This window comes from Papio anubis, chromosome 10, assembly GCF_008728515.1.
Source record: "Papio anubis isolate 15944 chromosome 10, Panubis1.0, whole genome shotgun sequence".
Classification (NCBI taxonomy): Eukaryota; Metazoa; Chordata; class Mammalia; order Primates; family Cercopithecidae; genus Papio; species Papio anubis.
The window spans coordinates 111392756-111464844 of NC_044985.1; the positions used below are offsets into that span (position 1 = coordinate 111392756).

Consider the following 72089-nt stretch of genomic DNA (forward strand, 5'->3'; position numbering starts at 1 on the left):
TGTATTAATCAGGGTTCTGAGAAACAGAACCAGTAGGAAACATGAATAGATAAATGAGATTTATTATGGGAATTGGCTCATGTGATTATGGATGCCAAGAAGTCCCATGATCTGCTCTCTGCCAGGAAATCCAGTGGTGCAATTCAGTCCGAGTCAGAGGGGCTGAGAACACCGCAGCCAATGGTGTAGTTCCCAATCAGAGTCCGATTGAGACTTGAGAACCAGGGCGCTGATGTCTGAGAGCAGGGGATGGATGTTCTAGCTTAAGAGGAGGGAGAGAGAATTCCCCTCACTCTATCTTTTTGTTCTATTTGGGCCCTTAATGGACTGGATGATACCTGTCTTAGTCCATTTTTTGTTGCTATAATGGAATACCTGAGAGTGGGTAATTTATAAAGAACAGAAATTTATTCTCTTACAGCTCTGGAGGCTGGGAAATCCAAGATTAAAGCACTGGCATCTGGTGAGGCCTTTCTGCATCTTCACATGGTGGAAGGCAAAAGGGCAAGAGAGAGATAAACTATGTGTCCTCACTTGGCAGAAGAGCAGAAGAGGCTGAACTCACTCTCACAGGCCCTTGTCTTTTTTTTTTTTTTTTTGAGACGGAGTCTGGCTCTGTCACCCAGGCTGGAGTGCAATGTCAGCGCACTGCAACCTCCACCTCCCAGGTTCAAGCGATTCTCCTGACTCAGCTTCCTGAGTAGCTGAGATTGCAGACGTCCACCACCATGCCTGGCTAATTTTTGTACTTTTAGTAGAGATGGGATTTCATCATGTTGGCGAGGCTGATCTTGAACTTCTGTCCTAAAGTGATCCACCCACCTCGGCCTCCCAAAGTGTTAGGATTACGGTCTTGAGCCACCACACATGGCCTCACAGGCCCTTTTTATAGTGGTATCAATTCCTTCATGAGGGCAGAGTCCTCACGATCTGAACACCTCCCATTAAGCCCCACCTTCCAACACTGTTGCATTGGGATTGTTTCCAACACCTGACTTTCGGGGAACACATTCAGACCATAGCAATGCCCACCCGTGTTGGTGAAGGTGATCTTCTTTCCTCAGTACACAGCATTAGTCAAAAGCTAATCTCTTCTAGAAACACCCTCCCAGACATATCCAGAGACCAGCTATCAGGACATTCCTTAACCCAGTCAAGTGGACACCCAAAATTTGCCATCATTCAGGGGAACCATAGTTCCTCCAACTCTGGGTCCTGCGGGGACCTGAGAAGACTCTTGGGTTCTCCTTGTCTTGTGCTCTTTGGCATGGCCTGGGGTGACTGATAAGAGCACTGTATTCTGAGAACAGACACACAGGGCTAGAACCTGTAGATTTCATTGATGACCTACACTATTCTGTTTTTCATTTTCATTTTTCCTTTGACAGGAAAGAGTAGTCTGCATAGGGATGGCCAACTGGAACTAATCATTTCGAGTAAGCATTCCATGGGGGACTGGTCCAGGATCAACCAGGCACCAGGGGACTACCAGAAACATGCCTTCAGCATTATCCTCCTTCCTTAACAGGCTGATGATAACAGAAGCCTCATTGAGTTTGGCAAGTGATTTGGCAATGTTCTGCTCAGGATGTGCTTTTATCATCTGCACAACACGAAGGATGCCCTGTCATAGCCCGTGATAATGCAGGATCCCCTCTCCTCTGAGTCAGAGAGTCCTGACTAATGGTACAGGGTTAGCAAATAGCCGAGGAGCTCTGCCTAGGGAGGACAAAATAACATAACCTGAGACCACTCTTTCCTTTTCTGTATTCAAAGCGCTCTCCTCCATCTAAAGGGATGTTTTGCAAATTAATAAATAGTTACAAATAATGTAGGAATGAAAGATCTTTGTCCTGGGCTGATACAATGGAGAAATGTACAATAGCTAGGGAAATTGTAATCCCACTGTGACTTTTACAATTACCAAAAAAAGAAAAGGGAGTTGTTAGATGTTTACTGTTCTATAGTATAGATGGCTTTAAAAAAACAAGTGAAACCTAAATTTAGCAAGTTTTTGAAGTCAGAAGGACCCATTAAGGAAGTGCACAAAAGGCCATGTGACATTCTGCTTTGGAGATTTGCATAAACAACACGGAAGTAGCACTGAGTCTTAGGTCAACATTCTTCCCCAGAGTTAGTATATAAGCTCCACCCCCAGCAGAAGGAGGCATCAGACCTCCTCACCTCTCCTGAGTCCTCTCTGCTCACTTCTCCTGAGTCCTCTCTACTGACACCATGGGTTGCTGTGGTTGTGGAAGTTGTGGTGGCTGTGGTGGCTGCAGTGGTGGCTGTGGTGGTGGCTGCGGTGGTGGCTGCTGGTGGAGTGGTGGCTGCGGTGGTGGTGGCTGGTGGAGTGGTGGCTGCGGTGGTGGCTGTGGTGGTTGTGGTGGTGGCTGTGGCAGCTGCACCACCTGCAGGTGCTACCGGGTGGGCTGCTGCTCCAGCTGCTGCCCCTGCTGCCGCGGCTGCTGTGGGGGCTGCTGTAGCACGCCCGTGATCTGCTGCTGCCGCCGCACCTGCAGCTCGTGTGGCTGCGGCTGTGGGAAAGGCTGTTGCCAGCAGAAGGGCTGTTGCCAGCAGAAGTGCTGCTGCCAGAAGCAATGCTGCTGCTAGGTGGGCTGGCCTGGCCTCTGTCCTGTGGCAGGATATGCTGGGGACTTTCCTTCACCCCTTTCACCTGCCTTACCTGTCCTCTGGGTATCCTAGCACTTATGCTCTTGGACTGTGACTTTGCTCCCGAATTCTGGGTTCCTGTATTTTCTGCTTTGGGTGTTCCCAGTCTTCCTACATGAAAAGTTTCCTCTCTAATATCAAGCAGCCAAAACAAAGATGTGAGGACAACACCTCTTCAGGAAGAGTCCACATCACTGAGCTCAACGAGGATTATGATTCCCAACAGACTTTTTGATGTATATGATCATTTCATTTCCATGTGCGTGCTTTTCTCTGCTTCTTTTCTCTCTTGTATTCCTATTTGTCAATAGCTACTTTCTGAATCTCCTAATAAAATAAAAACATATCACTAAAAGTTTATCTTTGCCTTTATTTTGGTTTGAATATATCTCACATTCTAGAAAATCTTGATCTCTCTTAGAAAGCCTTTCATGGATGGGCAGTGATAGTGGAGCAAGTCAAAGACCCTGAGAGTAGCTTCCTGCTTCTGTTGTTTGTGCCCTCCAGTTACCAAACAGAATACTTGAATGTCCAGCATTTCTCCACAGTTTGTACTCAATTTTGAGATGGGAGGTTCCTTTAAAAAGAGATAAGCTGGGCTGGCCTCGGTGGCTCACATCGGTAATCCCAGCACTTTGGGAGGTCGAGGCGGGCAGATCACCTGAGGTTGGGAGTTCGAGACCAGCCTGGCCAACACGGTGCAACCCCATCTCTACTAAAAATACAAAAAAATTATCCAGGCACGGTGATGCACATCTGTAATCCCAGCTACTCAGGAGGCTGAGGCAGGAGAATCACTTGAACTCGGGAGACAGAGGTTGCAGTGAGCCAAGATCGTGCTACTGTACTCCAGCCTGGGTGACAGAGTGAGACTGTCTCAAAAAAAAGACAAGCTTCCTGGATGCATTCAAAATCCTGTTTTATTCACAAAGAACTAATTCGAACAAATTTTCAGAAACACACCTCTTTGCAAAATGCAGGTGACTACATTTGCTTTAGATTTCCATCTCCTGGGGCCATTTACTCCTTGCCTGGAGGGCAGAGTTCCATCCTTTCTTAGAAGCCTAATTTTTACCACCCCCCACCACACCATAAATTCAGCCAACAGTGCACATTTAGAACTGTGGTATTATTGAGTTAGCTTTCACATTTCCCTAACCACAAAATTAATGCCATCAGGTTTTACTGACTATGTAGGCATTGATGAACATTGGATTTGGGCTTTATCTTAGCCCTCCTGGCTTTCTTGTATCCACCTTGGGCCCCACTTCTTATTTTCAAGTCAGTTGCTATTTGCTTTTCTGTCTAAATTAATTTAACCGTGATTGGAGTATTGTTAAGGCTTATGGTTTCTTTCTAATTCATTTCAGATATTACTTAATAACTTAAACTGTGATTTATGTTTTCGTTCATTTCTTGTTTTTTTTTTTTTTTTTAATTCATAAACCTAAGGGGACTTGAGATTAGAATAATCTAATCTGTGTCCTTTTGCCGGACAAGTGAATCCATTTCTGATAGAAAAACCATTTTTGTGTGTATAGAATCTATGGTGTTTTTTATACCCAGAGAGAAAAGTAGATAATAATTAGATAATCCTCAATAATCATCATTCACTTGGAAGGTATAAATTGAAAGGCAAATGACGTTTTATGACTCAGACCATGAGTAGTCTATAAAAGCATTAACAATTTTTAGAAGAGACTTCTTTCTGTTGACCAACACTCATCAAGAGACTCCTAGATGTAGGCCAGGCCTGCTGGCTCATACCTGTGATCCCAGCACTTTGGGAGGCTGAGGCGGGTAGATCACTTGAGGTCAAGAGTTTGAAACCAGCCTGGCCAACATGGTGAAACCTCATCTCTACTAAAAATACAAAAATTAGCCAGGCGCGGTGGCACATGCCTTTAATCCCAGCTACTTGGGAGGCCGAGGCACAAGAATCGCTTGAACCCAGGAGGTGGAGGTTGCAGTGAGCTGAGATCGTGCCATTGCATTCCAGCCTGGGCAATGGAGCGAGACTCTGTCTCAAAAAAATAAAATAAAATAAAGAAACTCCTAGATATAAAGGCAGGTTTAAGGGGGTGAGACCAGTCCAGAGATGGAGCAAGTCCTGCCGTGGACTGTCTTTGGGATGGGATGCATTGTGCACAAAGAATGATCATCCCAGGCAAAGTGTGGTATTTGCCATGGTATCCCTATCAGAGGTGGGAAGCTAGCTTCCCTGAAACCATCTAGAATGACTTCAGAGCACTGAATCTTGTGGCTTCTTATTCTCTGTGGACTTTGCATTACATGCTCCCTCCCTCACACTTGGTCTGTTTAGGACGGTGCCAGAGAGAGTTTCAGGCTGAAGCTTGTGCAGTTGCATGGCAGAGGCCGTGGCCCGCAGGGCGAAGGTCAGCACGCATGTCTGTATGGTAAGTTTCCTCATCCCTGGGTCCCAAGGCTCTAGTTTCTCAGATGGACTTAATACTAAAAAAGGAAAAAAAAAAGATGGTCAGAATTTAAAGAAGATATTTCTGTAGTTCAATTGTTCCCAACAAACTGTTTTCATTTTTCAGTCTACTAGTATTGTCACTTGGTTCACAAATCCCTATAAGCCCTGCCTATAAATTCCCCCACAGTAAGGGATAGTTGACTACATTTGTGTTAATTATTCAGGCAACCTAAACCAAGACTCAAATTCACACCTGGATTACAGGGAGGTGCCTCCAGCTACTCCACTGCTGAGGTGAGATGCAGCCGGGTGTCCCCGGTGCACTGCATGGTGAGTTTTGCCCGTCTCTCCCAGGTGGGCCCCAGCTTGGCATGTTTAGCCCCTGCCACAGGTTCCCCTCCCTGTCCTCCCCTGACTGAGCCCCAGGAACATTCAGATGCACTGATGGGCACCCCTGCACCTCTTGCTCGTATATTCCACCCTGACACCCGTAAGCGAGCCCGTGGGTCCTCTCTCCCTGTCTGCCTGGCTGAGACCACTCCCCCGGTGCCGCCTCCTAAGGGACCCCCTCTTGGCACGCGGTGACTCCATCTCCTTAGGACCTGTGATTGAAATACACTGTTTTCCTGAACCTCTCCTTTGTCTCTTCTTTTTATTTATTTATTTATTTTTTAAATTTTTGAGATGGAGTCTCGCTCTGTTGCCCAGGCTGGAGTGCAGTGGCACGATCTCGGCTCACTGCAAGCTCTGCCTCATGGGTTCAAGTGATTCTCCTATCCCAGCTTCCCCGGTAGTTGGGACTACAGGCACATGCCACCACGCCCAGCTAATTTTTGTGTATTTTTTTTTTAGTTGAGTTGGGGTTTCACCATATTGGTCAGGCTGGTCTTAAACTTCTGACCTCAGGTGATCCGCCTGCCTCGGCCTCACAAAGTGCTATAATTACAGGCATGAGCTACCGTGCCCAGCCTCCTTTGCCTCTTCTTGTGGCCGTGCCTGCTGGACCATCTGACTATCTCATAATATATGTGTATATATATCTCTCTATATATACACACACGCACAACACAAACCTTACACCAGGCCACCTGGGCTCTTTTTTCAGGAATCTATGTCAACATGAGTAGTGACACCCAGCAAATCCTGGCAGACAGCCACTGTTTATGCTGACTGGAAACAAATTCACATTTTCAACGAGTGGGACAGGAGGAGCAAGTGCCTAAGAAGTGTTGGGTCTTGGTGTCTGGAAAAGCCACATGTCCCAGAATCCTGCCCGTTGGGTTGATCCACATTACTGTGTGGGAAAAGCGACTTGAGGGGTCCTCCCTCATGAGAAAAAGTGGATGCCCCTTGCCTTAGCGTAAGATGGATGAACTGATGCTTCTCTCCTGACCGCACTCTTCCAGCTGAGAACCATCACAAGGGAGGGGGCAGTTCTACGGGTGAAGACTGGGAAGGAAGAATGAGTGAGAGGGTGGGACCCCAGAGGTAAATCCTAAAGGCTGAGAGTAACTAAGGGGCTTTGGGTAGCCTGAGGGTCCTAGAGGCACAGGGCTCTTGGAGCTGGAAAGGGAATAGAGCCAGAGCCGGATGAGTGCCCAAAACCACGTTGTCAATTTAGACATCGAGAGGCTCATCTCACACCCGCCTCCGAATCCACTCTTCTGAATTTCAGGGTGGAAGGAAAACTGTCTTTCTGTGACAGCATCTTCCTCTCTTTGGAAATCTTATTTGACATGATTGTCTGACCCATGTTCCCTGTGTTTATAACATTCATGTGGTCAGTTCAACGTGTTTAAGCTTCTATCCAGAGCCAAGCTCTGCTTAGAGTAACAAGGTAACACCCTAGGTGGCCCTGGTGGGGTTGCAGCAAGAACCAGCTTCTCTTGGAGACACACCCAAGGAGCTTGACTTCCCTCGGCCCCCGCCCCACTGCTCACCCAAGCTGGGATTCCCCACTCTCTACCTCGTTTCCTTCTCACTTTGCTGCTAAACCAGCCACAATAAATCAAGAATCTGGAGTCTGCAAAGAAAAGAATCAGGGAATCTCCATGAAAAATTAGCAGAAGGGGTGTTCGGGGACATTTTTTATTACGCATGAAGACACTCTCAGTAGGGCGTATGATTATTTTGATTCTAATGCTGATATTCTCACATTACAATGAAAGCTAATTTTGTAGTTTGAAGTGGTTGATACCACGGACTTCCATGATACCTGACATGGCTAAGAGCCAAATTTCATCTTTGCCCAAAGGTGACCAGGCTCCTGAATGATCATATGACCATTTGCAGTCTGAATAGGTATTTATGACTCCAGACTTCTCTTTCTAAGACTCTATCAAGAGAGAGATTTGGGGAAAGTTTTGGTTTATGATAATGAAGTGTCAGGCTGAGGATGTGCCCCCAAGTCCCTTCCTTCTTTACAAACCCACAATGGATTAATCATCCATGAATCTGTGTCTTTGTAAAGAATTCATCTAGTTTTTTATTCTTTGATTTATCTTTTGGGATAAAACTCATTTTTCCCCATGGACAGACAGTTTAGAGACTGGAAAGAACAAAAGAGATAGCTCTTTGAGAATGATTTAGTATAATTTATTAAGATAAGTGTTGCTTTGTGCATACAAATATACCCAGGCAGCGGTAAAAACAGCATGGAAATGAAGGCAACCTTAGAGGCATTTCAAGAAGGTCTAACTATTTTGACTCCATTTCGTTGAGGTCGTGACTTGAATTGTAATCAACACAGGAGGCTGCATGGTTATTATTTTTGTTGGTGATGATTAAATGCAGGCAGAATCACAAACAAACTGTAGGAATGTAAAATACTCACAGGCAGGTGACAGGTTCAGGTCATGCTTGTGTCCTGTTAGTCAGTGGCAGACAGAAGGGGAAAGCTTACCTACAGCAGTTACCTGCAGCAGCTGCCAGAGGCAGGTGCCTCGCCTAGCAGCAGCATTGCTTCTGGCAGCAGCACTTCTGCTGGCAACAGCCCTTCTGCTGGCAACAGCCCTTCCCACAGCCGCAGCCACACGAGCTGCAGGTGCGGCGGCAGCAGCAGATCACGGGCGTGCTACAGCAGCCCCCACAGCAGCCGCGGCAGCAGGGGCAGCAGCTGGAGCAGCAGCCCACCCGATAGCACCTGTAGGTGGTGCAGCTGCCACAGCCACCACCACAACCACCACAGCCACCACCGCAGCCACCACAGCCACCACCGCAGCCACCACAGCCACCACCACAGCCACCACAGCCACCAGCCACACACCACACAGCCACCACAGCCACCACAACTTCCACAACCACAGCAACCCATGGTGTCAGCAGAGAGGACTCAGGAGAAGTGAGGAGGGAGGACTCAGGAGAGGTGAGGAGGTCTGATGCCTCCTTCTGCTCAGGGGAGGCCCTTATGTACCAACTCTGGAGACAGGAGAGGGAAGACACATGACCACTTCCTTGTTGTCATTTGACTTGATGTACATGGAGAAATCTCTCCATCTCATATTGATTTTCCTTTCAGACATCTTTGTCTTCACTACATTTTCGGTTTTGTTTATTTTTTTCGTAAAACTGTATTCCAGTATAAGTTAAAAAGGCCTAAAAGTTCTAGGGAAGCATTCTGAGAGCTGAGGTGTGGTGAGGCGTCCTTAGCCATGATGGCCTTCTCCTTCTTCCTAAGATGCCCTGGGATTATGTGGCAAGTGCATAGGTCCATGAGTTGTTACAGGGCTTACAAACCCCACAAAGCACCAGGCAGCCCCTGGACCAAACAATCCGAGAGCTTCTCAGCGACAGGTGCAGTGATATTGAAGGCACAGTCCCTGACTTCAAAGGGCTTGCAATAGTAAGTAACCCCGCTAGCTGGGAGGTGTAAATGGCAGCAGATTCAAAGGTCACTGCCAAAGTCAGATGCCATCGTCTCATTTATTGGCCAGTGAAGGCACCGATGCTGCTCCTTCCCTCCTCATTTGAAGCACATCATTGTGATTTGTCTTCTGCACACGAGGTCTTAATGCTTATTTCAAAGGCAGAAATCAATCCTTTTAGGAGTCTGCATTTTGGTGATGTAATTCTTGGTCTGGTTCACTGTAACCTCTGCCTCCCAGGTTCAAGCGATTCTCCTGCCTCAGCCTCCTGAGTAGCTGGGATTACAGGCATGTGCCACGATACTTGGCTGATTTTTGTATTTTTAGTAGAGACAGAGTTTCATCATGTTGGCCAGGCTGGTCTCGAACTCCTGAGTTCAAGCAATCCTCCTGTCTCGGCCTCCCAAAGTGTTGGGGTTACAGACGTGAGCCACTGTGCCCCACCAGGAATTCATTTTTGTCCTTGATTCGGTGATGTCAATTGATGGCTAACAGAAACAAGTCTGTGCTAAACAGCCTGGCCTGGGCTCCCTAGAGAATAAGCTCTTGGGCTATTTAGAGAGCACAGAGTGGGAACATCGAGGGACGCATGGTCCAGAGGTCAGAGAAGCTTGCTGAGCTGAATGAAGGCCCAGCATGGGAAGGAAAGGAGTTTATGGCTCCAAGGAGAAGCCTGTGTCTGTGGACACGGTTTGTGGATCACAAACTTCATGAGAGTTTGTGACCAACAAAAAGTCTGTAAAAAAGGCAAGAAAAATACGAGTGCAAGCAGGGTCTTCTCCATGCGTGCTGAGGTAGAGGCTTCCGGCAATCAGTCAGTGCTCAGCAGCCAGCAGCCAGCATCTCTGCTGCAGACGAGATCATCCTCCAATTCATTTTGTAACAGGCTCGCTGCCCAAAGCCTGTTTTCCCGACTTGGTAAAATTGTTCTTCAGAAATTTGAGCGAGAGAAAGTGCTGCCACGTCCCTATGGCTGATTAGAGTTGTTTATTAATGACTGCAAGCTGTCCCTGTGGTATTTGGAGTAAACAGAGCATTTTCAACTTGTCAGGGAGTTGCTTGAACTGGGATCGCGGGGACAGTGGAACTACGGATACTTGAATAGGTTTGAAGTTATTAATGAGGCAGAAGCAACAGAATTTGGTGAAAGACTAGAAATGGAACTAAGAGAAAAGAAAGATTCAAATATAATTTTTAACATGGATTCGTACCTTGATGGATATGGAGCAGTGCAGGAAAAACACAGTTTTTTTTTCTGGTGGATAGTTGGTGATCAGGCAGGGAGAATTATGACTTGAGTCTGGAGTATGTGACACTGGAGATGTCTCTGAAACCCCAAAGGGAGAAGATGGAATGGAGAGTGGCTATTGATGGATTTTGTAGTCTGCAGGAGAGTCTGAGCTGGAGGCTTTCCGTGGAGAAACTAACCAGGGAATACACATGTGGAAATCTACACGGTGGGTGTGAATGTGAACACTCTGGGAGGGAGGACAGAGCCAGAAGAGAAGGGAGTGTTGCTTCAAGCCTTATCATAGACAATAGTGAGGAAAACAAAAAAGAAAAAAGTCATTTACTACAAAGATCCCTTCAGAAATATAGCTGGGAAGTGAGCACTTTTGCAAAAACGACATGTTTTATTTGGATGCTCTTATTTACTCTTTTGCATCTCGGGAGTTTCCAAGAAACCAGGGTGATTTCCTGGAGAGAAGCCATTGCAGAGAGATGGAAAAGCAGCTGGCAGCAACCTTGGGTTCCGGCTTAACCCGAAGTCTCAAGGATTCAACTGGTTTCTGAGAAAATGAAGATCCTCTCCTACATGTTAGCATCTCTTGGCTTGCTTTTAATCTGGTTTTAACAGAGATAAGTGAAAATGAGCAAACGTTTTGGGTCAAATATAGCCCATAAGGATGTAAACAAGGAATAATCCTAGATAACCTTATCATGGAAACTGCAGCAGCAACAAGGAAGTGACCACTGGTCATGTGTCCCGGGTCACTCCCTCTTCCTTTTCCTGAGATGGTACATAAGGGCCTCCCCCGAGCAGAAGGAGGCATCAGACCTCCTCACCTCTCCTGAGTCCTCCATCCTCACTTCTCCTGAGTCCTCTCTACTGACACCATGGGTTGCTGTGGTTGTGGAAGTTGTGGTGGCTGCGGTGGTGGCTGCGGTGGTGGCTGTGGTGGCTGCGGTGGTGGCTGCGGTGGCTGCGGTGGTGGCTGCAGTGGTGGCTGTGGTGGTGGCTGTGGCAGCTGCACCACCTGCAGGTGCTACCGGGTGGGCTGCTGCTCCAGCTGCTGCCCCTGCTGCCGCGGCTGCTGTGGGGGCTGCTGTAGCACGCCCGTGATCTGCTGCTGCCGCCGCACCTGCAGCTCATATGGCTGCGGCTGTGGGAAGGGCTGTTGCCAGCAGAAGTGCTGCTGCCAGAAGCAATGCTGCTGCTAGGCAGGGCACGTGCCTCTGGGCAGGGGCTGCAGGTATCTGTCCTGTAGGTAAGGCTCCCATCCTTCCCATCCTGTCTGGTCTCTCCGTCCTCTATGGTCTTGAACTCTGTTGCTGTGTTTGTTTGGTGTTTCATGTCTTTCCATCTGAAAAGCTACCAAACTCATAGGAACTATCTCATGGAAAAATAGGAGAGCGGTGCAGCACCTGTGTAACTGTCCAAGTAACTGACCTCAGGAAAATGAAATCACAACTCCTCGTGTTTGGTCTGACGGACATACTCACGCCTATGCAGCTCCGTCTCAGTTCCACTCTTCCCATCGGCATGCGATGCTTCTTTGTTTTTTGCTTTTGTGTTCTTAGTTATCATGTAACCTTGTCCAAATTTCCTAATAAAATAAACTAAGTGCCCATAAAAAGTTCTCTTTTTTGCCTTTCTTCCATTTAATCACACTGAATTCTGGTTTGTCTGTTCAGAAACTGGAGAGATATTTTATCTTTTTTATCTTTGAACAAAGCCTTTGAAACACTTGTACCCTGGCTCATGCCTGTAATCCCATCACTTTGGGAGGCCAAGGCAGGAGAGTCCAGGAGTTCAAGACCAACTTGGGCAACATAGTGAAACCCCCGCCTCTACAAAAAATACAAAAATTAGCCAGGTGTGGTGGTGCGTGCCTGTAGTCTCAGCTACTCGGGAGGCTGGGGCAGGAAGATCACTTGAACCTAGGAGGTTGAGGCTGCAGTGAGCCAAGATCACGCCACTGCACTCCAGTCTGGGTGACCCAGCAAGACCCTGACACACACACACACACACACACAAAAAATAATAACCAAAAAAAAAAAAAGAAAAGAAAAAATGAGAAACACTTGCTATGGCAGCAATGCAGCAAAGGATCATGTAAGAAGCTGCGGCCAGGCCTCTGGGGACCAGCCCTGCTCAGAGACACATCACGTTGCCCTGAAATGTGTCTTCCTCCTTAGAGATCCGGGGTCCCTGTTTTTGTTTGAGATAGAGTCTCACTCTGTTCCTCAGGCTGGAGTGCAGTGGCACTGTCTCGGCTCACTGCAACCTCTGCCTCCTGGGTTAAGTGATTCTCCTGCCTCAGCCTCCCAAGTAGCTGGGATTACAGGCATGAGCCACCATACCCAGCTGATTTTTGTATTTTTAGTAGAGACAGGGTTTTGCCACGTTGGCCAGGCTGGTCTCAAACTACTGACCTCAAGTGATCCACCCGCCTCAGCCTCCCAAAGTGCTGGGATTATAGGCGTGAGCCAAAGGAGCCTACCTGGGGCCTCTGTTTTATTGATGTAAGATGACACAGTCCTTCAGCAACAGACCCACATACCAAACTCAGGCGTTCCAATCAAGAACAAATATGGAATTTAATGGTGGGGTAAGCTCAGCTGGGTTTTGATGGATTTCTTTCATTCATATATTTCATATTCTTCTTTCTTCTTCCTCCCTTTCTCCTGTGTGTGAGGCTTTCTTCTTTTCCTTTTTTTCCATACACTGCAACATTTCGTGGAAGACATTTGAAACATTTTATTTATTGATTTATTTTTGAGACAGAGTCTTGCTCTGTCACTCAGGTTGGAGTGTAATGGCGCGATCTCGGTTCACTGCAAACTCTACCTCCCAGGGTCAAGCGATTCTTTTGCCTCAGCCTCCTGAGTAGCTGGGATTACAGGCACCTGCCCCCATACCTGGCTAATATTTATTGAAACATTTTAGAACCAAATACATTCAACTGTGAAAAAACTCTCCCAGTGACACTGTCTTCTCTACTGTCCTTAGTAAAATTAAGAAATGAAATCAGGGCCTAATAAAAGAAAACCCATGGGAAGGGGATTTTCAAGCTTCTTTGAAGGAGGAAGTATTTTCTTCAACTACTTTAATTTAATGAAGAGCATGTTGCTCTTTCCCTTCCCTTCTTTTTTTCTTGTTGATTATTTTCTCCAGCTTCCACACTTTTTCTGACTGCTGAGATTCTACAGTTTTGTTTGCTGTAGACTTTAGGCTGAGGAGATTTGGGATCAAGATGGTTTCATGTTTTCACACACTGATGCAGCCTCTCTGTTCAAAACAGGAAAAAGAAAGCTTGTTTTTGTGTTATATACACAGGATAGATATGTGTATATAACATATAAAAATAACAACATAGCTGAACTCAAAAACAAGACATCTATCTCTGGGGACCACAGACTGAAAATGTAAAATGCGGGGCTGAAGCTGTGGGCTTGCTGGGTTCTGGGTCACAGACATGACGTGCGTAGGATACAAGAGAGGCCAGATACCCCATGAGAGTGGGGATCAGAGCCAGTCTTGCTTTTGAAGATACGTGTCAGAGTGGGGCCCCCTTCATCTTGGAATAAACCTGCTGTCCTTTGCTGCCCGGGGCTGTGGCTTCTGAACTGCTAACCCCTTATACCAGGTGTCCCCAAACACCAGACCACAGACCAGGACTCACAGCAGGAGGTGAGCGGTGGCAAGCGTGCAAAACTTCATTTGTATTTACAGCCGCAGCCGCTCCCCATCGCTCACATTACCACCCAAGCTCCGCCTCCTGTCAGATCAGCAGCCACAGCATTAGCTTCTCATAGGAGCACAAACCCTACTGTGAACTCCACATGTGAGGGATCTAGGTTGTACATACTTTATGAGAATCTAATGCTTGTTGATCTGTCACTGTCTCTCATCCCCCTCAGATGGGACCATCTATTTGCAGGAAAACAAGCTCAGGGCTCCCACTAATTCTACAATTATGAGTTGTACAATTATTTCATGATATATTACAGTGTAATAATAATAGAAATAAAATGTATTGTAAGTGTAATGTGCTTGAATCATCCTGAAACCATCTCCCCACTTCCCATGGAAAAATTGTCTTCCACAAAACCAGTCCCTGATGCCAAAAAGTTGAGGACCACTGCCTTAGAGAGACTGGAGGATACAGACAGTCTTTTTTATTTTTTATTTTTTGGGACAGAGTCTCGCTCGGTCACCCAGGCTGGAGTGCAGTGGTGGGATCTCAGCTCACTGTATCCTCTGCTTCCCGGGTTCAAGTGATTCTCCTGTCTCAGTCTCCTGAGTAGCTGGGGTAAAATTATAGGTTCCTGCCACCACACCTGGCTAACTTTTTTTTTTTTTTTCCGTATTTTTAGTAGAGTTGGGGTTTCACCATGTTGGACAGGCTGGTCTCGAACTCCTGATCTCTGGTCATCCGCCTGCCTTGGCCTCCCAAAGTGCTGGAATTACAAACATGAGCCAACATGCCCAGCCCAGACACAGTCTTTAGACTACAGATTGACCTAAATCCTCTGCAGGCTTGAGAATAACCTATTATTATCCCCATTAGCACTATGGGATGGGGCCTGGGGATGGGACAGGAAAAGACAACTGCAAAACTGCTAGACAGGTAGAGGCAGGTGGTGCTGGATCGGGGTGTATGTGTGATTGGGATGAGGAGAGAAAGTGACAGCAGTGGAAACAAAAACACCTTGCACTGAAAATTATGACACTGACGGACTTCATCGGCCCCGCATGGCTTCCTGAGCCTGGCTTCTTGATCATGATGAATCTCAGGCTTCTGATGCCCCTCGCTGCCTACCTGTAAGTAATCAACCTGCTTCATGTCATTCGTTGTGTGTGTGGGTGTGAGCCTCCCTGGACTCAGACAAATTGGTAATCAGTGCGCAGTGAATCTGCTCCCCAAAACTGACACAGCAGGCAGGGTCCAGTCTGACAGAATCATGGCTTATTGGTGAAGCAAGGGGCAAAACCTCCCAGTACCTGGTTGAAGGTGGAGACGTCAGCCTGGGGACACAAGAGCTGGACAGTACTGCTGGACATCTTATGGGTCAGGAGGGGTTATATGTGGGACTCCTGGATGTGAGTGAGCTGGCCATGGACTAAGGCTGCCAGAAAGGAATGTGGAAACGAGATCGTGGCGCACGGCCCCCTGACTGTTGGGCACTTATGCGATCATTCATTCCTGGGGCTGGAGAGCTCAGGAACAGAATGCTCAGATGGACCCTGAAGCACCTGAGAAGGATGAGGAAAGAGGTACTCAGGTCCTGAGGCATCTGAGCAGGAACCAACTATGCAATGCAGGCTGCCACAGAAGGGGAGACTTTCTAGCTAAAGGACAGGTATGGAAATGGTTCAGAGATGCCTTATGTGGCCTGGTTGATGTGTTTGTTTGATAAAAAGACATTGCAGACCCAATGTCTCGGGCCGAACGGTGTGGTTGGAATGAGGCCAACGTCTCTGGGTCTCCACTGGAGGTCAGTGGCACTATACTCCTGTCCATACAGAAAGGGAAAGAAGGGGAATTCAGACATTTCTGGGGTTCTTGGCTACTGGAATCCATATGGCAATATTTCCAGGTCCCCTTAGGGGAAAAATTAACCTGGTGACGTTGGGAGGTTTGAGGACACACATGGTGACCTGTGGTGCTTATCTGTTTCCAGGTGGCGCCCTCGGGCCATTTTGGGTGCTGGAGACCACGGTTCCTACCACTTAGTGTATTATAAGCACTAACGTAGGCTGCTTGTGGCACAGACCATCACTGTGACCTGAGGGGGTACGGCCTCCTACAGCTAAGAATCTGAGCTGTAATAGTGGAACATATCCACTGCTGCTGGCTACCTAAGCTCCCAAACCTGATGGGTTATTCAACAAAAGCAGTACTACAAACTAAGAGAAAAAAAGTATATTACTTGTTTAAATCTGCATCAGTCAGGGTTCAACCTGAGAGACAGAACAAATAGGAGATATACATTAAGAAATTAATTTTAAAAAGTTGGCTTCCATGGTGTTGGAGGCTGATAAGGCAGTCCAAAATCCACAGGACAGGCCATCAGAAGGGGTGGGCTAGGACTCACAGGCATAGGCTGAAGCTCCTGAACACAGACTGACTCTCCCTCTCCAGAGGAACCTCAGCACTGCTGGTAAGGCCTTTCCCCTGATTGAATCGGGTCTACCCGGATTATTGAATCAGTTCCTCTAGGATTGTATTTTTTTTTTTTTTTTTGAGATGGGATCTTGCTCTGTTGCCCAGGCTGGAGTGCAGTGGCACAATCTTGGCTCACTGCAAGCTCCGCTTCCCGGGTTCATGCCATTCTCCTGCCTCAGCCTCCTGAGTAGCTGGGACTACAGGCGCCCGCCACCACGTCCAGCTAATTTTTTTTTGTATTTTTAGTAGAGACGGGGTTTCACCGTGTTAGCCAGGATGGTCTCCATCTCCTGACCTCGTGATCTACCCACCTTGGCCTCCCAAAGTGCTGGGATTACAGGCATGAGCCACCGTGCCCGGCCAGGATTGTATTGAAAATCAACTGATTACGGACTTCAATCACATCTGTAAAACGCTTCACAGCAACGCCGAGGTTCGTGCCCTTACATGGTCCCACTCTTTCGGTTTCCCTGTTGTTCTGGGGGTGGCCTTGAATGTGTTGAAACAGCATTTTGGGTTTCAGTTGCTCACTGAGGCCATGTAGATGGTTTGTTTCAATCTGTTCAATTAAATAATTTGATGGTACCCAGTTCACTGGCCAATGGATGTGGTCTTGAAGGGGCTCATGATGGTCCAGTCTTTCAAGGCACCCAGTTTCATCAATTATCAACTCATGGCCAATCTTGTTTCATCCATGCCCCAACCATTTACCCTTCCTCCCATGGGTTAATTTGAATCCTGTATCATATAATTTAATAATATTTTTTAATTTAATGTTTAATATTTAATAAATATTTCAGTTTGTATTTTTAGAAATAAGGATCCAGAATGTAGAAATAAAGATTCAGAAAGAGTGTATTACAAGGTGGGAAGAGATGTAAATTTAAATACGATCATCATGGCAGGCCTCATTGAAAATGAGACATTTGAACAAAGACTTAAAGGAAGTGAGTCGCAGAGCAAGCCATGTGGATATCTGGGGGAAAGAGTATTCCAGGGAAAGGAAGCTAAAGTCCAAAGATGGTTTCTGAAATATTTAAAGACGCTCAAGGAGCCCAGGGTAGCTGAACTGAGTGAGAGGAAGAAGAGTAGAAAATGAGACCAGATAGGTAAAGGGGAGGGCAGGAAGACCAGGTAGGGTTTGCAGATTACCCTCAGGCCTGTGGTTTTTTACTGTGTATGAACTGGAAAGCCATTGGAGAGTTCAGAGCAGAAAAGTGACATGATCTCCTGTATATTGTATAAAGAGAGCTCTGACTGCTATTCTGGGCTAGGTTGAGGAGGGCAAAGGATTAAAGCAGAGATGAGTTAGAAGGTCTTGCAATAAACCACATGGATGAGATAGTGACAACTCAGACCAGAGCAGTAGCCATGGAGATGGTGAGAAGTAACTATCTCCTAGATTTAGTTTGAAAATAAAGAAAAGAATATTTTCTGACACGTTACATTTGAGATGAGAGAGACTAGGAGGAGTCAAAAATGACTTCAAGGTTTTGGGCCTAAGCAACTTGAAAGATGGGGAAAAATGGCAGATAGCACCGTTTTGAGCAAGATGAGGATTCCACCTGGAGCAGGCTGAATTGCAGATGTCCACTAGACATCCCAGTGGAAATGCTGAGTAGTAGGCAGCTGAATACAGCAGTCTGAAGATCAGGGGGAAAAGTCAAGGTCTGAGCTATCATTTTTGGCGTCATCAGTATACAAATACAGAGATTGCTTGAAACCATCAAAGACTGTATAGAGAAAAGAGTTTCTAAGCACTTAACCTTAGGAGCTCTAGGGTTAACACCTCTGAAAAAAGAGGAGACGCCAGCAAAGGAGACAGAAAGGAGCACCCAGTGAAGAAAGAGTAAAATTAAGAATGTATGGTGTCCTGGAAGTGAGTATGGAACTGCTTCAAGGGGCAGAGAGTGACAATGGTGACAACGTTACCAACGGGTGAAGCGAGATGCGTGAAGTGAGGTGAGCACTGGCGAATGACTGCTGGATCGATACCGGTGATCTGGACAGGAATGGTTTTGGCGAAGTATTGAAGACAAAATATGGATATGAATGGGTTTAAAGAAAAAGTATGAGGAGAGGAATTAGAAAGACAGGAAATAGACAACACTTCCATAAATTTTTGCCTTAAAGGGAAGCAAAGAGATGACTTAATCTCACAAACATAATGTTAAGCAAAACATCTATGTAAGAATGCCCAACTATATTCATATAAAATATTTTTATATATGTATATGTGTATAAACACAGATATACATATATTTTAGAAATAGGGTCTTGCTCTGTTGCCCAGGCTGCATGAACCCTATAGCGAACTGTGCGTGTGATGGATCTAGGTTGCACACTCCTTATGACAACCATAGCTCATTGCAGCCTTGAACTCCTAGGCTCAAGTGAGCCTCCTGTCTCAGCCTCCCAACTAGCTAGGACTATAGTGGTGGTGATGAAGTGGTCTTCCCTAGGTACAGGCAGTAAGGAGGAGAATTACCTGTAGAGAATTTAAAAGCAATAGTAAAACTGATGAAGGGCCTGTCTGCATTTTATTGTTGCCATGTACCAGCAATTCTAAATAATGATGGTGATAAAGTATGCTCCCCACCAGGTGGGCTGCTACTCCTCCCGGCTTGGCATGCCACCCTGGCAGTGTCTAACTAATCACCTTTACCTTTTCCAGAACAGTACAAAAATCTTTGGTTTTGAACATTCTTCTAATCTCTAATTTATTACTGTCCAGAATGTTAGTCTTATGTTTTTGAAAACTCTTCAAGATATAAAAAGTTAACTACTGTTTGCCATGGCCAGTGTTGAGATTTACTCACGTGTTTTCTGTTTCACACTCCCTCTTGCATCATATGCCTTCTTTTGGGGTAATTTTCCTTCTTCCTCGAGTGCATCCTTTAGCAGCTGCTTTTGGAAGAGTCTGTTACAGTCTTACTGAGTGAGTGTGTCTCACTCACTCCATTTCTGTGTGTCTGAAAATGTCTTTATTTTACTCTCATTTTTTGAAACGTTTTCCTCTTTGTGTACAACCCTAAGCTGGCAATTATTTTCTCCAGCACTTTGAAGGCATTATTCCACTACCTTTCTGGCTTCCATTGTGTGCCATTGAGAAGTCATTTGTCAATCTAATTATCATTTTTCTGTAGGCGATGCTCTTTTTATTCTTCTGACTGTTTATAAGATTTCTTTTTCTTTGGTATTCTGTAGTTTCACTACGGTGTGTTTAGATTTGAATTTCTTTTCATTTACTCCTTTGGAGAGCTGTTAGGCTTCCTCAATCTAATTCATGCCTTTCATCTCGTCTGCAAAATTCTCCATGGATATTTCTTTGTCTGTCTGTCATTTCTATCTTATTATCTCCCCAAGGAACTTCAAATAGACCTTTGTGGAACTTTCTCACGCTAATCTCCATATGTTTTAATAATTTTTTCACTTTCATCTCTGTGCTGTATTCTAAATGAGCTCTTCCAGTTTAATATTTTCTTCTTTATTGCTCTTAACTTCTCCACAGCTCTTGTTTATTAAGCTTCTATTCTTGACTACAGTCATGCATCCTTAATAACAGGGATATTTCTTGAGAAATGCACTGCCAGGTGATTGTGTCATTGTGCAAACATCATATGGTAGACTTATACAAACCTAGATGGCATAGCCTGCTACATACTTAGGCTAAATGGCATAGCCTATTGTTCCTAGGCTATAAACTTGTACAGCCTGTTACTGTACTGAATGCTGTAGACAATTGTAACACAATGGTAAGCATTTGTGTATCTAAACGTATTTACACATAGAAAAGATACAGTAAAAATACATATAAGGGATAAAACATGGTACACCCGTACAGGGCACTTACGTGAACGGAGCTCCAGGGCTGGAAGTTGCTCTTTTAGGATCTTGCTCTGTCACCCAGGCTGGAGTGCAGTGGCACAGTCTCGGTTCACTGCAACCTCCACCTCCCGGGTTCAGGCGATTCTCCTGCCTCAGTCTCTGAGTAGCTGGGATTACAGGCACCTGCCACCACGACTGGCTAGTTTTGTATTTTTAGTAGTGACGGGGTTTCACCATGTTGGCCACACTGGTCTCGAACTCCTGAACTCGGGTGATCTGCCCTGCCCACCTCGGCCTCCCAAAGTGTTGGGATTTTACAGGCGTGAACCACCGTGCCTGGCCACTTATTATAATTATCAAGTGTTATATGCTGTACGTAATTGCACGTGCTAGACTTTTATAAGACTTGCAGTGCAGTAGTTTGGTTTACATTGGCATCACCACAAACACATGAGTAATGCTTTGCTATACTACATCATGATGGCTACGATGTCACTAGGTGATAGGAATTTTTTTTTTTTTTTTGAGACGGAGTCTCGCTGTGTCACCCAGGCTGGAGTGCAGCGGCCGGATCTCAGCTCACTGCAAGCTCCGCCTCCCGGGTTCACGCCATTCTCCTGCCTCAGCCTCCCATGTAGCTGGGACCACAGGCACCTGCCACCACCCCCGGATAATTTTTTTTTTTGTATTTTTAGTAGAGACGGGGTTTCACCGTGTTAGCCAGGATGGTCTCGATCTCCTGAGCTCGTGATCCACCCGTCTCGGCCTCCCAAAGTGGTGGGATTACAGGCGTGAGCCACCGCGCCCGGCCAGTGATAGGAATTTTTCAGTTCCACTACGATCTTATGGGACCACTGTCATATACGTCAGGGGTTCTCAACCTCCAGTCCAAGGGCCTGTACCAGGGTCCATGGCCTGTTAGGAACCAGGCCGCCAGCAGGAGGTGAGTGGCGGGTGAGCAAGAGGAGCTTCATCAGGCCGGGCGCGGTGGCTCAAGCCTGTAATCCCAGCACTTTGGGAGGCCGAGACGGGCGGATCATGAGGTCAGGAGATTGAGACCATCCTGGCTAACACGGTGAAACCCCGTCTCTACTAAAAAATACAGAAAACTAGCCGGGCGAGGTGGCGGGCGCCTGTAGTCCCAGCTACTCGGGAGGCTCAGGCAGGAGAATGGCGTGAACCCGGGAGGCGGAGCTTGCAGTGAGCTGAGATCCGGCCACTGCGCTCCAGCCTGGGAGACAGAGCCAGACTCCATCTCAAAAAAAAAAAAAAAAAAAGAAGCTTCATCGGTATTTACAGCCACTCCCCACTCCTCGCATTGCTGCTTGAGCTCTGCTTCCTGTCAGATCAGCAGCGGCATGAAATTCTCATGGGAACGTGAACCCTATTGTGAACTTTGCATGTGAGGGATCTAGGTTGTGCACTCCTTATGAGAATCTAATGCCTTATGATCTGTCACTGGCTCCCAGGAAAACAAACTCAGGGCTCCCACCGATTCTACATTATGGTGAGTTGTAAAATTACTTCATTATATATTACAATGCAATAATAATAGAAATAAAATGTACAAAAATATAATGCATTTGAAATCCTGAAACCATTCCCCCACCTTGGTTTGTAGAAAAATTGTTTTCAACGAAACCAGTCCCTGGTGTCAAAAAGGGTGGGGACTGCTGATATACACGGTCCATCATTAACCAAAACATACTTATGCTTCCCATGACTGTAGTTCTATTTTTCCCCAAATTCCTGATTATTTTGTTCTATTCTTAGGATGTTCTATTTATGTATCTTGTTCTATTCTTATGATGTTATTTTCCTCCATGTGTAAACACACTGAACATTTTATATTCGAATACTGATTATTCTTCTATGTCAAATCGTTGTTAGTCTGATTTCGCTATCTATTACTTCAGTTGGCTTGTTCCTGAAACTTTATATCCTTGTATGATTCTGAATTTTTAAAATTCATAATCTCATATTTGATGGAATTTTATTTGTGGCAATATTTTGATTCCTGTACTGAGGTACATTCTTTCAGAAATCATTTGCCTTTGTTACATATAGGTGCCTGGAGACATTGCCAATCAGGACCACTTTAAACTAAATTTTCAGCTTAAAAGAGAAAAGTGTAGCCTGTAGGAGCAGGACTCCAGAATTATGTGAGTGCTGGTTTATAAAGACAAATGCTGAGGGCATATTCTCCAGACTCCACCCAGATTAGTCTTCTTCCTGAGGGATTTCCCCCTGTCATTTTGTATTTTGTTCTGATTCATCATTCACTGAGGATGTGGCCCTTTGGGGTTGCCACTAGAACCAAAACTTTAGGTTCTAGGGGAACCAGCAGATGCCTTGAGCACACAGCAGAGTCAATGCTTCCTTAGCTATCTGGCCTCCTGTTCTTGCTTTGGCATCTGAGGATTTTTCTTAGTTTCTTACCAGTTCAGCCATTTATTTTTTTTTTAAATTAAATGTATATCCATTAAATCCAAGGGTTTTGTGGTGTAAAGATTTTTCTGATATCCAGTCTGTTGTTGCCGAATGCAAGTAAGCCTTTCTTACTTTAATATTTTTTTAAAAGTCTGTTGCCTTTAATAAATAAGCTTTTCTTAATAAAAAAATTTAAAAACATTGACTGAAATTTGTTTAAACTTCAAACAACCCTAAAGTCCCCCTCTTAGTCCATTTTCTGTTGACTGAGAATACCTGAGACTAAAACATTTGTTAAAAAATGACGCTTATTTAGCTCACAGTTCTGGAAGCTGGGAGGTCCAAGATCAGGGGGCAGCATCTGGCTGGCTTTTGGCGAGGGCCTTGCTTTGTGCCGTGTCATAACACAGCGCATAAGTCCATTAAGGAAGGAGAAGGAGAAGCGCATGTGCAGAGACCAAACATGGGAGGCAGCCTTGCTTATAACAACTCACTTGAGTGGTGACTAATCCATTCCCAAGCGAGCAAGAGCTTCCTTTCAGGAGAAAGGCATTGATCCCTCTTGAATGACCCAGTCACCTCTTAAAGACACCACTTCTCAACACTGCCACATTAGAGACCAAGCCTCAGCATGAGATTTGGTGTCATATTTCAGCCATGGCACCCCTTTCTCCTTTAAGTTCAACCCCTCAATCCCATTCCCCCTAAGGTAATTGCATGGAGACCATCTCCATTAGGATAGAAAAGTAAGAAAACAAGGCAACGTCTAAATGATCAGGACCCAAACTCACTGAAAATCCATTTAAGGAGTTTATTTTGTTTGATAATGATTATGTGGGCCAGGTACGGTGGCTCAGGCCTGTAATCGCAGCACTTTGGGAGGCTGAGGTGGGGGTAGATCACCTGAGATCAGGAGTTCGAGACCAGCCTGGCCAACATGGCGAAACCCCGTCTCTACTAAAAATACAAAAATTAGCTGGGTGTGGTTGCGTGTGCCTGCAATCCCAGCTACTTGGGAGGCTGAGGTGAGAGTGAGTCGAGATTGCACTCCAGCATAGGCGACAAAGCAAGACTGTTTCAAAAAAGAAAAGAAAAGAAAGAAAATCTGGCCTTTGACTTCAGCTGTCCTTTGAGTTAAGACACCAAAAAATAGTTTATGAAATAGTGGAACCTAAGGCTGATGGACCACACACATCCTGCATTTGAGTCTATGAATATGAAGTGAGAACACTCATCTGGGCTATCTGGACTGTCAAATACCACTTATTCCACACACTGAAAAATGTCCATTTTGATATATGTGAGCCTATTCCAAATCCAGACGAATCCCCATTTCATGCACTTAAAATAATGTCATCACTGTATTTGACTTTTTGGGAGGTAATCTTTCTACGCAGAGTGTCCCTCTCCTTACTAATCCCTTTGGGGTTGCAACTAAAAATGCGTTTTCATGATTCTAACTCTTATTTAATTAAAGGTAGATTAAAGTACCAGTTATGCTAGCTGGTTAATCTAATGGAGGGTGCAATCAGAGGCCATCAGCTGGTCCCAGAGTGGCTGAGTGCAACGGCTGCTGGTTGTGAGCACTGGGCAGGGTCTCTGTGTATTTCCCAGTGAGGAAAATGAAGGCAGAGCAGCACAACAGCTGTGGTTTCTGTGATATCAAGGGGGCACTTGGGGCCACTGGCCTTTCCCTTTTCTTTTTGTGTACACTCCCCAAACTTGGTGATAAGAGTTGCTTTTCATGTCTTAAGCCTCAAGACCATCCAGGGAGGAGAAGGGTGAAGGCAAAGAAATTAGTGAATGACGGAGGCGTCTTACTTTCAACTCCCTTGATCAAGAAGAAATGGCGCTTACTCATTCTGTTTCTCATTCCAAAAGTTATCTCTGCAAACTGGGGGATGAAAGTGGGGAAGTGGGGGCTGATAAGAGGGATGAAGAGGTCTGGTAACAGGTAACCAAGAGGTGGGTGTTCTGGTGTAAAACTTGTGGGTTGTTATTACTTCGTTTACCTAATTAAAGGCTTATTTTAAAAAATTAACCTTATTCGAGATGTTGTATGGTTATTTACCCATCCCCTCCAAATCCCTTTTATATTCAAACTTGTGAATTTCATCTGTTTTTGGAAATAAGATTCTGCCAGAAAATCATTTTATATCATTAGTCAACCACAGTATATTCTTATGCCCTCTGTAAAGATGATTATATCTACCACTCTCTCCATAACCGGCTTGGTGATTATTACTAAATTACTCTTCAGCTTTTTCTAGTTGAGATAAAAATGCTTCTTTTAGCTTTTCTCATGGGCCTCTTCCCCTAGTCTTTCAGTCATCTTCAAAGATGTGTCTTAAAACCTCTTTTTAAGATCTTCATAAATCCATTAAGATCTTTTAAAATCCATAAATAGTTCATGTTGTGATAGCAGTTTGAGAGATGCTGGGAAAATGAAGGAATCGCTTCTGGAAGTCTTGCTGCATCCTACTCTTTGCTGAATCTCTGTGTCAGAGAAAAATGCTGATTCAGTTTACACTTTCTACCTTTTATATCCCAATTTTTAAAAATGGCATTTGGCATCCTATTAGTGGAATATCATGAGTGCAGATAGAGCCAATGATAAATGGACAATTTGGGAGTTACTAATCAATGCACTTCCATATTACTGGCTCTTAAAAACTTAGTGAAAGCATATTTAATTAGATTCCTACCAAAAATCAATTTTTAAGAAGCACAGTTTTCAAGACCAGCCATTCGTAATAACATCTTTTCTTCTTTGTATATAGGAATAGGGTTTGTCTTCTGTTATGCCTTTGAGCTGTATGTTTTTGCTCATCCTGCTCTGTACCTGGGTACACTGGTCTCTTCTTTAGCAACCGAGCTTAAAAATAGCTTTCCATGGAAGAACCGAACTGAAAGTTGTTCCAGCATTGAGGATGTCAGCAGAGACTAGCAGAGGAGATATGGTGGCAATACAAATATTTTAAAGGAGTGACTTAAATATATTCCTCTTGGCCAAGAAGATAAAAGAATTCGGAAATATTGAAGTATCAGGGGATACAAAACGTAAAACTTGAATTTCTCTGCCAAATTTTAGACTTGTTTTCAGGTTTTAATGCTTGTGTGGCCCCCTGCCTTTTGAAGAAAGAGCAAAAGGTATTGATTTGCCAACAAAGAAGACACTTAAATTTTAAATTAGGATACACAAAATAGTGGCAGAAAAGAGAATGGAAGGATTGATGGGTCATTTTATTTCTAGTCATATTTTAACTAATTCAGTTATAGGAATTCATTCATTTCAACTTAGGATATAATGCATTTGTCAAAAAGTAAAGGAAATATCTGGAGCTGATTAACGTAAAAGTCCTTCGAAAAGGTAAGTGCCTCCTAACCATGTTGATTAATGTAAATAGATGTTATTTTTTCAATTAGGAAAAGAGAGAGACATGTTTGTATATTGACAACACTAAAGGCCAGGAATAGTGTGGTTTAGAGGCCAGCACTTAACCTGTGTAAGAACTCAGACAGTAAGTCTTATATTCATTTATGTTCTTATAGTCATTTTATTCATAAGAAAATGGAAATATTAAGAAAAGTTTACATCTTTAGGGTTTAGTTTAAAATAATCTAGAAGCAGGGATGAGAAATTTCATGGGGAGTGGGGTACAGATGAAACAAGATTGGCCATAAATTGATACTTGTTAAAGTTGAGTAAGGAGAAAATGAGGTTTCATTATACTATTTTTTCAAAATGTTGTATGTATTTGAAGTTTTCCAAAATGAAAAGTTTTTAACACATCACTATAAACATCAAGATTCAAAACCAGATTTTGCTGATTTCAAGCTTGTTCTCTTGCTAACATATGATACAGAGAATAATTTCTGAAAAACTGAAGAGCAATTTGCCAACCAGATAGTAAATAAGGAATTTAAATTTTATTTTAGAAAGTAATGCTTGCACATTGAATAGCCTCAAACAAGCATATTGTATTGAACAAGTGTGTAGTACTGAATCTATATGAATCTTAGTGCTAACATTTCTTAAATGGAAGCAATCTTTTCCTCTGTTGAACAAGTGTGACTACAAAATAGATTTTTAAAAAAATGTCCTGGCATTACTTCATTTAATTTTGTATTCTGAAATGATTTCTTTTTGCCTTTTTGCTTTTAAAGAAGATAGCTTCTAAATATTTTGTAGGAATTCTTATCTATTTATAGATAGGTAAGAATGACGATTTTTCCCATGAGACAGAGTAGATTTACAGAATTTGTGCACTAAGCTCTAATAAGATTGAACTTTAGCTAGGGCAAGGAAAAACCTTTAGCAGTAGCTAATGAGAACCACTTCCACTGGAATGACCTCATGGCTTTAATTTTACACAGGTCTTTCATTCCTTCACCTGTTTAGTGAAAAGGTCACCTGTTTAATGAAAATGTTTCTGAAGAAATAGAACCTTAACTACACCGTATTTCCATTTCTCAATACAAAATTATTCTGTTGAAGACATCGTGCTAAAGGAAAGAAACCAGAAGCAAAGGCTATGTAAAAAATAATTCCATTGCTTTGGCATTCTATAATGACAAACTATATGGATAGAAAACCAATGACAAACTATATGGGTAGAAAACCAATCAGTGGTTGCCAGGGACGAGGAGTGGGGACAGGGGATTGGTGGCAGAGAAACATAAGGCCACTGTTTGGGCTGATGGAATTCTGCTTTATCTTCATTGTGGTGGTGGTCACACAGCTGTACATTTGCCCAAATTCATGGAACTGTACATAAAAAGTGTGAAGTTACTGCACATATATTATTTATCAACAAATCTGATTTTTAAAAGGATAAAGATAAATAGATATAGATATATAGTTTTGAAAATATGCCTCTTTGTCCATGACAGCACAGTGGCCATGAACTTACGTGAATGTCAAAGGGAAGCCCCAGTCCTTGGTTGTCAACCACAGTCATAGTCATGATGGGTTGAATCATCAAGGCAATGAAGGGTTTAATTCCAAATGCCAGGGCATAGTCTTCCATGCTCAGATTAACTCCAATCTGAAATCTGTCATTGTACAAATGGAAAGAGTTTTAAAAGGATGCACACATGCGCATTCAAATACAAAACAGCAAATGGTGTTCTTCGCAAGGCTTTGCTCTGCTGAGGAAGCCCAGGTTTCTATTGACAGTTTCTTTCTAAAAGCTCTTTTAGCAGAGAGAGCCTGAAGAAATAGACAAATGGGATGGTGCAATGTATTTTAACGTTCCGTGGGATGGGATATAGTATGCTAAGAGTTTAAAACTAGTTAACCAATTCTAAAATTAAACCAAATTTTCAAAATACTCTGCAACTAGAAAACATTGAACGTTATTTGAGATAAATACGGCTTAGCAAGTCACTTTTAAAATTAGACGTATCAGGCCGGGCACAGTGGCTCGTGCCTTTAATCCTAGCACTTTGTGAGGCCGAGGCAGGCGGATCACTTGAAGTCAGGAGTTTGAAACCAGCCTGGCCAACATGGTGAAACCTGTCTCTACCAAAAAACACAAAAATTGGCTGGGTGTGGTGGCGCATGCCTGTAGTCCCAGCTACTCAGGAGGCTAAGGCGGAGAATCCCTTGAACCCGGGAGGCGGAGGTTGCAGTGAGCCGAGATCATGCCACTGCACTCCAGGCTGGGAGACAGAGGAAGACTCTGTTAAAAAAAACCCAAAAACTAAGTTTATCAATATGTGAAAACAGGTCAGCATGATGAATTTTTTACTTTTTTAAAGATTTAATCACTGGATTATTGATTGTCTGAGTTAGCAATTTCAGAGTCTAATTAGTCAATATTTTTCTGCAAAATCCACAAATTATTTCCTTTCATAGTTTATTCAATCTGGTAATTAATTCATTTTAAATAATTGTACTGGGATGTTAAATTTAGTCCGTCAAGATTGACATACATAGTTAAAGTTCTTCCATGCAATTTAGCTAAAACATTTGTAATGTGAATCTATTTACAAAATGAACCAAATGAAAAATGTGAACTATTTTTGTGTCCCTTCCAAAATTCTTTACATAAAAAAACAAATAGAAGCATTTTAAAACTGTGTGATTTAATGAAAAGGCATTATTTCCCTGCAAGATACTACTAACTAAACATAGCAAACCCCATAAATGACCCTAGGTCCCACACAGTGAACATGACAGGTGGTCCAAATGGGACTTGTAACTTCAGGTCTTTCTTGTTCAGCTAACAATTTTTCCCTTGAACAAATGTGGAACTGCATTGACGCTTTTAAAACTTAGATGAAATCAAATGGCAGATTTCCTCCTTTTAGTATGCAAATTATTTCATGTTGGAATCTTGATTTAATCTGTTCAGATGCCTAAGCAGCTTGACAGTGATTTATTTGGTTTTGGATAAGACCTCTACATGTGATGGATTAGAAAAAAACACAGTTCTGATGGTGGGCTCAGAGTGGCTTTGAATCCTAAGATTTTTAGTGCAAACCCCCAAATTATTTTCAAGATACCTGAAATTACATGTAATCATACTATCTAAAATCTTATCTTGAACCTCCGGCTGGGTTATTTCATGGTGGCCTCCACTTGGTTGCTGTGGAGACATTGAGCTACCATGCAGAGAACACTGCCTAGGACTAGCAAGTTCTTAGAAAATAATTGTTGTATTTATGTTCTTCCATTGCGTATTTGGCACTAAGTACAGGTGAGTCTCTGGAGTATTGTCTGTAATTTAAAAAATGGAACTACCTTGAAGCTGTATTCAATCATTTATGTATTGTATATTACGGAAGTATGAGATTAGCATTTCCCAATTTACTCTATAACTTAAAGGAAAGTAATAGGAACATATGCTAAAGCATAAAAAAATTAGGTTGTGCCTGTATAACAATGAAATGGTTAAATTAAAAAAATTTCAGACTGGGTTCTGTGGCTAATACCTATAATCCCAGCACTTTGGGAGGCCGAGGCGGGCAGATTACGAGGTCAAGGGATCAAGATCATTCTGGCCAACATGGTGAAACCCCGTCTCTACTAAAAATACAAAAATTAGCTGGGTGTGGTGGCACATGCCTATAGTCCCACCTACTAGGGAGGCTGAGGCAGGAGAATGGCTTGAACCCGGGAGGCGGAGGTTGCAGCGAGCCGAGATCATGCCACTGCACTCCAACCTTGTAACAGAGAGAGACTCCACCACACACACACACACAAAATTTCAATAGCTCAAAGTTTTATTTTCATATTGTATGTATGTATTTTTTTTTGGAGGAAATACTAACCGAGTGCCTACATAAAGCGAGAACTAGAGGAAACAGCAGAGGCATAACAGGGAACAAGCTAGACAATGAGGACACCCACGGAGCTTGCACCCCATCAGGGAATAAATTAGTACCAGATAACTGCTTTGATTAATTTTTAATTAAATTGATCAGTTTTTATGTCATGAAAAAAATGCAAAGTAAGTGTCTTTTTATATAATAATCACAAATTAGGCCAGGCGCAGTGGCTCACGCCTATAATCCCAGCAGTTAAGAAGGCAGAGGCGGGCGGCTCACTTGAGGTCAGGCGTTTGAGACCAGCCTGACCAACATGGCGAAAGCAACATGGCGAAACCCCATCTCTACTAAAAATACAAAATTAGCCAGGCATGGTGGCGCATGCCTGTAATCCCACCTATTCAGGAGGCTGAGGCACAAGAATCACTTGAACCCGGGAGGTGGAGGTTGCAGTGAGCTGAAATCACACCACTGCACTCCAGCCTGGACGATGGAACCAGACTCCAAAATAAATAAATAAATAAATAAAAATCAAGAAATCACAAATTATTTTATGTAAACTTCTATCACACAATGATTGAAATCATGCATGGTCAACAGTCTTAGACTTTTCTTCTAAACCTGAATACTAACCCTTTGCATGAGATAAATTTATTCTACACTTGCTAAATTTGTAAGTTGCCTAGAAGTTGGAGCAGTAATTAGATGTAAATGAACTTACAGAGATTGAATTCACATATGTAGAAAATGATATTTTGTCAGTATGTTGAGTTAGATATGTAAATGATCATTTTATTTAGTGCCAAAGTTCACACATCTATTTGGTCAAGTTCCTTTTGTTCCTCTACTGAGTATGTCTCCAGACACTAAAATACTAGGTTTATTCAATCCTTGCCCAGTAATTACTTTTAAAAATGTATCCCAAATTAATTATGTCTGAAATGATTTTTCTCTTCACTAAACTTACTGACCATCTGAGTGAACTGACAAATTAGATAAAAGATGGCTGTGCAGGCCTTTGGTAGAAAACTCTGAACATTTTCTCTGGGAGAACCCTAACAGTTAGATAACGAGTCTCATTTTACGGCCTCTTAGAATCTCAGAATTCTCACTATTCATGTGGCTTAAACTTTCATGCCCATAACAAAACATTCTGAGCATTTCTTAATTCATCAAAGGATTTTGTTTTTTCTAAATATCTCACATCCTGACAGTTAATTATTAATATTTTTCTAATTTCCCTATTTGTTTCCTCAGTAGAATGATGTTAAGTTGCATCCATCAGTAGAATGAGGTTAACATGCAGTAGAAATGCAATATGGCTGTGAACCAATATGTTCTGAAATACTCAAGACTAATATACATTTATCTTTTCACAACGTGGAAGTTATAGTCAGGAATAGTAAAAGTGACTGAAAAATCATTATTATTATTTTTACTAACTTTCAGGTTCTCCTTCCTAAGTATAGCCATTGACCATGAAACGAAACTGATTTAGGTTTGGCTAGAATTATTTTTTCCTAATCAAGAGATTGCTAAGAGAAAACAAAATATTTAGCATGAATACTAGGGGAAGATAGAGATTTACTTCCTGTTACAGTAAGAAAATAGCAAGGTAAGCTAAAAATCATATTTTTCCATAAAGAAAAAATAGGCATAAACTGGTGAAAATCAAATAAAAACAGAAAATCTAAAAGCAATTGCAGGCTGGGTACAGTGGCTCACACCTGTAATCCCAACACTTGGGGAGACCGTGTGGTGTCTCGCACCTGTAGTCCCAGCTACTCAGGAGGCTGAGGCAGGAGAATCGCTTGAATCTGAGAGGCAGAGGTTGCAGTGAGCCAAGATTGTGCCACTGCACTCCAGTCTGGGAGACAGAGTGAGACTGGGTCTCAAAAAAATAAATAAATAGGCTGGGAGTGGTGGCTCACTCCTGTAATCCCAGCACTTTGGGAGGCCAAGATGGGCGAATCACGAGGTGAGGAGCTCGAGACCAGCCTGGCCAACATGGTGAAACCCCGTCTCTACTAAAAATACAAAAAATTAGCTGGGCATAGTGGCAGGTGCCTGTAATCCCACTTAACATGGGAGGCTGAGGCAGGAGAATTGCTTGAACCCGGGAGGTGGAGGTTGCAGTGAGCTGAGATCGTGCCCCTGCACTCCAGCTCCAGCGACAGAGTGAGACTCTGTCTCAAAATAAAAATAAAAATAAAAATAGCAAAAATTAAAATTTAAAGCAATTGCAGCAAAAACAAAAATTGACAAATGGGACCTAATTAAACTAAAGAGCATCTGTACAGCAAAAGAAACTATCAACGGAGTAAACAGGCAACCTACAAAATGGGAGAAAATATTTGCAAACTATGCATCCAACAAAAATCTAATATCCAGAATCTATAAGGAACTTACACAAATTCATGAGCCAAAATCCAAGAACCCGATTAAAAAGTGGGCAAAAGAGGCGAGGCATGGTGGCTCACACCTGTAATTCCAGCACTTTGGTAGGCTCAGGCAGGCAGCTTGCTTGAGCTCAGGAGTTCGAGACCTGCCTGGGCAACATGATGAAACCCTGTCTCTACAAAATAAAAAAGATCAGCTGGGTGTAGTGGCACGCACCTGTGGTCCCAGCTATTTGGGAGGCTGAGGGGAGAGAATCACTTGACCTCTGGGGGCAGAAGTTGCAGTGAACTGAGAAAGATACGTAATCATCTCCCCTTTTTCATTTCTGATATTGATAACTTGTATTTTTTCCATTCTATGCATGAGCACTCTCTCTCACATTTATTAGACTTTTCAAATGACTAATTTGGCTTTGGTAATTTTTCCTATTGTACTATTTTCTATTCCATTGATGTTATTTTTTGTTATCTCTAACATTTTCTTCTTTTCTTGAGTTTCATTTGCTGTTCTCTTCTAGCTTCTGAAGATGAATGTTTAAGTAACTTAATTTTTGTCCTTTCTCTTTTTAAAAAATAAATGCATTGGAGACTGTATGTTTCTCTCCCTGCCCTGCTTAACTGCATCCTATAAGTTGTGATTTTTCATATTTTCATTGTCATTCAGTTCAAATTATTTTCTAACTCCAAGTATAATTTTTTGACCCTGTTCTTTCTTTAATTATAAAACATTTGGGTATTTTTAAATTACAATTTTGCTAATGATTTTAGCTTAATTATGGTTGTCAGAATACTTTTTCCGTATGATTTCAATCTTTTGGTATTTATTGAGGGCTACTTTTTGGCCCAGTTCAAGCCTGTTTTTGGTCACTCTTCTATGTTCACTTGAAAATAGTCTTTATCCTGCAGTGTGTACAGTTTCCACATATCCATCATTGCAACTTTATTCGACATGTAGTTTGAATCTTCCTAATCCTCACTGATGTTTTTTGTCTGCTTGTTATTGAGAAAGCTGTGTTCACATTTGCAACTGTGAGGGTGGACTTTTTTATTTCTCTAATTTTTTTTTGGCGTTTTGCTTAATACATTTTGAGGCTATGATTTTTGTGCATACAAATTCAGAATAGCTTTATTGGCCGGGCACGGTGGCTCACGCCTGTAAACCCAGAAATTTGGGAGGCCGAGGTGGGGGGGATCACTTGAAGTCAGGAGTTTGAGACCAGCCTGGCCAACATGGCAAAACCCCATCTCTTCTAAAAATACAAAAATTAGTCAGGTGTGTTGGCACACGCCTGTAATCTCAGCTACTCGGGAGGCCAAGGCAGGAGAATTGCTTGAATCCGGGAAGTGGAGGTTGCAGTGAGCTGAGATCATGCCACTGCACTCCAGTCTGGGTGACAAAACAAGACTCCATCTCAAAAAAAAAAAAAAAAAAAGAATAGATTATTTACCTAGTTGTTAATTAACACTTTTATCATTATGAAATGACTATGAAACTTATAATGAAAAGACAAATCACTCTGGTGTTGTTGCTTATTTCATCTGATACTGGGATAACTAAATTAGCTTTCCTTGTATTAGCGTTTGTACAGTATATTTTTTCCCATTTTTTAACTTTCAAACTTTGGAGCCCTTATTTTCAAGAAGTGTGTCTTGAAAGCAACATAATTAGGTTTTCAGTTTTAAAATCCATTCAGCTGACTTTTATCTTATAATTGGAGTAATTAGTTCAGGCACATTTTAATGATGTTGCTGCTATACAGGGTTTTAAATTTACCATTTATTTGTCCTGCCTGATTTATGTTCCTTGATCTGTTTCTTGTCTTTTGTTGCATTAATTAAGTTTAAAAACACTTTCCCTCCCTTCATTAGCTTGTTAGTACTATCTTACTGTATTATTCTTTTAGTAGTTACCATATATATTACAGCATGAATTTTTGACCTAGCAGAATCTTCCCTAAAATAGTATTTTCACCACTTCTTTGACAATATAAGGATTTTGCAGTACTTTAAATCTATTATTTCCCCTTCCTTTTGTGCTATTACCATCATAAATTTTAACTCTACGTATATTTTTATTTATTTATTTTTTTTGAGATGGAGTCTTGTTCTGTCGCCCAGGCTGGAGTGCAATAGTGGGATCTTGGCTCACTGCGATCTCCCCCTCCCGGGCTCAAGCGATTCTCCTGCCTCAGCCTCTCGAGTAGCTGGGATTACAGGCACCCACCACCACGCCCAGCTAATTTTTGTATTTTAGTAGAGACAGGGTTTCACCATGTTGGCCAGGCTGGTCTCAAACTCCTGACCTCAAGTGATCCGCCGGCCTTGGCCTCCCAAAGTGCTGGGATTACAGATATGAACCACTGCGCCTGGCCTCTACATACATTTTTAAAACTAGAAATGTTAGGCCAGGTGCGGTGGCTCACATCTGTAATCCCAGCACTTTGGGAGGCCGAGGCGGGTGGATCACTTGAGGCCAGGAGTTGGAGACCAGCCTGACCAACATGGTGAAACTCCTTCTCTACAAAAAATACAAAAAAATTAGCCAGGTATGGTGGTGCACACCTGTCATCCCAGCTACTTGGGTGACTGAGGCTCGAGAATTGCTTGAACCTGGGAGGCAGAGGTTGCAGTGAGCTGAGATTGCACCCCTTCACTCCAGCCTGTGCAACTCTGTCTCAAAAACCAAGATTTGCTTAGATTTAGTTACATATTTATTTTTTCCAGTATTATTTTTCCTATATTATTGCAATACTAATGGTGATCATTTTCATTCTGCCTAAAGAATTCCCTTTATATTTCTTTTAGTGTACACCACAATAATTTTGCTTAATTTTTGTCTTAAAAATATCTTTATTTTGACTTAATTTTTGATGAATATTTTTGCCAAGTATAAAATTCTAGGCTAGCAGCTTTTTAGTTTTCGCACTTTAAAAATGTTCTTGGGCAGAGGGCAAAAGTTGAAAAACTACCAATTGGGTACTAAGCTCACTAGCTGAGCGATGGGATCAGTTGTATCCCAAACCTCAGCATCATGCAATATACCCACGTAACAAACCTGCACATGTACGCCCTGAATCTAAACTAAAAGGTGCAATTATTTTTAAAAGATAAAAATAATAGGCTGGGCGTGGTGGCTCACGCCTGTAATCCCAGCACTTTGGGAGGCCAAGGCGGGCGGATCACAAGGTCAGGAGTTCGAGACCAGCCTGGCCAACATGGTGAAACCCCATTTCTACTAAAAATACAAAAATTATCCAGGCGTGGTGGCGGGCGCCAGTAGTCCCAGCTACTTAGGAGTCTGAGGCAAAGACAGCTGAACCCGGGAGGCAGAGGTTGCAGTGAGCTGAGATCGTGCACTGCACTCTAGCCTGGACAATGAAGCGAGACTCCGTCTCAAAATAAATAAATAATTAGAAGTAAAAATTAAAATGTTGTTTCATTGTTTTCTGGCTTCCGGTATTTCTGTTGAAAATTCACATGTCGTTATTACTAATACTCCTTAGAAAGAAATGCATCTCATCTTCATTTTATAGACAAATAGACTAGAAAATTTTAAGGCCACAGGGCAGTAATGCTGCCAGTAGTGTTCAGCCAAGGAAAATATTTTCAGATGTTTATTTCTGATTAACTTGCTGTATAGAATGAAACACATTGTTACACAGGAAATGAGAAGTAGCATTTAATTCCTTGAAGTGTTCTTCAACCAGTATCTACCACCTCCTTAGCTCATTTTCTGTACTTTATGATTAATCTAAATCAAATACTTCGTATTTTTAAACTACTGTGTGATATAGTATTTATCTGTAGTTTAATAGAACAGCTTCACTTCTATAACAGCCCTGAGAATATTTGATAAGTTGTTTCAAAAAGAAATAGATACGCTCTGACTATTCAAGCAGGAAAAATGGGAGTGAAAACTAAACTTAGTCAAAATTAGAATCGTATCTTATACTATGTTGCTAAATCAGACAAAATCAAAGCCTAACAACATATTATTGCTTATGAATTGTAAGAACTTCATTTATCCTCCTGATTAGGAATCTTAGTCAAGTCGTAAGAGAAAGTTGATTCAAATGGGAATATAGTTTCATTGTCTCTTGTGGGAAGCCTTAGGTATAACATTGCAAAATGCTATTCAGAAGAATAAATAAACATGTTTTGTTGCTTTAAGTAGTTTAAGTAGTTAAAAGAAATAGATGGTAAATACTTACACAGCTATGGTTGTAAGGAACATAAAACTTGACTTGAATATCAAGAGACCAGCATAGCACACCCAAATATTAGTTGTGAAATGCATGAGAAATAGAGAACCTGCATCTGCTCCTGAGAAGATCACCAAGGATAATTCGCCCAGAAGATCCCAGTTGACTTTGATGTAGCCACTGTGAAGGCTGCCATGGCCCCTAAAATAAAAAAAAAAAAAAAAAAAAAGATAAACTACATCTTGTTAATCCATGTATAGTAAAATAGCACACAGTTTTGTTAAAATCCACAGTTACAGAAGCACTGAAGCATTTTCAGACTATAAAAAAAAAATGCTGACTTATTGTGTACTTTGAATGAAAAATTGCTTGATCCACCTCTGTGAACTGTACATATCATTTTCTCTTAAGGGTTGAAATAGACCAGCCGAATTTAGGCTTCCATAAATCATAGACTGGAGAGGACCCATGGAGAGGGCCATTTTTTTCTTTCCTCTTCCCTTTGCAGATGTTAAAACTCAGGCTTAGAAACCTGGTGTCAGATAAAAAAAAAATATGTGACTTAGATAGGAGAGGCTTTATTTAGAAGAAAGGCTATTGCAATAAAAAGAACTCTCTGATTGCAGAAATCTGCATGATTCAAGATCAAACAGAAAAAGGATTTTCTTTTATAGGGTAAAGAGGGTACAAGCAGAGATAAGCAGAATCTCTGTAAAGGAAGCTGGATTCCCAGGGGGAAATGGTCAGTGGAGTTTGACAGGAAAATATCCCACTGTGGTCAGCCAATTCCCGTTTGGAGCTGATAAGGGGGACACATTCCACATTTTTTTTGTGTTTGCTCAGGGTTTGGAGTAAGCAACATTTAGGGGCCTGTGGGAAAGCCAGGAGCCTGACTAAAGTCTGGTCAAGACAAACAGAGGGTAAGAAATGGGGAACTGTGAATGCTCGGTCATCGGACTGAGGTGCACAAGGTCTGCAGTCTAAAGTTTCCTAATGGTGGTGCCGCTCTTTTCTCCCACGCCCTTTCTGTGAGCCTATTACCAATGCCTTAGGAAGGATGGCCTCTCTCTCTTTGCCCTTGTCTCTGTTTTCTCTTTCGTTTCTGTAACACCATTAAAAAAAATTTCCTCAAGATGCCTGACAGATGCCAAACTTTTCTATATATATATTTCTCTCTCTCTCTCTCTCCATATATATATCTATAAATATATATATTTATTTGTAGAGATGGGGTCTCGCTATATTTACCAGGCTGGTCTCAAACTCCTGGCTTCAAGCAATCTTCCCATCTGGGCCTCCCAAATATTAGGATTACAGATGTGAGCCACTGTGCCTGGCCTGATCATGCCCTTCTTTATTTGTTCCTTCCTTCCTTCTTTTCTGCCTTCCTTCTTTCCTTCATTTGTTAAACCAGCAAGTAGTTTTGAGCTTCTCTGTGGAACAATATAGTGGTAAACTTTGGGTCCTTGCTTTGAAAACAATACAGCCTAGTGGGGAAATTAGATAAATAAATTTAAGTTAATAAATAAATAAAAAAATACAGTGTGATAAGGATTATAAAAGAGCTCTGTTGGGAGGCCAAGGCAGGTGGATCACCCAAGGTCAGGAGTTCGAGATCAGCCTGACCAACATGGTGAAACCCCATCTATACTAAAAATACAAAAATTAGGGGGACTGAGGCAGGAGAATTGCTTGAACCCGGGAGGTGAAGGTTGCAGTGAGCTGAGATCATGCCATTGCACGCCAGCCTGGGTGACAAAGCGAGATTCCGTCCCCCCCAATCCCTCCCCCACAAAAAAAGCTCCGACCCTAATCCAAATCTTATCTAGTGGTTTTCAACCAGGGGTATTTTTGCCTTCTAGTGGACAGGTGGCAATATTTGAAGACATTTTTGGTTATCACAATGGGGTGCATCCTGGCAACTAATGGCTTAGAGGCATACGATGTTGCTGAACATCCTACAGAGCTCAGAACAGTCCCCCTCGACAAAGAATTGCCCAGCCCAAGAGGCCAGCAGTGCAGAGGATGAAACACCAATGGGAGCCCTGACCTAACCAATCAAACGTTAGGAATTTTCAGGGAGGGAAGTGAGAAGAATGTGAGCTCAACAATGGGCCCCACTTTGTTCAATAAACAGGTGGGTGTGGAACAACTTAGCTTTAGAATAAATAGCTTCAAAGTCTCATTTGATGTGAAAACTTTGTTTTGTCAGGAAAGTACATGCAGATTGTTGGGCTAACTTCAAAGACGGCTCTGGGGCCTGCCCTTTGTCCCCTGGAGTATTAATGCCCGTGTCAGCCCACCTCTCCCTCCTTGCACCACATTGTCTTTGGAAGACTGTTTTAAACCTCACAAAGTATATTCTGTGAGAGACGAGGAGTGCCTGGACAATTATCTAAAACTCTCCAAACTACTGTAGCTTCTGAGCCAGGAGGAAGGTTTTGCCCAAGCAGAAGGCCCAGGAGGGGTCTTGAAGGGTGAACCCAGTAGTGGGAGCTGAAAACCCTCAATTCCCCAGAGACCTTCCCAAGATTTCTCTTTGTTGCTCAGTCTTCCTACCTTTTTCCTGTCAGACAACACACAATATCAGAAATTCATCTTTAGATAAGGAGGAAGGAGACACCAGCCAACTCAAGGGACAGCAATGATGCTCAGGCACACACACACCCACTGGGAGGGCCAGCCTCATCCACCACCTCCCACCTTGCCTTTCTCATAGGGCACTTGTTTCCTGCTGTCATTTTCACCATAATTGAGGATTCCTACTTGTTAAGGGGTGCTGTGTCTGAGGTTTTTATTAAGGACAATGGAATAAAAACATAATATGCATACAAGGCCAGACAGAAAATTATACAGGATAATACAATAACTTGGTTGTGGAGAGAAGATAGAATGAGCAGTTATAAGAATTCATTCTGGGCCGGGTGCGTGGTGGCTCACGCCTGTAATCCCAGCACTTTGAGAGGCTGAGGTGGGTGGATGACAAGGTCAGGAGATCGAGACCATCCTGGTTAACACGGTGAAACCCTGTCTCTACTTAAAAAAAAAAAAAAAAAAAATTAGCCAGGCGTGGTGGCAGGCGCCTGTAGTCCTAGCTACTTGGGAGGCTGAGGCAGGAGAATGGATTGAACGTGGGAGGTGGAGGTTGCAGTGAGCCAAGATCCCGCCACTGCACTCCAGCCTGGGCGACAGAGCAAGACTCTGTCTCAAAAAAACAAAACAAAACAAAACAAAACAAGAATTCATTCTGGGGTTAACTGTTGTTTGAACAAATAAATATCTGGATATGGTAGAGAATGAGAAAGCTGAGTGTAGAGAACAGTCTGAAATCAGAGGGCAACAAGCTTTGGCAAATCCCCGTATGTACAGTTAAGGAAATATGCAAGTACGTTATTTGTCTTGCTGGGAACCCTGATATGTATAAGATAGCTCCAAAAGCAGAAGCTTTCAAACTTCTTTGACCATAGCCTAAGGAAAATATATTTTATATATTAATTAGTGCATATATATGTGTGTGAACAGAATTTTTGCAAAACAAAGTGTATCCTTACAAGCTGATATACTCCCTATTCTATATTAGACTAGTCTACTCTGTTTTAAAAATGCTAGTCAGCAACCCACTATATTGAGTTCAAGATTCACAATTTCTAAAGGGCCAGATAGTGAATATTTATAGCTTATGAGCCACATATCCTTTTTTACAACTCTTGTTCTATTTTTTTTTTCTACAATCCCTTAAAAAGGTAAAACTATGAGCTGCGGTCACCGATGGCTTAGGTCAGTTTATGCATATCAGGTCTGCAGACCATTACCTGAGTGTGCCCACCTCATGGTAATGTGGTCTGCAAACCACATTTTTTCATTATTATTATTTTTTGAGACAGGGTCTCACTTTGTCATCCAGGATGGAGTGCAGTGGTCCAATCGCGGCTCTCTGCAGCCTTAACCTCCTGGGCTCAAGTGATTCTTTTGCCTCAGTCTCCCGAGTAGCTGGGACTACAGGTGAACGCCACCACACCCGGCTAATTTTTTTGCATTTTTTTGTAGAGATGGGATTTCATCATATTACCCAGGCTGGTCCACCTGCCTTGGCCTCCCAAAGTGTTAGGATTAAAGGCATGAGCCTCCACACCTGGCCTTTCAAACCACATTTTAAAGACTAGAGTTATTGAAAGATTCCAGAAAGAAAAAAGACTTTTTTTCTATTTTTTTTTTCCAAGATAGAGTCTTGCTCTGTTGCCCAGGCTGGAGTGCAGTGGTGAGATCTCGGCTCACTGCAACCTACGCCTCCCAGGTTCAAGCAATTCTTGTGCCTCCTGAGTAGCTGAGATTACAGGTGCATACCAGCATATCTGGCTAATTTTTGCATTTTTTGTGGAGATGGGGTTTCACCATGTTGGCCAGGCTAGTATTGAACTCCTGACCTCGTGCTCCATCCACCTTGGCTTCCCAAAGTGCTAGGATTACAGGCATGAACCACCTTGCCCAGCCTGTTTGTTTTATGAGACCGTCTCACTCTGTCACCTAGGCTGGAGAGCAGTGGCACAATCATAGCTCGCTGAAGCCTAGAACTCCTGGGCCCAAGTGACCCTCCTACCTTCAGCTTCCCCAGTTGCTAGGACTACATGCACACACTACCATGCCCAGCTAACTAAAAAAAAAAAAATTTTTATAGAGACAGGGTCTCACTATGTTGGCTGGGCTGGTCTCCTGGCCTCCCCACCTTAGCCTCCCGAAACTCTGGGATTATAGGCATGAGCTGCCATGCCTGCCTGAAAAGAGTTTTGATAGTTTAACCTTAAACTGTCTAACTCTGCATGGTCCAACCATATTTGACCAGCAGGACACCAGTTTGTAGCTCCTGTTTTTAGGGATGAGTGTAACTTTATCTTCCCCGTATATCTTTTTCAAAGTTTTATTACATTAGTTGCCTCTTTAAATTTGTGACAAAACTCTTCTTTTTCAAACTATTTGGTAGTTGGTGTTGAAATCACTACAACAGAATTATTGAAGAATACAAATTTAAAAGTTGTATTATTTATTTTACTTTCAGGAAAATTAAATAAAAACAACTAATTTTTACCTAAGATACTACAGTGCACAAATACTTCCCAATGCATGATATCTTTTGATCTTTAAAGCAATCCTGTACAGTTACCCAGGAGGCTGAGGCAGGAGAATCGCTTGAACCAGGGAGTTGGAGGCTGCAGTGAGCCACTGCACACTCCAGCCTGGTGACAGAGCGAGACCCCGTCCCAAAAAAAAAAAAAAAAAAAGGAGCAATCCTGTGAAATAAACTAGTAGATATTGTTCTGGCCTTCAAAAAGAGAAAACGGATTGCTAGAATTTTCATTGATTTGCCTACTTGGCAAATGATAGAACATAGATAAAAAATTGAGCCCAGGGGCCGGGCATGGTGGCTCACACCTGCAATCCCAGCACTTTGGGAGGCTGAGGTGGGTGGATCACGAGGTCAGGAGTTCGAGACCAGTATGGCCAACATAGTGAAACCCCATCTCTACTAAAAATACAAGAAGTTAGCCACACGTGGTAATGTGTACCTGTAATCCCAGCTACTTAGGAGGCTGAGGCAGAGAATTGCGTGAACCCGGGAGGCAGAGGTTGTAGTGAGCTGAGATGGTGCCACTGCACTCCCTCCTGGGCGACAGAGCGAGACTCCTTCTCAAAAAAAATAAATAAATAAATAAAAATTGAGCCGTGTGTGTGTGTTTTAAATATACTCACTATCTTCTTTATAAACAGCAAAAATGTCAGTTAAATATATGTTGTATAGTTGACGTAGCTTAGGTCTTGTAATATCAGTTCTTATTATCTTACTTTTTTCAGGGCTCTATTGCACTAAACTGCATTGATTGGAGTTACTTCCAAATAGGCCTAATTTTTTTTTTACCGTGGAGTCTCTTAAAAACATGGAGCGGCACATTTTCTGCATATTAATGAGATAAAGTCTTATATACCTAGACCCAAAGGTTTCAAGGGCTTCTACTGCTTCATTATATATTTGTAGGGTTTGACTGTATGCCCATCCAAATCTCTTCTTGAATTGTAGCTCTCATAATTCCCACGTGTTGTGGGAGGGGCCTGGTGGGAGATAATTGAATCAGGGGGCAGTTTCCCCCATACTGTTCTCATGGTAGTAAATAACTCTCACGAGATCTGACAGTTTTATAAGGAGTTTCCCCTTTTGCTTGGCTCTGATTCTCTCTTGCCAGCACAGCAGTGACTTTGCTTCTCCTTTGCCTTCCGCCATGATTGTGAGGCCTCCCCAGCCATGCTGAACTGTGAGTCAATTAAACCTCTTTCCTTTACAAATTACCCAGTCTTGGGTATGTCTTTATCAGCAGCATGAACATCGACTAATACATGTTTTGTGAAACTTTGAGATGGTGCCTTGTAATCCCATAGGATTTGAACATAGTTTAACATCTGGTGAAAACCTGCTGTGGAAAAAGCCCACCACAGGGGCCAGTAAAAAAGATGCGTTGAGGCGTAGCACTCCTGCAAATCCCGGGACCACTGCACGAAATCTCTCAAAGCCACATTGCTTGGCTTTGGGGTGCCCCACTGCTGGCATCCAGGTCCCCTGAAACAGTGGATAATTCCGTGAACTGCTTTGTGATCCTTGTGAGATCCCTCTAAGATGGCATCCTCTCCTGGTGGCTTCTGAGGAGTTTCTGTTTTGGGTTTTGCATGAAAAAAACATGCTCTTCTTGGGCATTGGTTGAAAAAGTGAGAAAAGGAAGGCCACGGAGACAGAGGCCAAGGATATGACGTTGAGGTAAAAGTACAACAGGTTCACCAGGGATACCAAGCGTTGGGCCAGCACGGACCCTGCTGTGTAGGCGGCCAGGGTGACGCTCCTGCAGTAGCCGCTCACTCTCTGGTAGTGCCCGGGGCTGACCACGCTGTATACGTAGGCGTAGTAGGCCACCTCGGTGGCGGTCACCATCCCGTAGAAGAACTCTACAACCTGCATGGTCTTCACTCCTTGGCCAAACGAGAGCAGCAGCCAGGTAATGATGAAACTGATACCTTGCAAGATGATGACCGGCTTGTAGCGGACGTAGTGGGTGAGGACAAACACAGGCAGCAGCAGCACCAGGTAGGAGTATGTCCAAATGGGGAAGATCTCATCTGTCATCTGCAAGATTAAGTGGGGAGAGTACAAAGACAAAAAAAAATCAGGATGTGAAATACACCCTGGGCCTCTGACACTTACCATTATCAAGATGACATGAATCAACCCCAGGATGCACTGCTTGGCCTTTGCCAAAGTGGGTCTAGTTTCCTGGTTTACATGAATTTCTAGCAATACATTGGAAAGCAATGGGAAACTGAAATTCAGGGAAAAAAAAAATTGAATGACAGATATTCATAAGGTGTGAATTTATACTTCCCGGTGTAAAAACCACAGCAGCTATTATCTTAGTTATCTACCTTTTAAACTTTATAAATGTAATTTGATCTGCTATGGAGGCTAGGAAAAGAGGCTATAATGGATAAATTAATCTTTTTACACTTGACAGGATTTCCAGAACAAGCTAGGGCTGCTCAGACACTGCTGCTTACTAGCATGTAACAAAATAGTTTATTCTTCTTCACAGTCAGAACCAAAAGGTCAAAAAGGATGTTTCAGTACTGAAAGAACCTGACCGCCTTCTTTCCCTTTCACACCCATCAGTACAAAAATGAGGAGCCCATTGCGATACCATCTCGGTGATCAGGAAAATATGGAACAAATGACCAGTTTGAGACTGAATGTCAGAGAAAGAGACATGTGTGAGTTTATTTTCTACTCTTCTGTTTTCTTCGCTTTACTTTTTTGGGCTGCCCTGGAGGAATCATAAGAAACTACTTAGTAGCTCTCTCGTTCAAGTCAATTTTGGCCACAGTTTCTCTTGGAACTGGTGGCATTGGCCAATTATCTGAGCCCATCTGTAGTAAGTGATTATTTCATTTTCTATAAGGGGAATGTATAGTGGGTGGAGGATGACATAAAGGCGGTTGGGGTAGACCTTCTCAAATCCCTGTCCTCTGAATTTCTAGACAACCAAAATAAACCCATAGATTTACTGAGCCTGAGAATGCCCTTTGCTATGACCTAATCTGTGTCCTTATGCTTTGGGTTCCCAGGTAGACTTTTACCCAAGCACTCTTGAAGTTTGGTAGAACTTTATTCTTGCTGTTTTGGGCTTTTGGGTATAGTCACCAGCATGGGAAAAGCTGTATGCCAGATATGCTTTTTGTGACAATGTCTGGTGTTTGAATCCAGCCCATTCATAGCTTCCAGCTAAACCAGTTTGTACCTCATGGGATGTACTGGTGTTTATTGTGAAGAAAATGGTGGATTGGTTTAGAAGGCAAAATCTACTTGGTGTGAGGTGGGTGAACGTAGGTGGTGGCTAGGAAAGAGAGGCAAAATAAGATAAAATTGTTGGGTGCAATGGCTCATGCCTGTAATCCCAGCACTTTGAAAGGCCGAGGTGGGAGGATTGCTTGAGCCTGGGAGTTCCAGACCAGTCTGGGCAACACAGTGACACCCTCTCTTTACAAAAAAAGTAAATATTAGCCTGGCACCTGTAGTCTTAGCAACTTGGAAGGCTGAGGCAGGAGGATTACTTGAGCCCAGGAGTTCCAGGCTGCAGTGAGCTATGATTGTGCCATTGCACTGCAGCCTGGGCAACGAAAGTGAAACTCCGTCTCAAACAACAACAACACCACCACAAACAGACATTCGGATTCAATAAGTCTGGGGCGGGGTCTGAGTATTTACATTTCCAACAAATTTCCAGATGATGCTGATATGCTGGTTCAGAGACAACACTTTGAGAAGCACTGGCTTAGAGGCTTCTTAGGACTGTTATTCCTGTGACTGTAGTAAAAGTTAAAAACAGCCTTAGTATTTATAAATAAAGAGGGGAAAACCTTGTGAGGATTTTTCACATGGTTGTCAGTAACTTTTCTCCTGCCCCACCCTCACCACAAAATTTCATTTTATCCTCTAAGACTTATACTATTTATTTATTTATTTATCTATCTATTTATTTATTTGAGATGGAGTCTTGTTCTGTTGCCCAGGCTGGAGTGCAATGGCATGATCTTGGCTCACTGAAACCTCTGCCTTGCGAGTTCAGGCTATTCTCCTGCCTCAGCCTCCCGAGTAGCTGGGACTACAGGTGCTGGCCACCAGGCCCAGCTAATTTTTGTATTTTTAGTAGGGTGGGATTTCACCATGTTGCCAGGCTGGTCTTGAACTCCTGACCTCAGGCTATCTGCCCGCCTCGGCCTCCCAAATTGCTGGGATTATAGGCGTGGGCCACCACACCCAGCCAGACTTACATTCTTTAGTGGGGATGGCTTCATTTTAGGTTAATGATAATATGCATTGAAGTCCTGGAGTATTGTTTTTGTACAACTGAAAGATTAGGTAAGGCTGTTTTCCACCATAAAGAGTTTATATTTTTGACAGGGCGCAGTGGCTCATGAATATAATTCTAGCACTTTGGGAGGCCAAGGTGGGGGGGATTGCTTGGGCCCAGGAGTTTGAGACCAGCCTGGGTAACATAGTGAGACCTTGTCTCTACAAAAAATAGAAAATTAGCCAGGTGTGGTGGCACACACCTATAGTTTCAGCTACTCAGGAGGCTAAGACGGACCGAAGGATTGCTTGAGTCTGAGAGATCGAGGCTGCAGTGAGCCATGATAGTACCATGGTACTCCAGCTTGGGCAACAGAGCAAGATCCTATCTCAAAAAAAAAAAAAAGTTTATATTTTTATATGTCAAATACATAAAATTCATTAAGGCCCATCTGTTCACATTAGAGGGTGTAAGAAGTACTAGTATTTGGCTTCTACCCAAGGCATTAGAGATAGTTCTAGCTAGAGTTAAATCTAAGATAAGCATGTTAGTTAACTTACCATGCTGAGGCTCAAATATTTATCTGGTCCCAACAAATAAGGTACAAAAAATGGATCTGATGGTTTCATCATGGAGAAAAATCCAAATAAATGGAGAATTATGGTGGGAAAAACCCAAGAACAGCTCAGTGAAATTTGGTGACAATTCATGATTGGTTAAACTGTCACAGGGAGAAAAAAGCAAGTAAGGAGACTGGTCATCAATCTAGTTGTTTTTTTTTTTTTTTAATGAAACTTGCATTCTCTTCCCTATGTTCCTTTTGTCCTTCAGTCTTAAAAATGAAAAAATAAAAAACATTGTGATTGAAAATATGTCACAGGTCAAAACACAAGGCTTGAGTCTTTGCTTTTGGATTTCTTATCGAAAGAGAAAAGTAATAATTACTTGAAAACAGTAAGGGATTACGTTTCAGTTTGGCTGCAATGATGGGGTCGCTGATGGAAAACCACTCTTAAGTTTCATTTAGGTAAATCAACCAAATTCTCTTTTCATCTTTTAGAGTTAGAAAAACATCAGGGACTTTCTTCTGAAGCAGAAATCTTGGGCAGAAGAAAAGACAGTGACATTGGCAGACTTTAGACAGGAAAGAGCGTTACCAAGAGATACTAAGCAAACATCTGCTTCGTGCCCCTTCCCCCAGCATCCTAAAACATGTAGCTATTAATAAGCTGGAAACTAATTTTAATGAGTATTTATATGTAGTGAATAAAAAAGCCTTTGGGAGATAGGATTTATAAAGCAGATAGACTCTTTGCTTTTTCTGAGCATCAAACTCAAAGTGAACATTGGCTTAGCATAAGTAGCCTAAATTAATTTGAACTGTCGTCCATCCGGGCAATTTCATGTGTTTTTAGTACCTATTTCTAGAAGAAGAATTATGTGAGACCTAAACAAGATCACGACATGGATAAAATTCAAATACGACACTTAGAAGTACTTTTCTGAGTTGATATTTTAGCCCCCCTTATGATTCTTTTCCCACTTCTGTAACCATATTGAAAAGTAAGAATTTATGGTCAGAATGAGAAGCCTCCGGGTTGGCTGATGGCAGGCAGGACCAGGGCACCTTTTATTATAGAAAGTCTCCAGCAGCACCAGGCGGGGTCTCACCCTCTCAGTTGTTCACCACTTCCTTCCTGAAGGCTCCCTGACCCTCTCCGTCTCCTCCTCGTCCTTCCATTAGACGTCATCTCAGTCCAGCTCTGGCATGCCATTGAAGACCATGGACTCTGCAGTCAATCAGCTCCAAATCCTTCTCTGCTGCTTACAAACCTGTGACCTTTGGTAAGTTACTGGACCTCTTTATACCTCAGATTCCTCATCTGTAAAGTGGGGATGATAATATGTTTTGAGGATTCCATTCGCTAGTACATGTTGAAACAATGTCTGGCACACACTACGCAGTCATCAATCAAAAGCTATACAATTTGCAGTACTGATGGCTTTGAAAGGTATTGATGTGTTGACACACACATCTCACCACTAGCCTGGGATCTCCTTGAGAGCAGGGATTCAGCTTTGTCACCTTAGAGTCTAGCCCCATGTCTGACCCATCAAAGGTATCAAGCTGGGAGCAGTGGCTCATACCTATAATCCTGGCACTGTGGGAGGTAGAGGCAGGCAGATCACTTGAGGCCAGGAGTTTGAGACCTGCCTGACCAACATGGAAAAACTGTCTCTACTGAAAATGCAAAAATTAGCCAGGCATGGTGGCACGTGCCTATAGTCCCAGCTACTCTGGAGGCTGAGGCACAAGAATCGCCTGAGCCTGGGAGGCAGAGGTTGCAGCGAGCCATGATCTCGCCACTGTACTCCAGGCTGGGCAACAGAGTGAGACTCCATCTCAAAAAAAAAAAAAAAAAAAAAGTATCCTAGAAGTGCGTGTTGAAAGTACAGTCGTCAAACCAGACTTTTCTAACTGACCATAAAAATTCAAGTAATAATAAATTTTCCAAGCATTTGCCATATTTAAAGTTGTTCTCTGGAGTGAGAACTACAAGCCACCATTTGATACTCAAGGATATGCTGGTTACTTACTCCTAAAACAGTTCTGGAATAAGGAAAAGAGGATTTCCTGGTGGGAAGAACATGGGCATTGTAGTTGAGTAAATTTAAGTCTCTGATCCACTCTTTCAAGTTGTGTGATCCTGTCCAAGCTTTTTGGGTCTTGGGGCCTCAGTTTTCTTTACCTGAAGAGGGAGATGGTAATGCACATCATACAGGTGTAGTTGTGAAGAAATTTCCTGGCCTAATGCTTTCATGGTAGCAGGTGCATAACGTGGGTTACATTCCACGTTATGCCACCTCTACGTAGGAATCCACATCTAGCTTCTGTGACCGTGGAGGAGAGAAGGATCATCTTTACAGAGAGTGGAGACACTGGTCATCATCCAGCTCATATAAGCCACAGGCAGGTGCTGGAGCCTAAAACCACTAAGTTTTAAGTGAGTTTAGCAATTGAGATTGTTATTTACACTGATCAGTCCCACTGGCAATTAGGGGGAATAGCCAGGGGAGACTTGTATTCATTAGAAATAATCCTCTGGAAAGTGAGATATTAAATAATTGCATACCTTAGAAAAATGCATAATTTCTTGTCACCAGATCCACTGCAGTTTTACAAGTGTATTTTGGAGAACATTAATTCCTGGGTTACTACTAATAAAATACAGAGTAGAAACGATTTCTAGGGCCAGGCACAGTGGCTCACACCTATCATCCCAGAGTTTTGGGAGGCCAAGGCAGGAGGATCACTTGAACCCAGGAGACTGAGGCTGCAGGGAGGAAAGATCATACCACTGCACTCCAGCCTGAGTAATAGTGTGAGACCTTGTCTCAAATAAAACCCCCCAAATTAGCCAGGAAATCTCAAGTCCTCTTTCTGAATCAGGCATGGACCAGACATCACTCACCATTTTCGAGGACCAGGAGAGATCATGACTTCAGGTTTTTACATTGGAAATAACTCCCTATTCCTCCCCTGATGTTAGCAGCAGAATGTTTAACTCAAGATGGTTGGATGGGTTGGTTCAATTAAATTAGGAAGTCCATTACCAGCACAGTGAAAAGACTCAAAGAATATGAGTGATCACATGGAGAAATAGCTACAACAAATCCTCTTCAGTGTGAGATTTCCACAACTCTGATTAGGATGGGCACCAACTTTGCCCCCTGCTAGTATCTTCATTTATTGTAAAAAGATGGTGAATGGTATTTTATCTGTCAACATTCTGCTTGCACGGCCCCTCTGAACTGAATGCTTTTCCTTATGGACTACAGAAAACGAATGTCTACCGAGGAAAAACTTTGAAAACATAAAGAATACAGTATTCCTTGATTATATGGTCTCTCTGAGGTGGAAGGGAGCAAAAAACTCAGCGGGAAAGACTCAAACACTCCTTCCTTAGGGCTATTTTTCTAACTTCAAGGCATTCTTCTACTTGTACAATTAAAGGCACAGTTATAACTATGGAAAAAAAAAAAAAGACAAACAGTGAATTTACAATCCCATGTTATCCCAGTGGCATACTTTTTAATATATCAAGCAGGTGTTAATTTTTATTTAATGTTTAACCTCTGCTTCCAGGTCATTGGTTAAAATGTCACCGAAGAAATGCTCTGATTTGCTCCTAATTATGTTAGAATGCAAATTTCTAACCTTTGCAAGGAAGATGGGTGCAGAGAAAGCAGTGGACTTCTGGTCTGGGCCACTGGTCTATCCTGGTGTTGCTATACACGGCAATCCTGGAACTTAGGGGCTCTGGCTTACTGCAGAGCTGGTGGGTGCTCTGAGCAGCGTGGTATTTCATAAACAACCCAGGTATTACTGGGATGTGGTCATCAGATATTTTTTCTGTTGTACTTAATCACAGCTAGGTGACCTTACTCAGATTCCTTAACCTTTCTGAGTCCCACTGATTAAGAGAAGATAAAAATTATCCACCATCTTCTTTGTAAGGAGTAAAGAAGATCAATAGGGGAGGAATCCAAGCAGCACCTGATATAATAAATACAGCTGTCTTTCCCTTGCTTTTCTTTGAAAATCTGGTCTAGTCCCAGTCACCTGGAAGATCACGAGGACCAACGAACTGGTGATAAAATAAAAGCCCATAATGTCAGACCCAGCTAATATAGATTGTTGATCATCTGTACAAAAATCAATGTAAAAGTTTACGAAATCAATTTCAAGGCTGTGCTGTAAGAATAAGGAGAGATTGAAAAAGTAAATTTATGGCTTAACTAAGGTTGCAAGGAGAACTATTTCTTTAAGGAATTACATTGTCTGAAAGCACTTTGTAGATACTGACTTATGTAAGAATAGTAATAAATCATTCTTATCTGCTCTTTAATCAGATTTTCAGTCCTTCATTCCATAGTTCCTTCCATAGGGAACCCTTGGTCAGCTTCATTAAATTCTGCTCAAAATACATGCTTTCCACACACATACTTCCCCCATTTGGATGTTTTACTAATTCATTTTGATTCTTCTCTACATAGTCTAAATCAGCAAATGTTTATCATACGTACTTTTTGAAGAGTTGAAAGGAAGTGATCCCTATATTCTAGTGTCTCATGACTCATGTTTCAGCATTAAGAGTATTTTTTTATCCAGATTAATTAAATCAACATTCCACCCCAACATTTCCCATCTGAACCTTGGCCTGAACCTTGGCCTGCCCATTTTTCCTGGCAATGTTGGTTAACACCCAATGACCATGTAGTTTCACCATTTTTAATGGTGATGAGGTAGATTTCCTCCTAGTTCTCACATTTAATAGTCTATGTCACTGATCTTGTTATTTGGATGCCATGAGCTAGGACTAGGGACTCATTTCAATGACCTGTTTCTCTGTCACCCAAGAAATCACAAGGCTCAATGAATTGCTGATAGCAATTTTGATACTAAAAAGTAGGGCGTGGCTATACCAAATATGTAAAAGTGTGGAAGTGCCTTTGGAATTCTGTAATAGGTAGAGGCTAGAAGTGTTTTGAAGCACTTCATAGTAAAAGCCTAAATCACATGTCCAAAATTATTGGTAGAAATACAGACATTAAAAGCAATTCTGGGCCAGGTGCAGTGGCTTATGCCTTAATTCCAGTACTTTGGGAGACCAAGGCGGGTGGATCACGAAGTCAGGAGTTCGAGACCAGCCTGACCAACACGGTGAAACTCCGTCTCTACTAAAAATACAAAAATTAGTTGGGCGTGGTGGTGCATGCCTGTAATCCCAGCTACTCAGGAGGCTGAGGAGGGAGAATAGCCTGAACCTAGGAGGCAGAGGTTGCAGTGAGCAGAGATCATGCCACTGTACTCCAGTCTGGGCGACAGAGCAAGACTCCTCCTGGCAGAGTGGGGGTGGGCGGGGGGAAAGACAATTCTGATGAGGGCCCGGAAGGAAGAGAGGAGAGCTACAGAGAAAGCTTCTATTGTCTTAGAGAATACATGTACCACCATGTACGGAATGTTCCTAAAATTAAGAAACATTACAAGGTGTTTCTGGTGAGGTCTCAGATGGAAAGGAGAAGCTTTTATTGGACACTGAAGGAAAGGTGATTGATCTGTGTTATAAAGCAGCAGAGAACTTGGCTGTATTATGTTGTGCTGTTGGAAGGAAAGTAGAACTTGTAAGTGATGATGCACTTGGATATTTAGCTGAGGAGAATCCCGAGCAAAGTGTGCAAAGGGCAAGCCTGATGTCTCCTTGTTGCTTGTAATAAAATGTGAGAAGAAAGAGATAAATTGAAGAAGGAACTGCTAAGCAAAAAGGAAGCAGTGTCTGATTTGGAAAATTCTCCAACTGTCCAAATAGAATACTGTAGAAACATCACAAATATGGCTCAATAAGTGTTTGCTAAATAAATGAGGTGTGTGGCTCGTGGATCCAATCAGTTATCTCATTGGAAGCCAGGAATAGAGATGTAGTTGTTCAAGAAAGATCTGTGCAGGGCCCTCTTGTCCGATAGCTTAGATCACCATGAATTTCTTGGGAGGCTGACAAGGCTTTTGAGAATTTTATACCAGAAGAAACATTGCCATTCTTGACTGAAAGAGACAATAAAATTAAGAAGAATGACTTAAAGGCTGGAGTGCTGGATGCAGAGGCGAGTCTCGAACTCCTGACCAGTTCAAGATCAGCCTAGCCAACATGGTGAAACCCCATCTCTACTAAAAATACAAAAACTAGCCAGATGTGGTGGCAGGCACCTGCAATCCCAGCTACTCAGGAGGCTGAGACAGGAGAATCGCTTGAACCCAGGAGGCACAGGTTGCAGTGAGCCAAGATCACGCCACTGCACTCCAGCCTGGGTGACAAGAGTGAAAGTCCATCTAAATAAACAAATAAAAACATTGTAGTCTTTTATGAGAACATCTAAGTTTTTAAACAACCACCATATGGGTGTAAAAGACCATCAGGCCATAGAGGATTATGCTCAGGTCTTGAAATCTCTTTTTTCCTTTTTTAATTTTAAGTTTTCTTCAGGCTCAGAAGGTATCAGGCCTTGAAATCTAATGGAACTTGCCTTTGTAGGTTTCAAACTTGTTTGGGACCCATGACCCCTTTTGTCTTTCCAATTTCTCCCTTTTGGAATGAAAATGTCTGTCCTATGCCTAGATACTGTATTGTGTAAGCAGATAACTCATTGTCTGACTTCACGGGTTCACAGATGAAGAGGAGTTTGCCCCAGGGTGATTCATACTCTGAGTCTCACCATTGATGATGTAGATGACAACATTTGCGACGTCGAGTTGATGATATTTAGATGAAATTTTGGACTCAGAGTTGATACTGGAATGGTTAAGACTTTTGGGGACATTTGGAAGGGGTGGATATGTTTTGCATATGGGAAAGACATGAATTTTGGGGCAAAGGGGAAGACTGTTATGAATTGCTTGTGTCCTCCAGAAAGACACGTTGAAGTCCTAACCCCCAGCATCTCAGAATGTGACTTTATTTGAAAATAGGGTTGCTGTAGATGTAATTAGTTCGGTTATGGTGAAGTCATGGTGGAGTAGGGTGTGTTCTTAATGCAATGACTTGGTGTCCTTATAAGAAAGGGAAAAGAGACACAGAGACAGACCTGACAGCGAGAAGACAGCCATGTGAAGACCAAGGCAGAGACTGGAATGATGGATCTACACGCCATGGAACACTGAGAATTGCTGGTAAACACCAGGAGCTGAAAGATGCAAGGAAGGGCTGTTCCCGATAGGTTTCAGAGGGTACATGGCCCTGTTGACATCGTGAATTCAGACTTCTAGCCTCCAAAACTGTGAGACAATAAACTTACGTTGTTTTAATTCAACCAGTGTTTATGGTACGTTGTTAAAGCCACCCTAGGAAGCCGACACAGATTCTGGTGCACCTAATTTGAATTTTTAATCATTTGCACAAAATGTGGGATTAATGTCACATTAAAAATATTTCATTTAAATCTACTCTGTTCTGATTTTCCATGTATCAATACTTTCATTATTGTTAAATACAAATAGGACAGATGAATCTGTATTTACATGTGGAGTGAAATTTTCCAGTTTGTTTTTGTTATCTTTAGCTAGGTAATAAATGTTAGTTACATCCCATATGGTGGTTGTTTGAAAACTTAGATGTTCACATAAAAGACTACAATGTTATTTATTTATTTATTTATTTATTTTGAGACAGAGTCTTGCCCTGTCACCCAGGCTGGAGTGCAATGGTGCGATCTCGGCTCACTGCAACCTCCGCCTCCCAGGTTCAAGCGATTCTCCTGCCTCAGCCTCCCAAATAGCTGGGATTACAGGTGTATGCCACCACGCCTGGCTAATTTTTGTATTTTTATTAGAGGCGGGGTTTCATCATGTTGACCAGGCTGGTCTCGAACTCCTGACCTCCCACCTTGACCTCCCAAGGTGCTGGGATTACAGGCATGAGCTACCACGCCTGACCTACAGTGTTATTTTTTAAAGCTAGATGCTATATGAAATGCTGACATGATAAAGGGGTGCTTAACCCTTTTAGATGACCTGCGTTTTTAAGAAAATGGCAATTTTCATATACAAATGTATACATTTTTAAATAGTTTAGTCATTACTCGATGTGTAATTTATTTTATATGGATTTTCCCCTCTGAGATTCAAATGTTTGTAACCATTGCTGTCTTTTTTACAAGTCTCTCTTCTTTATCAAGTTATCATATTTGGGAGCAAGTGTAACATGATAGAAATGAAGATGTCTCTTGCGCGGGAGGCTGATGCGCCAAGGGAACCTTGGGCAGGATCCATGCTTTCAGCTAACACAGGCTTCATCTACCCTAAGTGCTCAGGCAGCATTTGGAGAAGGAAGAAGGATGACTGGAAGGATGAAAGTTACCTTTTTTTTTTTTTTTTTTTTCAGCTGTGGGGAAATTTCACTGATCCACACTTTTACTCAGCCTGCCTGGTCATGAACAGAGCATTATTGCTGCACGGCTGGCCAGAACAAACACTTGAGCTGGAAATACCAACCTCTATATATGTTCGACACAGGTTAGTTTTACAGAATTTTCACCTCTACTGCTCAATACAAAACCTGTTTTTCATAACTAGCATTACTTTCATCCGCAGAAATTTTCAAAGAAAAGATGACTCAGTCTATTCTAGAACCTTTTGTTATTCCTGGCAGTGCTACAATGAAATTGGGTATAGTGGGATTTATTGTTGGGGTGGATGTAACTCCTATTGAATCTGAAAGCACAGCATCAAGTGAAAACTGCTGAACAAATGCTAAGCATAGAAACTCTTCTGTTTATGAACTTTTTGGTTTTCAATAGGCTGCCCTGAGTCTGCTTTTTTGTTCTTAATTGAATACAACATGGTACAAAAAATTACTACCCCTGGCCGGGCGCAGTGCCTCACGCCTATAATCCCAGCACTTTGGGAGGCCGAGGCGGGTGGATCACAAGGTCAGGACTTCGAGACCAGCCTGGCCAACACAGTGAAACCCTGTCTCTACTAAAAATTACAAAAATTAGCCGGGCATAGTGTCACACTCCTGTAGTCCCAGCTACTCAGGAGGCTGAGGCAGGAGAATCACTTGAACCCGGGAGATGGAGGTTGTAGTGAGCTGAGATCGTGCCACTGCACTTCAGCCTGGGAGACACAGTGAGACTCCGTCTAAAAAAAAAAAAAGAAAAAAGAAAAAAAAATTACCTGTGGGTGCTGGGCAGAGTCATAATTTTGTTTCTCATTTGGAGGGATTAAGGACTGCTTGGCTAAGCCCATCCCCAGTTATTGACTCAGTGGGACTTGTTAGGAGGGTGTGAAACCAAAATTTTTTATTTCTAACAAATTCCCAGGTGTTGCCGCCGCTGCTGCTGCTGGTTGTGGACCTCACCTTGAGAACCACTGCGTGCCTCACAGCCATCTTGGCCGGCTCTCAGCCGTCTTGGCCAGCTCTCAGGCTGCAAGTTTGAGAGAGATTTCTGCAGTCATTTTAGCTGTAATTCCCCCGAGGGTTACACTAGAGGGCAGTGTGATTACAGCTACTGCGATGGAGAGCGGATTGACTTCACGCTGAATCCAGACCGAGATTTTTTATTTTGTTTACGGATGTTTCATGTAGGCGTTTGTAGGTAGAAAAGGTTCTGCTGCTAAAAACAAGTTAAAAGTTTGCCCTCTCTCTCTCCTGTCTTTTTATTTTATTTACTTATTTTTTTGAGATGGAGTTTCGCTCTTTTTGCCCAGGCTGGAGTGCAATGGCACGATCTCGGCTCACTGCAGCCTCTGCCTCCTGGGTTCAAGAGATTCTCTTGCCTCAGCCTCCCGAGTAGCTGGGATTACAGGCATGCACCACCACTCTTGGCTAATTTCATATTTTTGGTAGAGATGGGGTTTCACTATGTTGACCAGGCTGGTCTCGATCTCCTGACCTCAGGTGATCCGCCTGCCTCAACCTCCCTAAGTGCTGGGGTTACAAGCGTGAGCCACCACGTCCAGCCTTTTTATTTTCACATCATATATACTCATTAGCTGGAGAGCTGAGGCTGTTGAGGTGTACAATTTTATTTTCCATTATTCAGAGAACATTAGAGATAAATTTGCTCTTTGAGCTCACTATTTCTAAACGTGTTTTCAGTGACTCCAGTTTTGTTAATATAGAAATAGGGTCTGAGACCAAATAAAGCTGGAAACACTGAGTTAAAGTTACACAGACTCCTTTATTAAAATGTTCTTAGAACCTGTATTCGTACATTGGAAACCACTGGGAGGAGGATGCGGAAGGCGGGACTGCTGTGGGAGGGATGCCTTTTGGGTACTTTGGATAGGAAACACCTACCTGGTCCTGATTCTTCATCTTTTCCTTAAGGAATTAAAAACTGGAAGAGAAAAATGACTGCTATGTAGTGACAGGACCTTTCTCCGGACTGTAGCCCAAGGTACTTTCCGTAGGACCAAAATATTATTACCTGGAGTTGTGTGTGCAATGACAATCCCCAGGCCAGTCAAATGCACTCCGTCTTCAGGCCTTGGGTCTTCCTGTTCCACCTGTTAGAACGCCCTTACTCCAGGCACCTGCAGCCTTGCCGCCTCACTGCACACAGACTGCTCAAATGCCACCTTACCAAAGAGGACCTCCCAGACCACTCTCCAAAATGGGCCTCCTTGGGTTACTCTCTATTTTCGTACCTTGCTTTGTCACCACCTATTATATGCTTAATTATTTTTTGTTTGCTGCTTCTCTCTAAAATAGAGCTAGAGCAGAAGGGACTTTATCCAACTTAGTGTCTGCTATATTCCTAGTACTTTGTAGGTGCTCAATGAACATATACTGGATGAATTAATATTTTCAAAGTATATAACGTAAGATTGGTTATTCTATCAGCCAGAGTTCTCCAGAGAAATGGAACCAGCATATTGATATATAATTGGTTATTCTATCAGCCAGAGTTCTCCAGAGAAATGGAACCAGCATGTTGATGTGTAAGTATACATAACACATTATACATATATATAATGTTAAATATGTTAAAATGGTAAAAATTGGTATCTTTTATTAAATGGTTCTAACAGTACCCAGATAATCTGAACATTATATACATTTACAGAAAAATTTCCACTTGCACTTCTGGGTTTAAAAGTGCAATATCTGACCAGGCACAGTGGCTCACACCTGTAATCGTAGCACTTTGGGAGGTCAGGGCAGGCAGATCTTTTGAGCCCGGGAGTTTGAGACCAGCCTGGGCAACATGGTAAAACCTCATCTCTACGAAAAAATACAAAAACTAGCCGGATATTGTGGCCGGCGCCTGTGGTCCTAGCTACAGGACTAGGATTATACCTAGACCTACACTACACCTATGCTGAGGTGGGAGGATCACCTGAGCCTGGGAAGTTGAGGCTGCATCAAGCCATGATTGGGCCGTTGCACTCCAGCCTGGATGACAGAGTGAGACCCTGTCTCAAAAAATAAAATAAAATAAAATAAAATAAAATAAAATAATAAAAGTGCAACATCTGACTTTCTAGTAATTGTTTAAATGTAATGATATTGTATACTCTGGTTTCTCTTCAAATTGTGTACATCTTTTGCCTTTTAAATGTAATGATATTTTATTTTATTTTATTTATTTTATTTTTTTGAGATGGAGTTTCACTCTTGTTGCCCAGACTGGAGTGCCATGGCGCGATCTCGGCTCACTACAACATCTACCTCCCAGGTCAACTGATTCTCCTGCCTCAGCCTCCCAAGTAGCTGGGATTACAGGCGTGCACCACTATGCCCAGCTAATTTTGTATTTTTAGTAGAGACGGGATTTCTCCATGTTGGTCAGGCTGGTCTCCAACTCCCAACCTCAGGTGATCCGCCCGCTTCTGCCTCCCGAAGTGCTGGGATTATAGGCGTGAGTCACCATGCCTGGCTGGTATTTTGTTTTTATATACTCTGGTTATGTTAGAGAATATCCTTCTAGGCTTCAGGGAGTTTGAATTTAAATATTGTTAAGGTAAGGGGTATTTATATTTATCCAAAGGTCTCTCTGAGAAGGAATTCTACACTGGGTGGGACAGTAATTAAGGTAACTGCCTTGGAGAGTACTGGTCATTTTAATTTTCCACTCTCCAAATTTCACAGACATGTTCTCATTGTCATACTGACCTACAGTCATACAGGGAAGGGAATCCAGGCAACATCATCCCAGGCTTCTTCCATAAAGGAAGGAGGAGACCCTAGAAGGTGGTGGTGGTGGTGATGCCAACAGACATGAAGTACAGGACCTTTCAAAGGAGGTTTTGAGGTTCACACACCTTCCATAAGGCCCACCTTCCCCTCTTCCACTGAGGATCACAGGGTTTCATTGTCTGTCCGTCAGCCACAAGGCATGGGGAGTGGAGTGTGTGTGGTCTTAAGATATAAAAGAAAGCCTGAAAAGAAACGTAATGTGCTAAACAACTGATGTGTTAAACACCTGCCTTCTGATATTCTTAAACGGCAGGCAGTCCTGTCTCCAGTGAGAAATAAATGTGTTTTGATAAATGCATTTACACTTACTCTCTGGTCACGATTGGCCAGTCCTCTGGGTAATGTCACTTTGAAGGAAGGTTGGATGCTTATCAGGAGAGAGTGAGTGGCCTTGGGTGGAATCCAGCGCTCAGTGGGGGACAGCTTCAGGGGGATGACCTTCCAGATCACACCACACTGGCTGTCACCCCGCTCTGCCCTGCACAAGGTGGACCCAGGTGAAGATAGCCCTTTTTGGCGACCCGTTGGATGAATTCTTGTCTTCCTTAAAGTAAAGTTATTACTGTTCCAATTTATATCAACTGAACTCTTGCTTACGTGGAGTAGGTGGCAATGACAGTCAGAAACTGAATTATGCTCATAAAGAGCAATGCTGACAAGGAGAAAAATCTGTCAGTGGTTGAACTGACACCGGCTGCTTCCCATCTACTTTGACTTCACAGAACGTGGGGAGATGCTCTTTTCTGTGGGATACTTCTGAGGTTTGCTAGGTCTTTCCCGTGCAAATAAATGATGAAATAGCTCTCTGTGGAGTCTCTTAGGAGCCTTGCTGGGGTCAGTCATTTTCTGTGCTCCGGAAAGCTCATCCTCTTTTTCCTTCCATTATATTTCTGTCTCTTCTGACCACATGCTGTTGCACAACTCCAAGGCTGAACCTGGAACTGAGCTTCCAGTCTTTTCTTCCTCATGCTTTTCGGAGACCTGGAGATGCTGAAATTCCTCTGCCTTTTCTTGTCTCTTTGCCTACTCCAGCACTTCTGTTTTCTGAATTTGGTGGGAGAAAGTCAGAAGAAATAAATCTCATAGAATAAACAGAATAACAGTCTCCTTAGAGAGAGGAGGTGATGAAGAAGAAAAAATACAGACATGGAAGTAGATGATCTTAAATGAGAAGGTAGGTGGAAGCCAGTCCCCACAACTAACAAGGAGAGTAATAATGCTGCCTTTTCAGGATTTTTTTTTTTTTTTTTTTTTTTTGAGACAGGGTCTTGCTCTGTTGCACAGGCTGGCGTGCAGTGGTGCATTCACAGCTCGGCTCACTGCAGCCTGGATTTCCTCAAGCTCAAGCAATCTTCCCACCTCAGCCTCCCAAGTAGCTGGGACTACAGGCACACGCCACCATGGCTGGCTACTTTTTGTATTTTTTGTAATAGAGACAGGGTTTCATCATGTTTCCCAGGCTGGTGTTGAACTCCTGGGCTCAGGCAACCCACCTGCCTCAGCCTCCCAAAGTACTGGGATTGCAGGTGTGAGCCACTGCACCCGGTCTCTTTTTCAGGTTCTTGAGCTCAAATGTCAGCATCATCATTTTCTAGCTATGATCTTGAGAACTTAGATGTGGTCATTGATATTGTCCTTGCTTCTCATTGCTGCCTCCAGACAATTATTCCCAGCTCCTTGGGAGAAAATGAAAATGTCAATCTATTTTAAACTCAATCAGCTAGAACTCTGTCTCCTCGGCGCTGACATCGGCTGACTCCCTGGTCCACCTTCCTCAGTCATCAAACTCTTTGGCATCCATTCTCCATCCTAGGTCCTGCCATTATCTTGCAGTTTTTCAGTATCCACATGTGATACATCTTGTCTTTTCTGTTCCTCAGTCCCCTCATTTCCAGACTCCCTTTCCACTCTACCTCAGCTCCCCATTCTTGTGGCCACATCCTGTCCTCCCTCCAGTGTAAGGAACTGTGTCACCTGGCTCTGTCTACAGGGATCTCGCCTTCTTGCTTACTCGATCATCTACTTCCACCAGACCAGTCTTCAGTGTTATCGGGACATCCTTGTTCTCCTCCCAACCTCTCTGCCTGTCCTTTTGTCACTTCCCTTATTTCGTCTACAGCAATCACACCAATGCCCAAAGCTCCATGGCCTCCCTGTGTTTCAGTCACATTTATGTGGAAAAAAAACCAATTCCAGGAAAAAGCTTTGATCTGCTTGCTAGAGAAAGTCACACAACAAAGCAAAAATAATTCCATTATAAGCTCACAATTCCCAACCTCAAGTGGGATTTAACCAGGCAGTCCTGTGAGGTTTCTCTAGTTGGCTAGTTTCTTTCCTTTTCTTTTCTTTTTTTTGAGATTGTCACCCAGGCTAGAGTGCAGTGGTGAGATCTCGGCTCTCTGCAACCTCCACCTCCCAGGTTCAAGTGATTCTCCTGCCTCAGCCTCCCAAGTAGCTGAGACTACAGGTGTGTGCCAGCACACCCAGCTAATTTTTTGTATTTTTAGTAGAGATGGGGTTTCACCGTGTTAGCCAGGATGGTCTTGATCTCCTGACCTCGTGATCCACCCGCCTCGGCCTCCCAAAGTGCTGGGATTACAGGCATGAGCCACCGCACCCGGCTGGCTAGTTCTTACTGTCTATCTTGGCCATTTTACACTGTGTCTGTATTTCTCAGTCCTCAAATTCCCCTACTCTGCCTTCATTCCCGGAGATCATAACCTACTTTATCGAGAAAAAGGAAGCCACCAAATGCCATCTCCCTCAAGCTCTCAGGAACATGCAAACTACTCTCCGTCTGCCTCCACTCACCACGTCACTGCTCTGTGACACGAGGCAGCTGTCCCTTCTCACTAAGGCCAGTCCCTTCATCGGGACCTGGCATTCCCGCTCCTTCCCCCTCTGAGCACATTTGCACTACATTTTTTTTTTTGTTTACAAAAATAAATATTTCACTTCTTTTACTTAAATGGACCCTTCTTGTTTAAAAATTTATTCATCATCTTCCAGTTTAGAAAATCCTCTCTTGACCCGGCAACGCTCTTCAATGACGGTCTGACCTCTCTTCCCTTCATCAAAGACAAACCTCGTGAGCACGTTTTCTACGTCGACTGTCTCTGCGCTCCTCCTTCTCATTTTAAAACTCACCTGAAGGTGTCCTGTCTCCTAAATAGAAGCATCTCTTGCTGAGGTCAAAAATAACTTCCATGTTTGCAACTGCAGTGAAAACATTCCAGCAGCCTGCTGCTTGATTTCTCATTTTCATTGACCACTACTGATCACTTCTTCCTGCTTCAAACATTCTCTTCCCTGGGCAGCCAAACCCTTTCTGTTTTCCTGCTTTTCCCCCCTGTCCTCTCCTTAGACCACTGTGCATGCTCATTCTTCTCTAAATAATTGTATTTCTTCAAAAGTCTGTCCTTGAGCCATGCACAATGGCTCACACCTGTAATCTCAGCACTTTGGGAGGCCAAGGCAGGTGGATCACCTGAGGTCAGGAGTTCGAGACCAGCCTGGCCAACATGGTGAAACCCCACCACTAAAAATGGCTGCAGTGTGGTGTAGGGCACCTGTTAGCTACTTCTGGGAGGCCGAGGCAGCAGAATCTCTTGAACCCAGGAGTTGCAGTGAGCTGAGATCGGTGACCACTGGACTTAGCTTGGCCACACAGTGAGACCTCTATCTCAAAAAAAAAAAAAATCCTTGGTTCACTCCTCTCTTTTTTTCACTTTATACCTTCTTTCTAGGTGGTTTTCATCACTGTTCTGGCTTCACTTACCATCTATATGATATTCTTTTTTGTTTTTTTTTTTTTTGAGATGGAGTCTCACTCTGTCACCCAGGCTGGAGTGCAGTGGCACTATCTTGGCTCACTGTAACTTCCACCCCCCAGGTTCAAGTGATTGTCCTGCCTCAGCCTCCTGAGTAACTGGGACTACGGGCACGTGCCACCACACCTAGATAATTTTTGTATTTTTAGTAGAGTTTGGGTTTCACCATGTTGGCCAGGCTGGTCTCGAACTCCTGGCCTCTAGTGACCTGCCCATCTTGGCCTCCCAAAGTGCTGGGATTACAGGAGTGAGACACCATACCTGGCTTTGTGCTAGGTGTTCTTTTAGATACTCTTTTAATCTTCACAACAGTTCTGGGAAGTAGGACCACCCGTTTCATAGGCTAGAAAATTGAGGTGAAAAGATGTTAAGTGACTTTCCCGAGGTCAGGCAGGGAAAGTCATGCATGGTGCAGGGATCTGAAGCTGGAAAGGCTGACAGGAGAGTCTGAACCACTAGTCCGTACCTCTTAAATAAATGGCACAGACAAAACACATCCACCTGTAGCTCCAACAAAATACCGTGTCAAACCGTCCCATTCCCTCTTCAGTCAGTGAGGAGATCAGGAGGCTGGTAAATTGAACAAACTATCCTTTCTGATTACTGCTTGTTTTTATTCCTTTCCAGGTCCATTTTTCTTGTCTTTTGCATGTGTGTGTGAAAAGATTTTAAGCTTCTGATGTGATTTCTGTAATAGTTACACAACGATTCATGCTTTCTGTTTCTTCCTGTGAATTTCATTAAGTTATTTTTTAAATTATTTGTAGAGTTGGGATCTCACTATGTCTCTCAGGCTGGTCTCAAACCTTAGTTTCAAGCGATCCTCCTGCCTCAGGCTCCCGAAGTGCTGGGATTACAGGCGTGAGCCAATGGCCAGGCAAGTTTAACTATTAAAGTCTGAAGTTAGTCAGTGTACTTATTCTCCTCCCAAATAATTCAAAGATCTTAGTATGCTTCATCTCAGGCGATTGCCTTTCTAACTGAAATGCAGTGGTTGTGCTGTATTTTAGTGCTGTTTTTTCTTTACCCTATGGATGAGAAATTACTGTTGTTTTGTGGTTATTTGACTTTCTAGATCATCGGGTTTACTAGTTACTTTGTTCAATACCATCCTTCTCAAGGTCTCGGACCTTTCCTCTGGAATCATTTCCTTCTTCCTGAAGTACATCTTTTGATGGAAATTCCTTCAGAGAAGGTCTGTTAGTGGTAAATGCTCCATTTTTGTTTGTCTGAAAACATTTTCATTTCCCCAAAAGCTTTGAAAGAGACTTTCTTTTGGATACAATTCTAGGTTGATATTTATATCCCACAGTCTTCTGGCTTTCATTGGGCTGAGACATCTACTTTTGGTTTAATGCTCATTCCTTTGTGGGTAGTCTTCCTTTTCCTTCTGGCTAGTTGTAGATTTTCCTTATTGTTATTTGTTGTTGTTTAGTTTTACCAGAAGGTGTGTGGTTTGAATTTCTTTGATTTTTATGCAACTTCATTTTTTTGAGACACTTGAATTTGAACATTGGTATCTTACATCACTTCAAAAAACTACTGATCATTATCTTTGAATATTACATCTTCTCCATTGTATTATCTTCTTCTGTAGTTTCAGTTAGACATTGGTTAACGTTCCTCCACAGAAGCGCTGTTGCACATTTCAATGGGAAAATTCTTTATTGTTGAGACTATTTCTTGCATTACAAGACATTTTATATTCCTGGTTCCCAGATACTAAATGTCATTCAGATGAAAGTGACTTCATACTTTTCCAAATGCCCCCTAAGATAAGGAGCAACGCCTCTGCTTGAGAACCACTCTGAGAAATCTTCCCTTTTTCAACTATGTTTTTTTACCTTTCATATTTTTAAATCTCTTTGCCTCTCTGTGCTGAATTCTGAGTAGCTTATTAAGCTGTTTTCCATCACCAAATTTCTCTTCAGCTGTGTCTAATAATCTGTTTAACCTGGCCATTGAGTTCTTACCTTCAATTGTTTTGTTTTTTATTTCTTCAAATTAGGGAAATTTGGTCCCTTTGCAGATTTGCTTGGTCACCATTGGTAGTCTTGTGTTCCTTTGCCATATTTACATTATCTTGTTTTATTTCTTTGAACTCAATATGTCATTGACTATATAAGAAACTTTGTAGGCCGGGCGCAGTGGCTCACGCCTATAATCCTAGCACTTTGGGAGGCCGAGGCGAGCGGATCACAAGGTCAGGAGTTCAAGACCAGCCTGGTCAACATGGTGAAACCCCCATCTCTATTAAAATACAAAAAAAAAAATTAGCCGGGCGTGGTGGTGTGTGCCTGTAATCCCAGCTACTCAGGAGGCTGAGTCAGGAGAATCACTTGAACCTGGGAGTCGGAGATTGCAGGGAGGTGAGATCACACCATTGCACTCCAGCCTGGGCAATAGAAAAAAAAAAAAGAAAGAAAAAGAAACTTCACTCTTATGTGTCACAAAGAAAGATACCAGGATCTCTTTTTAACAGACAAGTGTTCCTATAGTCTCCTGCTGTAGAGTAATATTTTTTTCTTTTCATTCAATACCTTGAGGGCATAGACAAAGTCTTGTCCATCTTCAGAAACTGATTAAAGATCTAGCACTTTTTCTTGAGATTTCCCTGTAATCTGAATCAAGGCTTATACTTTAGGACTATAGTGGGAGAAACCAGTGAGACAGTATATTAGCTTGCCTGCTGTAACAAAATACAACAGATTGGGTGGCTTACACACACACACAAAAATTGATTTTCTTAAAGTTCTGGAAACTGGAGTCTGAGATCAAGATGCCATCAGGATTCGGTTCTGGTGAGACTTCTCTTCCAGTTTTGTAGACAGCTGCCTTCTTACTGTGTCTTCACCTTATCCTTTCTCTGTCAGATAGAAACAGCTCTGGAATCTTCTCCTCTTTTCATAGGAACACCAGTCCTATAGGACTAGGGCACCACCCTTATGACCTTATTTAACCTTAATTATGTCCTTAAGGACCCTGTCTCCAAATACAATCACATGGGGAGTTGGGGCGTTCACATACGAGTTTTGGAAGGACACAATTCAGTCCATAACGGATGGTAACTGTAACAGAATTCAAAATTCAAAGGAAAATCTAGTTGATACACCACAAAATGTATTTCAATTACATAAGTCTTTTCTGTAATTTCTAGAGTTCTATTTTATCCATCCATGGAACCATCTTTTTCTTTGCAAGTTAATACGTCAGGTATGCATTATATAATGTGTAATGAATGATGTTTCCATGTTACTCACAGTCAGAAGGACATGTACTTTCAACTGTGTGTCTAAAGGTGGTGATAATTTGCTTTGAGTAATACACATTTCCCTATCCAGTCAATCTGCCAAACAATGGTACAGAAGACAACAGGGATATTTAGGTACAATCTGTGGATATGATAATGGAATATAGCTAAGTGGCCCACAGAGCAGAAGAATCTCTTCTCTGGCCCCAGTCAAGACCTTGTGGTCCTTCCTGGAGAACACAGTCTCCATCTGGTTCTCTCCGGTGCTGCCAATAGCCTGGAAGATGGGCTGCATTCCCCATTGATCCTAGTCCTGCCTGGCTGCCTGGAGGCCCTTGGTTCCTTGATCATTTCACTCCTGCCATGGTGACATCCTGGCACCTCATCTGCCAGCTTCCTCGACTGTCCTCTCTGTTCCGTTGTGCAAGGAGATGTTCCGGGTCTCTTCCATTTCACATGGGATCTGAGGGAGGCTTGGGGGTCACTCTCTGAAGTTGAGCAGGCCATCCCAGGAAGAGGATAAGATACACATCAACATATTTCTTCTACTTCTATTTTTCTTTCTCTTCTTGTCCCCATATCCTACTGAGTCAGAAGGCATTCATATCCCCCTTCCTTGTATATCACACCTTCTGAGTTTTCTTCTGTTTTAATCTTTGAAGCCTGGTTCTTAATATGTAAACAGGAGCTTTACAATTTTAGAAAAATTTCTTCTAAACTGTAACTGTTTTTGAGATCGAGTCTCATTTGTAGCCCAGGCTGGAGTGCAGTGGCCGATCTCAGCTCACTGCAAGCTCCGCCTCCCGGTTCGATTTTCATTCTCCTCGGGCCTCAGCCTCCGGTAGCTGGGACTACAGGCGCCACTTCGGCCTCGTTTTTTGTATTTCTTAGTAGAGACGGGTTTCACCTGTTAGCTTTTTCAGGATGGTCTCTCGATTCTCCTGATCTCGTGATCCACCCGTCTCGGCCTCCCAAAGTGCTGGGATTACAGGCTTGAGCCACCGCACCCGGCAACTGTAACTGTTTTTTAAAGCCAAATGTTTCCAGAGTGGATATAGATGAGAAGAACTCTAGATTCCTTTATTCATTTCCTTTACACATACTGGGATAAATAGTAACAAGGAAGTAGCTATTTGTCATGTGCCGTGGGTCACTCCATCACCATCCTTCTCAGGATGGTACATAAGGGCCTCCCCCAGCAGAAGGAGGCATCAGACCTCCTCACCTCTCCTGAGTCCTCCCTCCTCACTTCACCTGAGTCCTCTCTACTGACACCATGGGGTGCTGTGGTTGTGGAAGTTATGGTGGCTGTGGTGGCTGCGGTGGTGGCTGCGGTGGCTGCGGTGGTGGCTACAGTGGCTGTGGTGGTGGCTGTGGTGGTGGCTGTGGTGGCTGCGGTGGTGGCTGTGGTGGCTGTGGTGGTGGCTATGGCAGCTGCACCACCTGCAGGTGCTACCGGGTGGGCTGCTGCTCCAGCTGCTGCCCCTGCTGCCGCGGCTGCTGTGGGGGCTGCTGTAGCACACCCGTGATCTGCTGCTGCCGCCGCATCTGCAGCTCGTGTGGCTGTGGCTGTGGGAAGGGCTGTTGCCAGCAGAAGTGCTGCTGCCAGAAGCAACGCTGCTGCTAGGCGGCCGGCCTGGCTCTGCTTCTAGACTGAGATGCTGGGTCCTGCTTTCTCCAGGTAATGAGACTTTCCCCCATGCCCCTGCCTGCTTCTCTCCCAGACCTCCCTATCTGGTATCATCTGGGTGTCCAGGGACTTGCTCCTTTGGATTCTATAACCCCGTCTTTGAATGTAGTGGTTTAAAATCTTTTTATTAAAAAAACAAATCCAAATAGGAAATGGCCATTACCAAAATACAACCCCAGACTCATCCTTAAAGATCAGTCTGCCTCACTGAGCCCAGCCAAGAGGGCCATGATCCCAAGTGCTCTGTTTCCTGGGTATTCGGGTGGTCTCCACCTTCGTGTTTCTACTTCTCTACACCTATATGAGCACTGTTTCCCACCTTTTCTATGAGTTTTGTTTCCAGTCACGACATAGCTACTGCTTATTTCCCTAATAAAACAATGTCAACAACCCCTAGTGCTTCTGTGTTTATTCTGCCATGTCAACAGGGGGAACATAAGACATTTCTATCTTGCTGGGTATGGTGGCTCACACCTGTAATCCCAGCACTTTGGGAGGCCGAGGTGGGTGGATCACTTGAGGTCAGGAGTTCAAGATCAGCCTGGCCAACGTAGTGAAACTCCATCTCTACCACAAATACAAAAATTAGCCAGATGTGATAGTGCGCGCCTGTAGTTCCAGCTAATTGGGAGGCTGAGGCAGGAGAACTGATTGAACCCGGGAGGCAGAAGTTGCAGTGAGCCGAGATAGCACCACTGCACTACAGCCTGAGCAAAAAGAGTGAGACTCTGTCTCAAAAAATAAAAAAATAAAAATAAATAAATAAATAAATAAAAAGAGATTTCTATCTCCTTGAACAAGTTGAGTGACAGACGCACCATGACCAGACTGCAGTGCCACCACCAGGCCTCTGGGGACCTGGCCTCCCTGCCACCTGCCCTTTCTCCATCTCCTGAGATTGGCACTTCCCTCAGGTATTTCCACACCTGCTGCCACGTACCCCTGTTCTTCTAAAGACCCCAAGAACCAGCTTACTTGTCAAAAAGTAACCACGCACCTCTCCAGATGCAGCTTCCTCAAAACAAATCTAAATACTTCACGTAAGTCCACGTCGAACTGTAAACAAAAGGCAGGCCTAAACAAGCTAGAAAAATGGCCTGTCGTTTTTTCTAAGGATAGTTATTCTCTTGCCTTTTCTATTCCCTTATTTCTGTTCTTTGTCTGTAAACTCTTGTGTTTGTGATTGTTGTCCCCGAGTTGTTCTGTGTACAAACTAAAGTCCTTAAAATGTTTCTCCATAGGGTATTCCTATGAGCCACAAAACTGCTATCTCTTACAAAGCAAACCTACATTCTCATATTTTTTACCTTATTTTTTATTTCTAACTATATTTTTCTTTTCTTTTCTTTATGAGACTGGGTCTCATTCCATCACCCAGGCTGGAGTGCAGTGTTGTGATCACAGCTCACTGCAGGCTTGAACTCGGGGGCACAAGTCATCCTCCCTCCTCAACCTCCCAAATAGCTGGGACTACAGGTGCACGCCACCAGGCTCGGCTAATTTCTTCTGATTTTTTGCAGACACAGGCCTTACTATGTTGCCGAGGCTGGTCTTGAACTCCTGGGCTCAAGTGATCCTCCTGCCTCAGCCTCCCAAAGTGCTGTGATTGCAAGCTTGAGCCACAGTGCCCAATATCTTCTAACTTTATTAAAAGTGAAAGAACTGCAAATGCCTAAAAACTTGTAGTCAATAGAACAAATAATGTTTTTAGTGCTTTTTCAAAGGCATGTTTCCCTCTACTAGTGTATTCCAAAGAGGAAAGGAACTACAATCAGTTTATTTAGTAAATTAAGCCAAGATGCGATATGAGGCATCTTTCACTGGGAGTGACCAAGGTTGACTACTCAATCTTTTACTTACATTGACTTTGAATACCAAGTGAGTTGACCAAAGCATTTGTGACTGTTATTATATTAACAACAAAGCAACCTTTGTTATGTTGTATAGTTGGTTAACAAATATGAACACAGAAACCAAGAGCACCTACGTGATGTCTAAGGGCAAATAATTAATATGAACGACATGTTCAGTGTCACTGTTAAGAATTGTGAGCCCCATTAGCCGTTTTTTCTAGGACCCTACGCTTTACTAGTATAAATATACACGGAAACTTTGGAATCAATACCTCCTTATTTAAACTAGTGGCTGTAGGCCGGGTGCTGTGGCTTACACCTGTAATCCCAGCACTTTGGGAGGCCGAGGCAGGTGGATCACCTGAGGTCAGGAGTTCGAGACCATCCTGGGCAACATGGTGAGACCCAATCTCTACTAAAATACAAATATTAGCCAGGTGTGGTGGTGTGCACCTGTAATCCCAGCTACTTGGGAGGCTGAGGCACAAGAAGTGCTTGAAACCAGGAAACTGAGGTTGCAGTGAGCCAAGATCACGGCACTGCACTCCAGCCTGGGTGATAGAGTGAGGCGCTATCTCAAAAAAATAAATAAATAAAATAAAATAAAATAAAATAAAATAAAATAAACTAGGACTTTCCAGGAGGTGGTACTGCCCCCGTGGGGTGCTTGGGAATTTGTAGAGGTGGTTTTTCGTTGTCACAATCAGGAGTACACCACTGGTATCTGTTGGGCAGGTGCAGGGATAGTAGATCCTGCCATATACAGGATATCTCCACAACAAAGACTTGTATTGTGACACATATGATTTTCAAAAGTCTCTTTGGCATTCAAATAAATGAAGCCCCTGTGTATAATTATTGGAACTCATAATTAACTCCACTCTACATATAAACAGAGTATTTTTCCCATTAGCTTACTGTACAGTGAAGGTTCTAGGAAAGCAATAGCTATGTAAATTAAGAGAAGATTGCATTCTGGTTGGTTGGGAATTTTACTAAGCATGGTCCTTAATTTCAGCAAATCATGTCATTGATTGTCCCTCCGCAAAACAGAATTCACTTGCATGTCCATAGACAAGAATCAACTGCATTATTATCGTCTCTTGGTGTTCCCATTAGTTCTCTGCATGGTTTTCGGTTCTCTGTAACAGAGTTATGAAATAGGCAGTGGAAGGCTAACATCAGAAAACCCAGAAAGATGTACTATAAACGATGCGTAGTCCTCAGCTGGAGACACCCAGTAATATTTTTGCTTATTCCAAATTTCTTAGGCATTTGAATTAGTTATAGTAGATTAGTTTCAGGTCTTCTATTAACAGTATGTTACATTGCTCTTTATGTGTATTTTTTATGCCAGGGGCACACTGCCTTCATTATTTTAGCTCTGTAATAGGCTTTTGTATCTAGTCACAAGAAGTCGTCTCTCATTTTTTTTTTTTCAAATTATCCATCTCCGCAGGGGAGCGGAGGTTGCAGTGAGCAGAGATTGTGCCACTGCACTCCAGCATGGGCCACACAGTGAGTGAGAGCCCGTGTCAAAAAAAAAAAAAAAAAATTATAGATGTGAAAACTGAGGCTCAGAAAAATATCTTTTCCTAAAGCGATTGCATACAAGAAGCATGTACAAAAGAATTACTCTACCTTGCCTAGGCATTCATGTGCTTACATAAAAGTTCCCTATCTATTTTTTTAAGCAATAACAATTACACCTTAACAATATCTTAGTAATTGCTTTGTAGCTTTAGATTTTTAAAAGAGGCACAGCAGGAGACCAGAGGTCATGAGGCTCACCTGAGCCGAGATTCTCGGTTCTGTCCTCACTGGTCAAGCAGTCTAAGTGATGACCAGCTGGATCAGTGGTGAAATAACTGTTTCCTGACACCAGGACACAGCATTTCATGCTATGGCTTCCTGCAATCTGAGATCTGACATTGCTCAAAAGCTTAAATCTTATCAAAGAACATTTATGATTTCTCTTATTTATTTTTCTGCATTTATTTTTCTTTCTAAAAGTCATACATGAAAACATTCTTTGAAAATTTTCAAATGATGTAGACAAAGCTACTTTCTCCTTACAAGTATCTCATCAATTCCAGTATGCTCCCCTGAGGAAATCAGTATTGTCAGTTTGGTGTGTCACTTTCCATACCTCTTCCCAGGTATATGCATGTGGCTGCAGAAACATAGGCTTTACTTTTGTGACTATTATCTTAAGTAGCACCGTATGACACTTATTGCTCTGCAGTGTCTTGGAGATCATTCCATGTTCGTATAAGGTCTACTTTATTCTTACTAATTGCTGCAAAGTATTCATTGGCATAAAAACACTGTGTTTAAATTTAATCAACTCCCTGTTAACGGGCATTTAGCATTGGTTCTAATCTCTTGTTCCTCCTTGTTTGTTACTTGCCATCAGGAGGATGAATGTTTCTTGAGGTTAAGTGTCAGTGTGGAATTGCTGGTGTCTTAGTTTGGTCTGCTATGACAAAATACACAAACTGGGTCTTATAAACAACAAACTTTATTTCTTACAGTTCTGGAGGCTGGGAAATCTAAGATCAAGATATCAGCAGATGTGGTATCTGGTGAAGGCCTGCTTTGCCACACGTGGTGCCTTCTTACTGTGTCCTCATATGGTAGAAGCAAGGCTTCCCATTTAAAAAACAGACAGAAGTGATAAGTAGTGTGATGAGCTACCTTATTGCAAGGTTTTTATTGATGCTACATCTTCTCTATTAAGTCTTTTTCAGTAGACACAATATGAAAGGGATATAATCCAATAGTAATTGTTTCTCTCTCTCTCTTTTTTTTTTTTTTAGCATCTCCA

At 42.8% G+C, this 72089-nt stretch overlaps 1 protein-coding gene and 1 pseudogene across 1 annotated transcript; both read right to left on the bottom strand.

Annotated features, from left to right (window-relative positions):
* Positions 1-5997: 5997 nt before the first annotated feature.
* Positions 5998-28124, bottom strand: C10H2orf83 (chromosome 10 C2orf83 homolog). The gene is made up of 3 exons (XM_021924056.2): positions 27540-28124; positions 22947-23020; positions 5998-6559 (listed from the first exon to the last, which is right to left on the bottom strand). Exons 1-3 carry the CDS (start codon positions 27653-27655, stop codon positions 6438-6440), a joined length of 312 nt encoding a protein of 103 aa, XP_021779748.1. The 5' UTR covers positions 27656-28124; the 3' UTR covers positions 5998-6437.
* A 14068-nt stretch (positions 28125-42192) lies between these two features.
* On the bottom strand, positions 42193-45009 carry LOC110740949 (annotated as a pseudogene).
* Positions 45010-72089: the final 27080 nt, after the last annotated feature.

Excerpts from the sequence above, each read along its gene's own strand:
- C10H2orf83 (XM_021924056.2), bottom strand. The coding sequence starts at position 27,655 with ATGGAAGACTATGCCCTGGCATTTGGAATTAAACCCTTCATTGCCTTG. Across the intron at positions 23,021-27,539 it reads GGGCTTCCCTTTGACATTCA|GCACAAAGCAAGGCCCTCGC; the intron begins CGTAAGTTCATG and ends TGTTATGACACG. Across the intron at positions 6,560-22,946 it reads ACCTCCCAGCTTCCAGAACT|TCTTCACCCGTAGAACTGCC; the intron begins GTGAGCTAAATA and ends CTTCCTTCCCAG.